General features: G+C 39.9%; 1 long non-coding RNA gene across 1 annotated transcript; it reads left to right on the forward strand.

Moving 5' to 3' along the window:
* Positions 1 to 3938: 3938 nt before the first annotated feature.
* Positions 3939 to 59196, forward strand: LOC147998029 (uncharacterized). The gene is made up of 8 exons (XR_015647448.1): positions 3939 to 4001; positions 5303 to 5485; positions 7783 to 8053; positions 8366 to 8739; positions 11813 to 12198; positions 49633 to 49813; positions 54518 to 54716; positions 58828 to 59196. It is a non-coding gene; the product is annotated as an uncharacterized LOC147998029 (long non-coding RNA).
* Positions 59197 to 72089: the final 12893 nt, after the last annotated feature.

Below are 72089 nucleotides of genomic sequence, written 5' to 3' on the forward strand. Positions count from 1 at the left end.
TACTTTATAGGTTAGGTTAAAATAAATATTAAAATTTAAAACTAATACCATAATGTTTAATGCTTTATAAATGATGTTTGAGGGAAAATGCCAGCAAGTGATATCAAAATGAAAACAATATATTTATCTTATTTGATCTTAGTCCTATTATCCATAATTATTTGGTAAAAACATCATTTGTCTGCCAAATTTATGGTATCACTTAAAAAATTGCCTGTGATATAATAATTCCTTAGTATAATAGAGAATTTTTATTATTAGATCAATTTTTATAATCTGTGATTTGATATATGTTTTAAGTTTCTTTTTACTTAAATTTGCTCCTCCTGACATTCACTCATAATAAATTATAATTTTCAATGTTAACATACTACTATAAAAATATGATTCAGCAGGGTTGTGAAATTGATCAATTAAAAGTTCATATTATCCATAAACTACAGAACATCTTCCACAAAGGTCATAGATACAAAGATGATAAACAAGAAAAATGACCCAAGTGCATATGATTGACTCTCATTTAGAATGGGGAATAAAATAGTCTAGGAGGCAGATTGAAGGAAGGAACTAGATGGGAGATGGAAGGAAGAGGAGAATGGATGCTGTGTGGGAAGGGACAAAAGATATGACACGATAGTCATGAGAATGAAAGGAAATCTGGAACTTTTAGAGATGAGGAGGTAGGGGAAATCTCCAGGATGAGTAAGAGACCTGGGATAAGGGAGGTACCCACGAATCAATGGGGGTAACCTAAGCTTTGACTTACATTGGTGTTATGGAACATTAAGAGGCCAACTCCTGTAGCTCTGATGGAGCACCAGTGGAGGGATAAAGACACATATACACCCACAAAACTTTCTAGGCAAATTTTTCAACCCTAAAGGAAATTCAGAACTGAATTTTCTGGTCCATGTTGCCCTTTGCTTTATTGATGGCTGGTAATTTGTGTATAAAATAAGGTTTTGGGAGATTATAATTTGAAGTAGATATACAATATTTATATTGTTATATTAATGCTTTAGTTGGGGCCACTTTGTTCACAACATCATTGCAAAAAATAAAATTGGAAAACAGAATTTTTGAGTACACATTCAGGAATATATATAAATTCCCCTTTCAAAAAATGTACGATAAGTAAATGTAATACAATATTCATTCAACTGAACGTCTGGGGGGAAAATATTGGACTTTGGGAAAGAGAGAATACCTAGGAACTTGAACTGTATGTCACAGGAATGGACCTGGGAATGGAATTATTATCCAGAAGATTCTCCTCCACCTAATGTTCCTAGATCTTTTTTACCGATGCCAAGCCCCTGAACAACATTCTCTATTCGGAACATGTAAGTACTAATGAAGCAAAGAGAAGTCTCTAGCTTTAGAGATATATAGTAAGTAAAGGTTTCCAGTATGTCACAGGAGACACTCTTGGAAAGGGCACCCTCGAATCTGTTCATTGTAAGGAAAGCTGTTCAACAGTTAGACCATGGCAATTCTCAGTGAAATCTTCATTAGGCCCTCCCTGAAAATTCTCTTGTATCCTGGAGAGCCCTACCTTTTCTGTGATGTCACAAGTGTCATGGTGACAGCAACTGCCTCTTGGATATTCTTTGAGGACCTCTAGGTTTAACTCATTGACCCCTTATTCTGGCTAAACAGCCATTTGGGAGGGAGATAAAAGAGAAGGAAGCTGGCCTTCTGCCTTTGTATAAAAAAAAGGAAGAAATAAATGGTCCATGGGAAAGTTCAGTGAGACTTGGGTAGGGTTTGAGTTGGATTGCTGAAGAGATAGCCTTGATCTGAGTCTTCCACACATGGGAATCAGGAGTTGAAATCCTCTCAGAATCATCTGGACTTCACTGCTTGCTGTGGTTCCTGGAAGTCACAGAGTTTAAACAATCAATTTCTTCATTCCAAAAGCCAGTTGTTGGGAAAGTTGTTCTACTGAGAGCTCATGGCTTTTACTCTTTTTGTCCTGAAGAAAATGGTCTGAAGAAACAAAGGAAAGACAAGTATTGTCACTTAAGCTAAGTGTAAACGCCTCCATGCTTTGGATACCTATAATGGAGTTTGTGTCTGACATTGATAATTGGGAAAGAAGAGCTTCTAGTTGAGACTTCATCATCTCAGACTTTCCACTAGTATTACTCTGAATACCATTCCCTGAGAGTGACTCTTCAGATTTCTCTGTCAATGGGTTTGATTAGCTGGCAGGTTTCTTTTCTTTCTTTCATTTTTTTTAATTTTTTATAAAAATTTATTGCTTTTTTAATTGGATATTTCTACATTTCCATTTCAAATATTAATTCCTTTCCCAGTTTCTTTTTCATAATTCTCCTATTCGATTTCGCTTTCCGTCTTCTATAACCCACCTTACTGCCCCCTGACATTGCCTTGAACCTGGAGTCAAACCCAGGGAGTACCAAGGACTTCTCCTTCCATTGGTGACCAACAAGGCTATCCTTTGCCACATATGCAGTTGGAGCCATAGTTCTGTCCATGTACAGTCTTTGAATATTAGTTTAGTACCAGAAATCTCTGGTTCATTTGCATTGTTGTTCCTACGTGGTTCAAAGCACCTTCAGCTCTTCTAATCCTTTCTCAAAATCTACCAACAGGATGTCCGTTTTCAGTTCACTGGCAGCATAGACTCCTTAGCTTCATCACTCTTATCTACATTTGGTTGCTGAGTGTGTGTGTGTGTGTGTGTGTGTGTGTGTGTGTGTGTGTGTGTGTTTGTAGAGCTAAACAATAAATTCTCAACTGAGGAATATCAACATCCTTAGCCATCAGGTAAATGGAAATCAAAAAAAAAAAAATCCTGAGATTCCACAGCACAACAATCAGAATGACTAAGATATATTTTGAGCCTCATTCAGTTATGGTGTTTGGTGAATTTTTAACATGGACTTTGTGCAACTAGATCAAGAATTTAGAATCCACAAATGACGAAGCCAAATAAACTACATCCTATCCTTATGAACCTATTGAAGTGGAAGATTCACTGTACCGCAAGCCACTTTGCTCCCATCCCATGTCATGAACCTTATGTTTGGACTGAAGAAAGAATCATGGTAAAACATCCAAAACCCTCAAGTCTGGCCCTGGAAACACAGGAAGGTAGATATTAGAGAACTGCTATCTAATGCAACTGCAGAAGTGCATTATATAGTCAATGTTGTTCTTTGCTTTCTTAATTTCTGGTAATTTTTGGATAAAATAAGGATTTGGGAGTTTATCATTTAAGTAAATACAAAATATTTACACTGTTCTATTCACTTTAGAGCTGGGCCCCCTTTGTTTCAAAATCGTACCAAAAAAAAAAAAAAAGTAATCGGATAATAGAACATTTGATTACACATTCAGCTATATATATATATATATATATATATATATATATATATATATAGTCCACTATCAAGTAATGTACAATAAGAAAATGTAATAAAATATTCACTCAATTAAAGGTCTTTAGGGAAAATACTGGCCTTTAGAAAAGAGAGATATCTGAGGAAATTGAACTATAGACCAGAGGAATGTAACTAGGAATAAAATTAGTATCCAGTAGAATCTCCTGCACTCCATATTCCTAGATCTTTTCAACCCATGCCAAGCCACTGACTAACTTTCTCCATTCAGAGCATGTAACCACTAGTGATGCAGAGAGAATTCTGTAGCTTTAGAGATATGGAGTACGTAATGGTATCCACTGTGTCATAGCAGATGGACCTGGAAAGGAACCCTCGAATCTGGTCATTGTAAGGAAAGCTGTTCAGCAGGTAGGCCATGGCAGTTCTCAGTGACATCATAAATAGGACCTCCATGAAAAAATCTGTTGTAACTTGGACAGCCCTACCTTCTTCTGTGATGTAACAAGTGTTGTCCTGACAGGAACTGCCTCTCAGATATTGCTTCAGTACCTCTCCCCTTTACTAATTGGCCACTAATTCAGAGTAAATAGCCATTTGGGAAAGAGAACAAACAAGATGAAGAGATCACAGGTGGGGAGAAGGAAGCTTAGCTTTTGTCTTAGTATAAAAAAATGAAGAAATAAGTGGTACTTGGGAAAGCTCAGAGAGCCCTTGGTAGGGGGTGAATGGTATTGCTGAAGAGATAGACTTGATCTGAGCCTTGCACATATGGTAATCAAGAGTTGGAAGCTTCACAGAAGCATCTGGACTTCCCAGTTCTTATAGTTCTGAGATGTCAGAGGGTTTTTATCATTCATTTCTTTATTCCAAATCCAAGAGTTGGAGAGTGCACAGTTGTTTTTCTGATAGCTATGGCCTTTATTCTATTTGTCCAAAGTAAAGGTTCTAAAGAAGAAGGGGTGGTCAAGTATTGTGTCCTCAGCTGAGAGTAAACTCCTCCAAGCTTTGGGTACCTATTGTGCAGTTTGTGTCTGACACTGATATCTGGGAGAGAGAAGTGCTTCTAGATGAGACTTCAACATCTTTGTCTTTCCACTAGTATTACTCTGAATACCACTTTATATTTTCGAGTAAATAACTGTGATTAGTTGATAGTTTTCCTTAATTTTATATCTTTATTGTTTTATTTGTTTTATCAAATTTTAGTGTTTTTAAACTGGATGAGTCTATATTTACATTTAAAATATTATTTCCTTTCTCAGTTTCCTGCCCATAAGATCACTACCTGTTCATAATCCTTTCTTCTCTAACCATACTTCTGCCCCTTGACATTCCCTTGAGCTGAGAGACAAACCAAGGTAGGACCAAGGGCTTCTCCTTCCATTGGTGCCAACAAGGCCATCCTCTGCCACATATGCATTTGGAGCCATACATCTGTCTGTCCATGTTCATTCTTTGAATATTGGTTTAGTACCAGAAAGCTCTGGTTCATTGACAATGTTGTTCTTTTGGTGTTAACAGCACCTTCAACTATTGTAATCCTTTCTCAAAATCTACCAACAAGATGTCCATTTTCAGTTCACTGGTTTGCCACTAACATTCACTTCTGCATTTGACATGCTCTAACTGTGTCTCTCAGGAAGTATCTATATATCCAGTTCCTGGTAGAATTCACTTCTTAGCTTCATAAATCTTATCTTGTTTGGGTGGCTGATATATATATATATACTTTTGGTGGCTCCAACAGTTATGAAGTTAGGGGGAATTTTAATATGGATTCAGTGCAACTAGGACAAGAATGTAGAATCCACAAATTACAATGGCAAATAGATTCCCTCCTGTTCTTATGAAACTATTGAAGTTTAGGTTTCCCTGGTCCTGAAGTCATTCTTATCACTTCCCATCCTTCTCTATCTAATATTTGGCCTCAGGTAAGAATCATGGTAAAACATCCAAAAACCTCAAATCTAACCCTGAAACAATGGAACAGAGATATTGAAGAACCGAGATCAAAAGGGACCTGAGAACCAAATTCTATACTCTGTGTGGTCATATGCTTTACTGTTATCTGGGAATTTTTGGATGAAATAGAAATTTGGAGTTTACCACTTGAAGTAGGTACACCCTATTTACACTGTTATAATCACTCTAGAGCTGGGCGCCTTTGTTGAGAAAATCATTGCAGAAAATAGTAGTGGAAAAGAGAATTTTTGAGTACACATTCAGGAATAAGTATAAAGTCACCTATCAAGAAATATACAATAAAAATTGAAATACACATGCATTCAATTAAAGGTCTGTAGGGAAAATACTGGCCTTTGGGAAACAGAGAAAACGAAGAAAATTGAACTGTGTGTCAAGGGAATGAACCTGAGAAAATATTATCTAGAAGAATCTTCTAAACTCCTGTTCCTAAATCTTAGACCATGACTAACTTTTCCATTCATAGCATGTAACCACTAATGAAGCAAAGATAAGTCACTAGCTTTAGAGAGATGGAGTACGTAAACATTTCCTGTCATGCACCCAACCTCTCGCCAGCAAGAACGACGCGCGGACACCAGTATCCTTCTGCAGCAAAGCGTTTATTGCATCTTGAAGAGGAAGAGACGGAGCCACATATGGTGCTGCTTATATACACCCTAAAGTGGTGTGTCCACCCCTTATTGGTCGCTTACCCATGATCTCATTGGCACGCCCTGGGGTGGGCAAAGTCTTGGCGTGAACACACTCTTGCACATTCGCACACAGCTAGTTTCCTGAAAGGAAGTCTGGATGGCGCAGCGAAGCCAGCACCATCTTGTAATGGCGAATGCTTTTGCCGCTTTCCACGTGGGGCACAGCGGAAGCCAGAGCCATCTTGTGATGGCGAATGCTCTCGAGGCTTTCCACATCTTCCACTTTTTGTTTTACTAGAACGAGGCTTGTCTAGGCCTCTGCAGTTACATTCATCTGTTGTGGCTCCTGTCTTAGGTCATTCCTCTAATGTCACAGCCATATCCGTCGTAGGTTAACCCTTTGGCCACCGGGCTCCATGTCTTAGATTGGTCTGTGCATAAGGAAAGTTGCCTGTCTCTGGATACCGCAGTGCTGTGTGACAGTAACTGCTAAATGACCTAGGGCGAACTCTACAATAGAGGTCAGCCAGAAAATGAGTTATTGGGGAAATCATGATCACCTTATCGTGTGCAATGAGGAAACCTCAGCAATGTAGAAGGGCTGATTAAAGAATCATTGAATCTCTCTTATCCTAGTGCAATGGATCCACAAATCCATGGATTGCAAGAGCAGAGAACTCAGACGCTGACTAATTCCTGAGCATAGATAACCAAATTCCAGTGGAGGCCCCTTGTTCAATGGCCACAAGTGCTTGAGTGACAATGACCTTGTCATGTTTCTGTTGAGATCTGAGTTTGTAAACCAAACATAGCATGAACACTAATCCACAGCATATGGCTGTACCAAACAGAGCAACCCCCACCCATTCTTTGAAGTACTAGGAACCCAAATCCAAAGAGGCAGTGTGAGGGCTAGAGGTAGTTTCCGAGGGATCCATCCGCGAGTCATTTCTAGGCGTCAGAATTATTTGTTTCAGTCGTTCCAGTAGCCAGAATGGGTTGTCTTCTTCATGCAGGAAAACACAAACAGCTCCCCTGGATCTTATTAAAATAGGTTCTAGGCCTTTCCATAGACCAGTCAAAACATCTTTCCATTTTACCATCTCTTTTGGTCTATCAGGCTCTGAACAGTGATGTTCAGCCGCAGTATGGCCTTGGGCATCAGTATTTAAAAAATTAAGGGTGAAGAGTGCCATGGAAACTGTTACTCTTGGTACTGGGGGTAGAGCCTCCTTGACTCCCCCTTTTTGTTTAATTAAATAGGATTTGAGAGTGCGATCGGCACTTTCTACAATTCCCTATCCTTGAGGATTATACGGGAAACCAGTCAGATGAGTCACATCCATCTGGTGGCAGAATTGTTGAAATTTTTGAGAAATATAAGCTGGTCCATTGTCTGTCTTAAGGAGTTTGGGTTTACCCCAATCACTCCACGCCTCGAGGCAATGTTGAATTACATGCGAGGCCTTTTTCCCCTGTTAGAGGTGTAGCAAACATGATGCCAGAGCATGTATCAATAGAAACATGCAGATACGGAAGTCTTCCAAAAGAAGGGATATGAGTAACATCCATTTGCCAGACCTGTAGCAGTCGGATTCCTTGTGGATTAACTCCCACATGGGGTACAGGCAGGAATTGACAACAACTTTGATGTTGGGTAACTATCTCCCTAGCTTCTTTTCTAGTCAAAGCAAATCGGCAGCGTAAACTTTCAACTGTCACATGTAATTGTCTGTGAAATTCTCTTGCTACCTCTAACTGGGGGGACAAGGCTACTGCAATCACTCTTGTAGCTTGGTCTTCTAGGTCATTTCTGCGGGACATTTGAACAGGAAGGCCCGAGTGAGCTCTAATAGGTGTATATAAATACAGGGGATCTCCTGCCAAAAAGGGTAGATTGGATTTGTTGAAAAATCTGAGCAAGTTTACTGGAAGGCCTGAGTAGTCCAGCCACCTCAAGAACCTTAACTGCATTAACCACATAGGAGGATTCTGAAACAATGTTAAGCGGGCCTGGGAAGGCTTCAAGGACCTCCAGCACCACTAAACATTCTACAACTTGGGGTGAGGTTTCATTATATTGCTTATATTCTACCTTATTATTGACCACATAAGCACCTACACCAGTTTTTGACCCATCTGTATACACTACAACCCCATCAACAAGTGGTTCCTGAAACATTATGTGTGGGAACACAGTGGCTTGGCTTAAGGCAAATTATAGGATCAGGTGTTTTGGATAATGATTATCAATCTGTCCAGTAAAGGAAGTAACTAACACTGCCCAAGCATTTGAAGTAGAAGCTAATGTTTGAACCTAAATTGCTGTGTATGATATTATCAAAATTTTGGGTTCTTTCCCGAAATGTGTAACAGCTGGTTTCAACCCACGGAGTGCAAGCTGAGCAACCGCATCTGGATACCAGTCAATAATCTTAGCAGGAGATGCATTGAGATGGATCCACAATAAAGGCCCATTCTGCCACAAGACAGCAGTTGGTAATTGTATAGTTTTGAAAACACATAAATCAAAAGGCTTGGTTTCATCAATGCGCTGTAATTGAGCATCCTGTAAGCCACTTTCTACAACTTGTAAGGCCTGGTTTGCGACTGGCGTCAATGTTCTCGGAGAGGAGATGTCAGGATTCCCTTCCAATATATCAAATAAAGGTTTCAACTCATCAGAGGGAATCTTTAAAAATGGTCTCAGCCAATTTATATCTCCCAATATTTTTTGGAAATCATTTAAGGTATGTAAATGGTCTCTGCGAGTCTCTAATTTCTGAGGAACTATTTTTCAGGATAAATGACCGATCACAGAAATAAGCCAATTTCTGAAATTTGAACCTTTTCTGTAGCGACTTGTAGTCCCCATGAGCCAATGTTTTGATTAAGATGGGATATGAGGTCTGTAAGGCTGTTAAATCTCTATGGCACTTAAGAATATCATCCATGTAATGGATCAAAAGCAAAGATGGAAATTGCTTCCTTATAAGTTCAAGAGCTAGTTGCACATATAGTTGCACATAGCAGGGCTATTGGACATGCCTTGAGGCAGGACCTTCCACTGAAATCTCTTATCAGGTTCAAGATGATTAACAGCTGGTATAGTAATTGCAAACCTCTGTCTGTTTTGTGGGCACAAGGGAATGGAAAAGAAACGGTCTTTAATATCTTTAATTATTATCTTCCATTGTTTAGGTAAGGCAGAGAGCAAGGGTAGGCCTCGTTGGATTGAGCCAAATAAACGCATCAGTGCATTAATAGCTCTCAAATCATGGAGAAGTCTCCACTTTTCTGATTTTTTTTCTTTATCACAAAAATAGGAATATTCCATGGTGAAATAGAGGGTTCTAAATGACCAAGCTGCAATTGTTCATTAACTAACTTAGTGGCAGCTTCCAATTTTTCAGAGGATAGAGGCCATTGAGGAATCCCTGTGACTTCCTCTGTAAGCCAGGGTATGGGCATAGAACCCTTAATGGCCCCTAGGAAAAACCCAGGCCATGCCTTCCTACATTACCTTCTTGTGGGACTGGTTCTAATCTTCCTTGTTCTTTTTTTCCTAATCCCTTCCCTTCCTTGTAACCCATTCTCTTCATAATCTCAACAGCTTGTTGAGAATACTCATTGGTCAATGTCGGTCCTAGATCCTGTAAGATGTCCCTCCCCCACAGGTTAACAGGAGGAGGGAGGACGTAAGGAATTAACCTTCCTGATTGGCCTTCTGGAGCATGCCAGATCAAGAAACGTGAACAGATAGTGGGGCTGGCCTCATACCCTAATACTTGTAAGGAATAGGATGATTGAATGACAGGCCATGCCTTAGGCCACCAGCTGGAGGAGATAATACTCTTATCAGCCCCTGTATGTAGAATCCCCATAAAGATTCCCCTTCTATATTCAACTCTAAAGACGTCTGGAATTAAGGTCCATCATTAAATAAGCATAATCCGTCCCAGAAGAGCCAAACTTCGCGGTGTCTCTAGGGACGCCAGAAGAAGGAAAATGATCATGTAAACTTGAAAGGATAATCAATTGAGCAATCCTGTCACCTGAGGAGATGGAAAAAAATGCCTTGAGGGCAAGAGCAGAGAACTTGAAGTTCGCCCGTTTAATTTTGATCTATTATTCCAGAGTGAACAATAAGTCCCTTTAAGGTTAAAGACGATCGACCCAAAATAAGGTCGACACTTCCCACGGATAAGGGGCCTTTGTAGTCAGTGGGGACAGGTTGTACACCCATCTGTGGATTTAGCTTGAATTGGGTGGTGGAACGGAGGTCCTCTCCTGTTGAGCCTATTGTAGCTCTGTGGACCAAGGTGTCCACTTGCTGTGAGGTGGAATCCCATATGTTTTGGGGCCCTGAGATTTGGGGGCCAGATACTCGTTTTTTCACCCCATTCTGCCTGGGAAGGACCAGGCTGAATAGCCTGCCTCTGATATCTTTAACTGAGCAACACTCACTGGCCCAGTGATAGCCTTTCACACACTTAGTACACAGTCCTGGTGCTCTCCTCTTTGTGAGGGCCTGACACTCTTCTTTCAGATGTCCTGGTTTTCCACAGTTATAGCAGACCCTCCGATCACCTGTATCTGAGCGCTTTTGGCCCTGTAGGATAGCAACTGCGAGGCCAGCATTAGTAAGCAGGCCTCCAAGTTCTTGGCAAACTCTCAGCCAGTCCTGTAACCCTTTGAAATTACTAGGTGTAATAGCTTCTCTGCATTCCTGTGTGGCTTGTTCATATACCAACTGCTCCACTAAAGGTTATTGCCTGTTCAGTGTCTCCAAAGATCCTGCCTGCTGCCTCTGTCATCCTAGCCACGAAGTCTGAGAATGGGCTGCTGGGGGCCTTGTATAACTTTGTTAAGTGTCCCCCAGACTCTCCCTTCCTGGAAAGTGCCTTCCATGCCTTAATGGCAGCAGTGAAGATTTGAGTGTATGCTCCCCAGTTATAATTTGATTATTGGCATACTGCCCTTGTCCTGTTAACAGGTCAAGTCTCCAATCTCTCTGATCGCCTTCAGCAATGGCATTGACTTTGGCCTGTCCCTGAGAGGCGTCATACCACAAGGCTTTCCATTCCATATATTGTCCCATATTAGGGAGCGCAGCCTTCACTGTTCTCTGCCAGTCTCCTGGAGTCACGGCCAGAGTAGCAAGCCTCTCGACTTGAGAAATGGTGAAGTAGGCACTAACTCCATTGTTATGGATCGACTTGGCAAGTTCCTTAGTTTGAATATATTCTACTGGTGCGTGAACACGGCCTCCATCAGCATCCTCAAACACCAGAAATGCCTGCTGTATCTTTTGTGTTCATCTTTAGTGAGAAAGGAATCTGAGTGAAATCTTTCCATATAAAGTGGAGGGGCGCTGGGGCTTATAGGCCAGAAAACTGCATGGTTTCCACCTCCCACTTTCTTCTGTCTTTTACCCAACCTGTTAGCTCATCGTTCATCTGGGTGGTATCTTTCTTCTTCATAGACAGCTAGCTCATCTTCTAAATCCTCTTCCTCAGAGGGCCTAAGCTCGTCTGTTTCTGAACTATCAAGCCCCAAAGCCTCTAACTCCTTTACCAGATAAAGGCTTTTCTTTTTCGGGGCTTTCTCCTCCTTTCCCTGTTTCTCTCCCGGGGCGTCCTTTCCCCTATTTCTCGATTCCTTGGATCTAACGTCCTAGAAAGGGCCTTTTTTCTTAGATGTACATTTTCTCTTTGAGCTCTTTAATCTTTCATTCTGCTCTATTTGTGACATGCTGTCCTGTAACCCCCCTAATGCCCCCTGTCCTGCTATTACTGTTGAGTGGCATTTCTCAATTTCTAGGTACGACTTCTGACTGTTCCTAGTGGCAGCCGCAAAATTGAAAACCAAAAGAGAAAGAATGAGCGCTGCCAAAACGATAACAAAAGCTTCCACCGCATCTTCTAATGGGGGAGACAGATGAGAGAGATGAAGACCAAACATGCCTCTCAGATCTTACCTTCTCATCCTGCAGTTCTGGACCCTCTCCGCAAACGGAGGGTCTCCTCGGCCCCGGCAATGGTGAGGCATTATTTCCGGGTTTCTGCACCAAATATCGTACGCCCAACATCTCGCCAGCAAGAACTACGCGCGGCCACCAGGATCCTTCTGCAGCAAAGTGTTTATTGCATCTTGAAGAGGAAGAGAACGAGACCCAGAATGGCACTGCTTATATACACCCTAATGTGGTGAGTACATGCCTGATTGGTCGCTTACACATGATCTCATTGGCATGCCCCGGGGTGGGCAAAGACTTGGAGTGAACACATTCTTGCACATGCGCACACAGCTAATTTCCTGAAAGGAAGTCGGGATCACACAGCGGAAGCCAGGACCATCTTGTAATGGCGAACGCTATCGCGGCTTTCCACATGGAGCAAAGCAGAAGCCAGCGCCATCTTGTGACAGCAAATGCTATTTTGGCTTTCCACAATTTCCGCTGTGTCACAGAAAACATACTTGGAAAGGGCACCCTCAATCTGGTCAATGTAAGGAAAGCTCTTTAACAGATAGGCCATGGCAGGTCTTAGAGACATCATCATTAGTTCATTCCTGAAAAATCTCTAGTTTCCTGGAGAGACAAAGCTTCTTCTGTGATGGCACAAATATTGCTGTGACTGCAACTGATATTTAGATGTTCCTTCATTACCTCTAGGGTTTACTAATTGGCCTCTAAGTCATTTGGGAGTGAGAAAAATGAAGATGAAGAGATATGAGAAGTTAATTAAGCTGGCTTTCTGTCTTGGTAAAAAAAAAAAGAAAGACATATGTGGTCCTCGGAAAGTTCAGTGAGGCCAAGATAGGAGTTGTGTGGTATCGCTAAAGAGATATCCTTGATCTGAACCTTCCACATATGGGAATCATGATCTGCAAGCCTCTCAGAAGCATCTGAACTTCGCTGTTCTTATGGTTCCTAAAATTCAGAGAGTTTATATCATTCATTTCTTTATTACAAAAGCCAAGTATTTTGAAGAGCACAATTGTTATTCTGAGCTCATGACCTTTACTGTTTTTGTCAAGAAGAAAGGTACTAACGAAGAATGGAAGTACAAATATTGTGTTGCTAAACAACATGCTTTGGACACCTATAGTGAAGTTTTTGTCTGACACTAATATTACCGAGACAGAAGTGCTTCTAGTTGAGACTTCATCATCACAGTCTTTCCACTAGTATTACTCTACCACTTCAGATTTACGAGTCAATATGTGTGATTACTTGGCAGCTTTTACTTTAATTTATATCTTTCTTTTTTTATTTTATAGCAAATTTTATTGCTTTTTTTTAACTGGATGTTTCTATATTTAAATTTCACATATTTTTTTCCCAGTTTTCTGCCATAAGATCCCTACACATTCCCATTTACTTGTTCTCTACCCAGCCTTTCTCGTGAATTACATTACCTTGAAATGAAAGATGTACAAGGGATTACAAGGGCTTCTCTTTCCAATGTTGCCCAAAAAGTCCATCCATTGGCACATATGCATTTGTAGACATACCTCAGTCCATGTACTTTCTTTGTATATACGTATAGTACGAGAAAGCCCTGGTTCATTGGCATTGTTGCTCTTATGGGTTTGAAAGTACCTTCAGCTCTTCTAATCATTTTTCAAAATTTACCAAGAACAGGTCCGTTTTCAGTTCACTGGTTTGCTACTAGCATTCACTTCTGTATTTGACATGCTGTACCTGTGACTCTCAGGAAATAACTTTTTCTGGTTCATGGCCGAATGCACTCCTTACCTTCATCAATCTTATCTAGTTAGTTTGGCTGATGTATATACATGATTTTGGTGGCTCCTACACCTATGTGGTTAAGTTGAAAGTTAACATAGGTTCTGCACAACTATGTCAAGAATGTAGAATTCACAAATGACAGTTTCATATAATTCTGTTTCTGTGAACCTATTGAAGTAGATGCTTTACTGCTCCTCAAGGCATGTTTCTCCCTGCACATCATCCAGTATCTTAGGATTGGCCTGAAGAAAGAATCATGTTGAAACATCCTAAACCCTCAAGTCTAGCCATGGAAAACTGGAAGCTACGTAGTGTAGTACTGTTATCAAATGGGACTAGAGAACCGAATTCAATAGTGCAAAATGTCCTTTGTTTTCCTGATGTCTGGAAATTTTTCGTAAAATAAGAATTTGGGAGTTTATCATTTGAAGTAGGTTCACAGTATTTACACTTTTATAATCACTGTATAGCTGGACTCACTCGTGACAAAAATCAAGAAAATGGAATTGGACAACAAAATTTTTGAGTACACATTGAGGAATATTTACAAAGTCCCTCATCAAGGAATGTACAATAAGAAATTGAAATACAATATTCATTCTATTCAAGGTCTGTAGGGTAAGTGTTGACCTTTGAGAAATGGAGAAACCCTAGAAAATTGAACTGTATGTCACAAGAATGAACCTGTTACATATAGATTAAAAATATTATCTAGAAGAATCTCCTACACTCCATGTTCCTAGATCTTTTCTACCCATACCAAGCCCCTGACTAACTTTCTCCATTCAGAGAATGTAACCACTAATGAAGCAAAGTGAAGTATCTACTTTAGAGAGATGGAGTACATAAAGGTTTCCTCTGTGTCAAAGGAGACACACCTGAAAAGGGCACCCTAAAATCTCGTTAATGTAAGGAAATCTGTTCAGCAGGTAGGCCATGGCAGTTCTCCCTCACATCATCATTAGGCTCTCCCTGAAAACTCTCTTGTAACCTGGAGAGCACTGGCTTCTTCTGTGATGTCACAACTGTTGTCATGACTGCAACTGTCTCTCAGATATCCTTCAGTACCTCTAGGGTTTACTAATTTACCTCTAATTCAGAGAAAATTAGAGAGTGATAACAAAGTGGATGATGAGATTGGAAATGAGGGGAAGGAAGCTGGCCTTCTGTCTTGGTATAAAAAACAAGGAAGAAATATGTGGTCCTTTGGAAAGCTCAGTGAGTCCTTGGTAGGGATTGAGAGGTATCTCTGAAGAGATAGTCTTGAAACAGGGAAACAGGAGTTGGGAGACTCTCAAAAGCTTCTGGACTTCCCTGTTCTTATGGTTCCTGTATGTCAGAGGGTTTATATCATTCATTTCTTTATTCGAAAACCAAGTGTTATGAAGGGCACAGTTGAATTCCTGAGAGCTCATGACTATACTCTTTTTGTCAAGATGAAAAGGTCCTAAGGAAGAAGGGAAAAACAAGTATTTTGTCCATAACTCAAGTTAAACTCCTCAATGCTTTGGAAACCTATGGTGCATTTTGTGTCTGACACTGATATCTGCGAGAGAGAATTGCTTCTAGTTGAGACTTCATCATCTCAGTCTTATACTAGTATTATCTTGAATACCACTTCAGATTTCTGAGTCAATATGTGAGATTACTTGGCAGCTTTCTTTTCTTTCATTTTTTTTTTATATTTTAGCCATTTTTTTCTTTTTTAACTAGATGTTTCTACATATACATTTAAAATATTTCCTTTCCAAATTTCCTGCGCATAAGTACCCTAATCGTTCCATTACCTTCTTCTCTAACCAGCCTTTCTGCCGCATGAAATTCCCTTGAAGTGGGAGACAAACTGTGGAGGACAAGGCCTCTCTTTCCAATGTTGCCCAAAAGGCCATCCTCAGGCACATATTCATTTTAAGCCACTGGTCAGTCCATGTACTTTTTTTGTATGTTGGGCTAGTACGAGAAAGCTCTGGTTCATTGGAATTGTTTTTCGTATGGATTTGAAAACACCCTCAGCTCCTCTATCCTTTTTCAACATTTACCAACAAGAGGTCTGTATTCAGTTCACTGGTTTACTACTAGCATTCAATTATGTATTTGACATGCTATATCTGTGTCTCTCAAGAAATATTCATATCTGGATCCTGGAAGAATGCACTTCTTACCTTTGTAAATCTTATCTAGTTTTTTTGACTGATGTATACATATATACTTTTGATGGTTCCAACACCTAAGTGTTTAAGTGGAATGTTAAAATGGATTCTGCCCAACTATGTCAAGAACATAGAACTCACAAATGACCATTTCAAAAATACTCCTTCCTGTTTTTATAAACTTATTTAAGTAAATGTTTTACTGGTCCTCAAGCCATTCTTCTCCCTGCCCATCATCTGGTATCTTATGTTTGTCTTTAAGATAGAATCATGTTAAAACCTCCTAAAACCTCAAATCTGGACATAGGAATTCTGGAAGCTAAATAGTGTAGAACTGATATCAAATTGGACAAGAAACCAAATCCAATTACATGTTGTCCTTTGCTTTACTGATGTCTGGTAATTTTTTGAAAAAATAAGGATTTGGGAGTTTACCATTTGAAGTAGGTACACCATATTTACAATGTTATACTCACTGTATACCTGGGCCCCCTTTGTGACCAAAATCATTGCAGAGAATGGAATTGGAAAACAAAGTTTTTGTGTACACATTGAGGAATATTTACAAAGTCCCTTGTCATGCCCAACCTCGACTAACAAGACATGACCAACGAAGATCTTCTTCAAGCAGTTTTACTCAGGACCCTTGATACAATCTTCAGATCCCAGGGAATCCCCGGAGCACACTTAAATAGCTAGTGCTGGCCAATCCTAGCAAGCAATGTGGGTCAATCAGATAGGCTGTCACTATGCAGAAGCTAGTAGGCCAGGCAGGCAAGGACAAATAAGGACTTGCTTACTACAAGGATAGTGCACCATTGGGAGGGTGGAAGGCGGAAACCAGTGCCATCTTTGAGGTCCACCACGTCACAGTGGCCTAGAATTCCCCCTTTTTGTTTAATTAATGAAGCGGGCAAAGGCACCACTGATCGTGGTGACCCCCACCCATCCCCCTGTCTTAGGATCATCTGTTCATTAAACCAGTCTTAGTACACCTCATCTCCCACAAGTTTCCATGCCATAGATAGAAGGTAGGTTGCCCATCACTGGGCAGGGTCACTCACACATACTCAGGCATGAGGTACAACAAGGTCTTCTGAGTGACCATAAGAGAGGCTTGAGGGGACTGTCCTGCTTCAATGGCTGCAAATACCTGTACCACCATAACTGTGCCGCCTCTGAACAAACCTCATTCTACATAGACACCACTGGCACACTAGGGAGACTAGCAGCAAGAGTCCAGCTAGGGTTCCCATACCCACCCACTCCCTCAGATGATTCATAGCAGCAGCAGTCCAAGATGACAATCCCGCAGCCAGTCTAGCATCTGGACATGTGGAGTTCATCTTCAGGATGGCTACATGTAGCTGATCCATTAAGGAATCAAATTCTCCTGGCCAATTGCCTAGAAGATAACTTGACAACTGTTTAACCAAATTAGAAGAGTGGGCTTAAAGTCATGACGTATTGTCATGAGTCTCGGGAACACTGATAGTATCCCCCACCGGGGCTCTGTTTGGACCAGCATTTGGGTCACACCGAGAAGTGTCAGCAACAGCAGGATCATCATTCTTGTAGCACCTCCTTGTCAATCTTTCAGGGACCCACAACGGATCTTGCCGATCCTGAGGAAACACACAAACAGACACTCTTGCCCATGCCAACACGGGATCTGGTCCATGCTATAAGCCAATGATCACATCTTTCCATTTCACATAACTTTCAACGTGCCCGCCCGACACTGATGTCGGTCAGCGGCAGAAAGGCCGTCATCAACCAAAATTAAAAAAAAAAATAAGAGTAAAAGTGTCTAAGGATATCTGTTCCTTGGGGATTCTACCATGGCCTAATCCCCCTTTTTGTTTAATTACGCATTCCTTCAAGGTACAATGTACTTGCTCAACACCACCTTGACGTTGGGGATTATAAGGCAGGTCATGGCACATCCATCCATTTATAAAAGAATTTGAAAGATTTGGCAGTTTATTCTGGGCCATTATCTGTTTTTAAATGTTGAGGCTTTCCCCAAGCAGCCCAGGATTATAGGCAGAGTCCAACATTTCGTGCATTTTCTCCACTCATAAGGGTAGCATGAATGACACCTCAACAAATATCCACAGAATCATGAATGTATTTTAGAGTCCCAAATCCAGATATGTGAGTTACATCCATTTGCCAAAACTTTAGGGGCAAGAGGCCTCTAGGATTAATCCCTACACTAGGGGGATGGTGAAAAGTGATACACTGTTGACATCCTAAAACTATCTGTACAGCATCTTCTCAGGACAGATGAAACTTCTGCTCTAAGGTCTTCGTAGGAACATTAAATTGTTTATGAAACTGTTGGGCTTGATCCAATGATGAGCTAAAGAATATGAACTCCATGAGGGTACATCTATCCACAAGATCATTTCACTAACTGAGAGGAATAGGCAAAGCTTTATGAGCTCTAATATTTTGGACAAAAAACTTGTGACCTCTTTCTCAGATCAATACCTGAAGTTCCCACAGCAGCTGGCATAACGTGCTCCTAATTTTAATAGGGCCATCCACTTCTAATATTTTAACTGCATTATGAAGTATCATGAATCAGAGAGCAAATTAAAGGCAAAAGAACACTTTTTATACACTTCCTGCACAATCTTGAGTTCAATTATTTGTGGAGAGCTGGGTTGATATTGACACAAAATTGGCTCTTGATGGTTAATCACATAAGCTCCACAGCCATTTTTGGATCCAACTGTAAAAATGTTTGGCGCCCCCTGTATAGGAACACTGAAAGATCACGGGATTTTATTTAAAGAAGGATAGCAAAGAGTGTTAATGGATAATGATTATCTATCTCTCCATGGAATCTACAGCATAATATAGACCAATCATCCACAGTGCCACACAAGATCTTCATCTGCTGACCTGAATAGGGCACAATGATTGAGGATGGCGAAACACCAAATTATTGTATGCACTGTTGGATCCCATTCAGGGCTAATCATGCAACTGCTGAAGGATAATTTTCTACTGTTCTGGCTGGAGAAGCATTGGGATAAACCCAAAGCAGAGGGCCATCTTGCCACAACAACCCTGTGGGCTGCATGTAGGTGCCTAGAATGCATAGCACAATGTCTGTCCCCTCCTTTCATCGATGTAAAATTGTGCCTTGTAATCCTTTTTCAACCTTCTTTAAAGCTTCCCTTGCTTCATCTCTCAATTCTCCTACTCAATTGTGTAGGAGAATCACATAAGAAGAAAAAAAAAAAAAAAAAAAAAAAAAAGCAGCCGCCACAAATACATAAGAGCACCAGTGGAAGGGGAAGACCTTGGTCCTGACAAGACAGAAGTCCCCATAAAAGGGGATTGTTTTGAGGAGGCACAAATGGGGGAGGAAGGGGAGCTAACACTCATATAGAAGGGGATGTGTAAGGGATTCGGGGATGTTGGCCCAGAAACTGGGAAAGGGAGTAACAATTGAAATGTTATAAAACAAAATAACCAAGTTAATAAATATGGAGAAAAAAATAAATTTTCAACATGTTTAGTCATAAGGAAAATGCAAATCAAAACAACCCTGACATTCCACCACACACCAGTCTGAATGGATACAAAAAAAAAAATCTTAGGTAACTGCAGATTCTGTCAAGGATGTGGAGACAAAAAAGAACACTCCTCCATTGCTGGTGGGATTGCAGACTGGTAAAAAACATTCTGTGATTCTGTCTGAGAGCTTCTTTAGAAAACTGGACATTGCACTATCTATGTACCCAATTAAATCTCCCATGTGCATATACCCAAAACATTCTCCAACATACAACAAAGACAAATGCTCCACTACATTCACAGAATAAGCTGGAAAGTACCCAGATGCCCTTCAAGAGAGGAATAGATACAGAAAATGTGATACATCTACATAATGGAATACTACTCAACAATCAAATATAACATCATATAATTCATAGGAAAGTGGGTGGAACTAGAGAATATCAACCTGAGTGAGGTACGACAATCACAGAAAAAACACACATGGTATGCAGTCAATGATAAGTGGATAGTAACCCAAATGCTCGAATTACACAAGATGCACAGACCACAGGAATCTCAAGAAGGATGAGCAAAATGCGGATGCTTCACTCATTCTTTAATAGGGGAACGACAATACCCATAGTAGGGCATAGGGTGGCAAAGTTTAGAGAATGAAGGAACAATAATTGAGAGACTGCCCCACATGGGTCCCATACATTTACAGCCACCAAACTAGATAAGATGGATGAAGCAGCAGAGAAGTGCAGGGCAACAGGAATCGGATGTAGATATCTCCTGAGAGAAAAAGTCAGAGTATGGTAAATACTTAGGCAAATGCCAGCAGCAAAGCACTGAACTGAGAAAGGAATCCTGGCTGAAGAAATCAGAGCAAGGCCAGAAAGAGCTGAAGGGGCTTGAGACACCATATGAAAAGAAAATGCCAACCTACCAGAGCTTCCAGAGACTAAGCTACTACCCAAGGACTTTACATGAACTAACCCTGGTCTCCAAAATCATAGATATCACTGAATGCCTAGTAGGGACACCAGTGGAAGGGGAAGTCTTTGGTCCTCCCAAGACTGAACCCCCAGTGAATGGCATTGTTGAGAGTAGGACAGTAATGTGGGGGTGGATCGGGAGAGGAACACACCTATAGAAGGGGAGGGGGAGGTGCTAGGGAGATGTTAGCCTGGAAACCTGGAAAGGGAATAACATTTGAAATGTAAATAAGAAATACCCAACTTAATAAAGATGGAAGAAAAAAAGACACTCTCTCTGGAAGAGTAGAATGTATGATTTTCCAATCAGGATCTGTGTGAAGAATTGTGGACACCTATGCAAATGTGGAATAACCCTAGAGAACATTGGAAACATTTGGTTATTTCTGGATACTCCTGTGTTGGTAGGAACATCTTGGGGAAAATTGGGAGATCCAAGTTCTCCATGTCTAGATAGGGAAGGATGTTGGGAACCTGGAATTTGTGGGGAAAGTACCTGTCCCAGTTTGTCAGTAGAAGATTCAGCAGAAGGTGGCCCAGGCAGAGTGTGATATTTGAGTCTTTCACTGTTCTCTCCAGTACAGTGTTTTGTAGATGTTACAGGCACTCTGGCTACCAACTTGTCAAAGTCCATATGTTCTTCAAACCTAGTAGACATAACCCGCTTTTTTTTTTCATCTTCCCAAAAATGGGCACTAAAGATGAGGCCACTCTTTTAGGTAGCAGGCTGTAAACCAGATGTTCTGGTAACCCTGGTCAGTGGGTTACGCAGTGATCTGCTATCCTTGGTCAGCGGATTACTCATGCCCTCAGGAAACATCAGAGGAAGTGGAACTGTCCATTTCTTGTTTTCCGTCAGTTCCCTTCTCGGGTCTTGGACCCCCTTATTGACTGAAGCCTTTATATGATCTTTGAGTTCCTGTAGCTTTTCTGTACCACGAACATCAGGTTTTCTGAATCTCTGGTCTTCATAGGGTTTTGGGCATCTGAACATGTGCCAAGTCCGTCTAAGTAGTCCCGGAGTTGCAAAGTCGCTCGGGTCTCTGCTGTTCAAGTGCTTCCCCCGTTGGGGTAGGATGATGTAATCTGGTTGGGGGACACTGAATGTCCCCCGCGGCAGAGACTGGGAACCCCTCAAGTGCTTCCCCCATTGGAGTCCGGTGTTATAATCCACTTGGGGGACACTGAAGGGGTTCCCAGGCCATGGGGGCTGGGAAATCGGCGGTGCAAGGTCAGAGGGTAAAATCCGGGATGAAGCTTTTGGCCTCTCTCCACACATCTGGCCGTTTAGTCGTTAATTGAACAAGAAATGGCGAATGGGCTACTACTCATGAAGGGGCAGTGAATGTACTTGGTAGTGGTGAGTCATGGTGAGCATCAGTTGAGCTGTATCATTTGAGTATGGCTCTCTCCCCGAGAAATGTGGACAAGTCTGGAAGGCAAAACAGGGCAAACTCGAGTAACCATTGATTTCAGTAACAACCGAGAGGGGCTGTCCTCGACTCTGCCCGAGCCATTCGCGAGGTCTGCACGGGGCAATGACGAGGTCTGCACGGGGCAGTCGCGAGGTTTGCACGGGGCAGTGACGAGGTCTGCAGGGGGCAGTTGCGAGGTCTGCATGGGGCAGTCGCGAGGTCTGCATGGGGTAGTAGCGAGGTCTGCACAGGGCAGTCTCGAGGTTTGCACGTGACAGTCGAGAGGTTTGCACAGGGCAGTGACGAGATCTGCACGGGACAGTAGCGAGGTTTGCATGGGGCAGTCGCGAGGTCTGCACAGGGCAGTCCCGAGGTTTGCACGGGGCAGTCGCGAGGTCTGCACGAGGCAGTCGCGAGGTGTGCACGGGACACTCGTGAGGTCTGCACCGGACAGTCAAGAGCTGCCTCACTTTACAGTTCAGCTTGTAGTAGTGGGCGATCATCCAAGCTTTCTGAATGAGGAGGAACCCTGTCGACTCTCTTCCTTTGAGTCCAGAGTACTACCTGCTCTTGTGCCCACTGTCAGGAGCCAAGACAAGGGATTCTGGAAGGAGCAACATGAATGGAAAGGGCAAGGTGTGCTTAGGACACTGTGCGGTCAAGCGACTCAGTGTAGATCCCTCTAACCAGAGGTCATCAGTGGTGCAGTGATGTGTCTTGGAGCCTCATAACCGAAAGGGAAAGACTGATCCAGACCCTTGCTCCTCAGAGACTGCAGGGACTAGAAAATCACTGGTGGACTGTGTTAGGGAATGAACATGTGATAGGATTTGAATAGAGCATAGAGTGCATGGGATTGATATTCCATGTGACTTCCAGGTGTTACTGTGATGCTTCTGCCTTGATGTCTCACTCACTATTTTTTCTTGTCCTAAAGCTCTTAATATTCTTTCCATGATGATATTTTTGAAATATTGAGTATGCTACACAATGGAATGTATTTCCTTTAGTCACGTATATTGATATTCTAAATGTCTCTTTTTTTTTTTATTAACTTGAGTATTTCTTATATACATTTCAAGTGTTATTCCCTTTCCCGGTTTCCGGGCAAACATCCCCCTCCCACCTCCCCTTCCTTATGGGTGTCCCCCTCCCAACCCTCCCCCCATTGCGGCCCTCCCCCCATAGTCTAATTCACTAGGGGTTCAGTCTTAGCAGGACCCAGGGCTTCCCCTTCCACTGGTGCTCTTACTAGGATATTCATTGCTACCTATGGGGTCAGAGTCCAGGGTCAGTCCATGTATAGTATTTAGGTAGTGGCTTAGTCCCTGGAAGGTCTGGTTGCTTGACATTGTTGTACTTTTGGGGTCTCGAGCCCCTTCAAGCTCTTCCAGTTCTTTCTCTGATTCCTTCAACGGGGGACCTATTCTCAGTTCAGTGGTTTGCTGCTTGCATTTGCCTCTGTATTTGCTGTATTCTGGCTGTGTCTCTCAGGAGCGATCTACATCCGGCTCCTGTCGGTCTGCACTTCTTTGCTTCATCCATCTAGTCCAATTGGGTGGCTGTATATGTATGGGCCACATGTGGGGCAGACTCTAAATGGGTGTTCCTTCAGTCTCTGTTTTAATCTTTGCCTCTCCCTTCCCAGCCAAGGGTATTCTTTTTCCTCATTTAAAGGAGGAGTGAAGCATTCACATTTTGATCATCCGTCTTGAGTTTCGTTTGTTCTAGGGATCTAGGGTAATTCAAGCATTTGGGCTAATAGCCACTTATCAATGAGTGCATACCATGTATGTCTTTCTGTGATTGGGTTAGCTCACTCAGGATGATATTTTCCAGTTCCAACCTTTTGCCTAAGAATTTCATAAACTCGTTGTTTTTGATAGCTGAGTAATATTCCACTGGGTAGATGTACCACATTTTCTTTATCCATTCCTCTGTTGAAGGGCATCTGGGTTCTTTCCATTTTCTGGCTATTATAAATAAGGCTGCGATGAACATAGTGGAGCACATGTCTCTTTTATATGTTGAGGCATCTTTTGGGTATATGCCCAAGAGAGATATAGCTGGATCCTCAGGCAGTTCAATGTCCAATTTTCTGAGGATCCTCCAGACTGATTTCCAGAATGGTTGTACCAGTCTGCAATCCCACCAACAATGGAGGAGTGTTCCTCTTTCTCCACATCCTCGCCAGCATCTGCTGTCACCTGAGTTTTTGATCTTAGCCATTCTCACTGGTGTGAGGTGAAATCTCAGGGTTGTTTTGATTTGCATTTCCCTTATGACTAAAGATGTTGAAAATTTCTTTAGGTGTTTTTCAGCCATTCGGCATTCCTCAGCTGTGAATTCTATGTTTAGCTCTGAACCCCATTTTTTAATAGGGTTATTTGTTTCCCTGCGGTCTAACTTCTTCAGTTCTTTGTATATTTTGGATATAAGGCCTCTATCTGTTGTAGGATTGGTAAAGATCTTTTCCCAATCTGTTGGTTGCCGTTTTGTCCTAACCACAGTGTCCTTTGCCTTACAGAAGCTTTGCAGTTTTATGAGATCCCATTTGTCGATTCTTGATCTTAGAGCATAAGCCATTGGTGTTTTGTTCAGGAAATTTTTTCCAGTGCCCATGTGTTCCAGATGCTTCCCTAGTTTTTCTTCTATTAGTTTGAGTGTGTCTGGTTTGATGTGGAGGTCCTTGATCCACTTGGACTTAAGCTTTGTACAGGGTGATAAGCATGGATCAATCTGCATTCTTCTACATGTTGCCCTCCAGTTGAACCAGCACCATTTGCTGAAAATGCTATCTTTTTTCCATTTGATCTTTTGGCTCCTTTGTCAAAAATCAAGTGACCATAGGTGTGTGGGTTCATTTCTGGGTCTTCAATTCTATTCCATTGGTCTATCTGTCTGTCTCTGTACCAATACCATGCAGTTTTTATCACTATTGCTCTGTAATACTGCTTGAGTTCAGGGATAGTGATTCCCCCTGAAGTCCTTTTATTGTTGAGGATAGCTTTAGCTATCCTGGGTTTTTTGTTATTCCAGATGAATTTGCAAATGGTTCTGTCTAACTCTTTGCAGAATTGGATTGGTATTTTGATGGGGATTGCATTGAATCTGTAGATTGCTTTTGGTAAAATGGCCATTTTTACTATATTAATCCTGCCAATCCATGAGCATGGGAGATCTTTCCATCTTCTGAGGTCTTCTTCAATTTCTTTCCTCAGTATTTTGAAGTTCTTATTGTACAGATCTTTTACTTGCTTGGTTAAAGTCACACCGAGGTACTTTATATTATTTGGGTCTATTATGAAGGGTGTCATTTCCCTAATTTCTTTCTCGGCTTGTTCCTCTTTTGTATAGAGGAAGGCAACTGATTTATTTGAGTTAATTTTATACCCAGCCACTTTGCTGAAGTTGTTTATCAGCTTTAGTAGTTCTCTGGTGGAACTTTTGGGATCACTTAAATATACTATCATGTCATCTGCAAATAGTGATATTTTGACCTCTTCTTTTCCGATCTGTATCCCCTTGATCTCCTTTTGTTGTCTGATTGCTCTGGCTAGAACTTCAAGAACTATATTGAATAAGTAGGGAGAGCGTGGGCAGCCTTGTCTAGTCCCTGATTTTAGTGGGATTGCTTCAAGTTTCTCTCCATTTAGTTTAATGTTAGCAACTGGTTTGCTGTATATGGCTTTTACTATGTTTAGGTATGGGCCTTGAATTCCTATACTTTCCAGGACTTTTATCATGAAGGGGTGTTGAATTTTGTCAAATGCTTTCTCAGCATCTAGTGAAATAATCATGTGGTTCTCTTCTTTCAGTTTGTTTATATAATGGATCACGTTGATGGTTTTCCGTATATTAAACCATCTCTGCATGCCTGGGATGAAGCCTACTTGATCATGGTGGATGATTGTTTTGATGTGCTCTTGAATTCGGTTTGCCAGAATTTTATTGAGTATTTTTGCATCGATATTCATAAGGGAAATTGGTCTGAAGTTCTCTTTCTTTGTTGTGTCTTTGTGTGGTTTAGGTATAAGAGTAATTGTGGCTTCATAGAAGGAATTCGGTAGGGCTCCATCTGTTTCAATTTTGTGGAATAGTTTGGATAATATTGGTATGAGGTCTTCTATGAAGTTTTGATAGAATTCTGCACTAAACCTGTCTGGACCTGGGCTCTTTTTGGTTGGGAGACCTTTAATGACTGCTTCTATTTCCTTAGGAGTTATGGGGTTGTTTAACTGGCTTATCTGTTCCTGATTTAACTTCGATACCTGGTATCTGTCTAGGAAATTGTCCATTTCCTGAAGATTTTCAAGTTTTGTTGAATATAGGTTTTTATAGTAAGATCTGATGATTTTTTGAATTTCCTCTGAATCTGTAGTTATGTCTCCCTTTTCATTTCTGATTTTGTTAATTTGGACGCACTCTCTGTGTCCTCTCGTTAGTCTGGCTAAGGGTTTATCTATCTTGTTGATTTTCTCAAAGAACCAACTATTGGTTCTGTTGATTCTTTCTATGGTCCTTTTTGTTTCTACTTGGTTGATTTCAGCTCTGAGTTTGATTATTTCCTGCTTCTACTCCTCCTGGGTGTATTTGCTTCTTTTTGTTCTAGAGCTTTTAGGTGTGCTGTCAAGCTGCTGACATATGCTCATTCCTGTTTCTTTCTGCAGGCACTCAGCGCTATGAGTTTTCCTCTTAGCACAGCTTTCATTGTGTCCCATAAGTTTGGGTATGTTTTATCTTCATTTTCATTAAATTCTAAAAAGTTTTTAATTTCTTTCTTTATTTCTTCCGTGACCAGGTTATCATTGAGTAGAGCATTGTTCAATTTCCAAGTATATGTGGGCATTCTTCCTTGATTTTTATTGAAGACCAGTTTTAGGCCGTGGTGGTCCGATAGCACGCATGGGATTATTTCTATCTTTCTGTACTTGTTGAGGCCCGTTTTTTTGACCAATTATATGGTCAATTTTGGAGAAAGTACCATGAGGAGCTGAGAAGAAGGTATATCCTTTTGCTTTAGGATAGAATGTTCTATAAATATCCATTAAGTCCATTTGGCTCATGACTTCTCTTAGTCTGTTGACATCACTGTTTAATTTCTGTTTCCATGATCTGTCCATTGATGAGAGTGGTGTGTTGAAAACTCCCACTATTATTGTGTGAAGTGCAATGTGTGCTTTGAGCTTTAGTAAGGTTTCTTTTACGTATGTAGGTGCCCTTGTATTTGGGGCATAGATATTTAGGATTGAGAGTTCATCTTGGTGGATTTTTCCTTTGATGAATATGAAGTGTCCTTCCTTATCTTTTTTGATGACTTTTAGTTGAAAATTGATTTTATTTGATATTAGAATGGCTACTCCAGCTTGCTTCTTCTGACCATTTGCTTGGAAAGTTGTTTTCCAGCCTTTCACTCTGAGGTAGTGTCTGTCTTTGTCTCTGAGGTGTGTTTCCTGTAGGCAGCAGAATGCAGGGTCTTCGTTGTGTATCCAGTTTGTTAATCTATGTCTTTTTATTGGGGAGTTGAGGCCATTGATGTTGAGAGATATTAAGGAATTGTGATTATTGCTTCCCGTTATATTCATATTTGGATGTGAGGTTATGTTTGTATGCTTTCATTCTCTTTGTTTTGTTGCCAAGACGATTAGTTTCTTGCTTCTTCTAGGGTATAGCTTGCCTCCTCATGTTGGGCTTTACCATTTATTATCCTTTGTAGTGCTGGATTTGTGGAAAGATATTGTGTAAATTTGGTTTTGTCATGGAATATCTTGGTTTCTCCATCAATGTTAATTGAGAGTTTTGCTGGATACAGTAACCTGGCCTGGCATTTGTGTTCTCTTAGGGTCTGTATAACATCAGTCCAGGATCTTCTGGCCTTCATAGTTTCTGGCGAAAAATCTGGTGTGATTCTGATAGGTCTGCCTTTATATGTTACTTGACCTTTTTCCCTTACTGCTTTTAATATTCTTTCTTTATTTTGTGCGTTTGGTGTTTTGACAATTATGTGACGGGAGGTGTTTCTTTTCTGGTCCAATCTATTTGGAGTTCTGTAGGCTTCTTGTATGTCTATGGGTATCTCTTTTTTTAGGTTAGGGAAGTTTTCTTCTATGATTTTGTTGAAGATATTTACTGGTCCTTTGAGCTGGAAGTCTTCACTCTCTTCTATACCTATTATCCTTAGGTTTGATCTTCTCATTGAGTCCTGTATTTCCTGTATGTTTTGGACCAGTAGCTTTTTCTGCTTTACATTATCTTTGACAGTTGAGTCAATGATTTCTATGGAATCTTCTGCTCCTGAGATTCTCTCTTCCATCTCTTGTATTCTGTTGGTGAAGCTAGTATCTACAGCTCCTTGTCTCTTCTTTTGGTTTTCTACATCCAGGGTTTTTTCCATGTGTTCTTTCTTGATTGCTTCTATTTCCATTTTTAATTCCTTCAACTGTTTGATTGTGTTTTCCTGGAATTCTTTCAGGGACTTTTGTGTCTTATGCCTGGCTTGAAATCCTGGGATGCTTTCAATACTGGTAAGTTGATTGAACACAAACTGTTTGCATTACACGCTTTTCGTGTAAATAATTCTTTTGGTGATCCCCAAATAGATTGTAAAAATGCCTCCTGCCTTTTACAGACATATCTACAATCACCCTTGCTTGGAGAAAGGAGTTAAGTATTATGCCTTCTTTTAATGAAGAGGAATATCTAAGGCTACACTCCTTAGAGAAACAAGAAATCAGGAACTGTAGGAAGAAATATGCGTCTAGGCAACAATAAATGATCCAAGCTAACTTGTGCAGTAACGTATTGTATGAAAAATAGCACTCCTTTATTAGTAGTATTATTAATAATTGTATTTGTTATCATTTCAAATATTGACCCTTTCCAGTCCCTGTTAATATATCCCACCACCATCTACTCCTCCTCTTTGTCTCTAAGAGGGTGCCTCCCCAACTCTCCCACTCATTCTTGCCTCAGCCCTCTAGAATCACTCTTCTTTGAATTGCTCTTCTCTGGGACATCAATAATCTAAAGGACCAAGTTCTTCTCTTCCACTGATGTGAAATGAGGCAGTTCTCTGCTACATATGTAGGGTATCAGACCATATATATTCTATGGTTTTTGGTTAGGGCCATGGGAGCTCTAAGGTGTCTGGTTAATTGATATCATTGTTCTACCTCTAATTACAATCCAATTCAGCTCCTTCAGCCCTTCCCCTACATCTTCCATTGGGATCCCTTGGCTCAGTTCAATGGTAGGCTGGGCTGGCAAAGCCTCTCAGAAGACAGCCATACCAGACTCCTGTTTGCAAGCACATCTCAGCATCAGCAACAGTGTTCGGTTGGGTGTCTGCAGATCTCTGGATTGCCTTTTTTTCAGCCTCTGCTCCATTTTTGCCCCTGCATTTCCATTACACCGTGATAACTCTGAATTAATAAGAGATGGGTAAGTGGTCCCATCCTTACACTGCGGGCCATGTCTATTTACTGCAGCTGGAGTCTTCAATTTCACTGTTGTGTATGTTGGCTTACGTCATCAATGTTGGGTCCAGGGAACCTGTCTCATCACTAGTATCTGGGACATTCTAGAGATTGCCCTCTTACCAGTGAGTGCATGCTATGTGTCTTTACTTATGTTTGGATTACTTCACTCTGGATGATATTTTCTAGTTTCATTCATTTTCCTATGAATTTCATGAAGTCATTCTTTTTAATAGCTGAGTACCACACCATTGTGTAAATGGATCACATTATATAGAATCTGTTCCTCTTTTGAGGGACATTAGGGTTCTTTCCAGCTTCTGTCCGTTATAAATAAGGCTGCTATTAACAGAGTGGAGCATGTGTCCTTGTTGTAGGTTGGAGCAAATTTTGGGTATGTGCCATCGAATGGTACAGCTGGGTCCTCAGGTAGGAAATACTATGTTCAATTATCTGAAGAACCTCCATCCTGGTTTCCAGAGTGGTTTTAAGAGCTTGCAATTTCAACAGAGACAGAGTGTTCCTTTTTCTCCACATCCTTGCCAGAGTCTGTTGTCACCTGAATTTTTTATCTTAGCCATTCTGACTGGTATGATCTAGAATCTCAGGATTGTTTTTCTTTGCATTTCCCAATGAGTAAGGATATTGAACATTTTTTTTAGGTGGTGCTCAGCAATTCAATATTCATCAGTTGAGAATTTTTTTTAGAACTGTAGCCCACTATTAAATAGTGTTATTTGATTCTCTCGAGGAAAGCTTATTGAGTTTTTTGTATATATTGGATATTAGCGCTCCATCAGATATAGGATTGTAAAAATTTTTTCCCAAACTTTTAGTTGCTGTATGGAAGTAATGACCGTGTCCTTTGCCTTACAGAACTTTGAAATTTTATGAAGTTCCATTTTTCAATTTTTGATCTAAGACCAAAAGCCTTTGGTATTCTATTCAGTAAATTTTTCCCCGTACCAATGTGTTCGGGGATTTTCCCTGCTTTGTCATCAGTTAGTTTCAGTTTATCTTGTTTTATGTGGAGGTCTTTAATCCACTTTTACTTGAGCTTTGCACAAGGATATAAAAATGGATTGGTTTACATTCTTCTACATTTGTCCTTTACTTAAAACAGCACAATTTTTGAAAAATACTATCTCTTTTTCCACTTGATGGTTTTAGATCCTTTGTCAATTTTCTAGTGGCCATAGCTGTGTGGGTGCATTTTTGCATCTTCAATTCTATTCCATTGATGTACCTGCCTGTCTCAATACCAATAGAATACAGTTTTTCATCACCATTGCTCTGTAATACAACTTGAGCTCCCCTTACTGCCCCCCATAACAATCCTGTTCACTGGGGGTTCAGTCTTGACAGGAACATTCACTTCACCTTCCCCATTCACTGGTGCTATTACTAGGCTATTCATTGCTACCTATGCAGTTGGAGTCAAGGGTCAGTCCATGTATATAGTCTTTGGTTAGTGGCTTAGTCTCTAGAAGCTCTGGTTGGTTGGCATTGTTGTTTGTATGAGGTCCTTCAAGCTCTTCCAGTCCTTTCTCTGATTACTTCAACGGGGGCCCTGTTCTCAGTTCAGTGGTTTGCTGCTTGCATTCGCCTATGTATTTGCTGTATTCTGGCTGTGTTTCTCAGGAGAGTTTTACATCCGTTTCCTGTCAGTCTGCACTATTTTGCTTCATCCATCTTATCTAGCTTGGTGGTTGTATATGTATGGGCCACATGTGGGGCAGGCTCTGAATGGGTGTTCCTTCTGCCTCTGTTCTAAACTTTGCCTCCCTATTCCCTCCCAACGGTATTCTTGTTCCCCTTTTAAAGAAGGAGTGAAGCATTCCCATTTTGGTCATGATTCTTGAGTTTCACTAGTGTTGTGAATCTAGGGTATTTTGAACGTGTGGGCTAATATTCACATATCAATGAGTGTATACCATGTGTGTTTTTCTGTGATTGGGTTACCTCACATAGGATGATATTTTCCAGTTCCATCCATTTGCCTATGACTTTCATAAACTCATTTTTGACAGCTGATTAGTATTCCATTGTCTAGATGTACCACATATTCTGTATCTATTCCTCTGTTGAAGGGCATCTGGGTTCTTTCCAGCTTATGGCTATTATAAGTAAGGCTGTGATGAATATAGTGGAGCACATGTCTTTTTTATATGTTGGGGCATCTTTTGGGTATATGCCCAAGAGAGGTATAGCTGGATCCTCAGACAGTTTAATGTCCAATTTTCTGAGGAACCTCCAGACTGATTTCCAGAATGTACCTGTCTGCAATCCCACAAACAATGGAGGAGTTTTCCTCTTTCTCCACATCCTCACCAGCATTTAAAGTCATCTGCATTTTTTTATCTCAGCCATTCTGACTGGTGAGGTGGAGTCTCCAGGTTGTTTTGATATGCAATTCCTTATAACTAAAGATGTTGAACATTTCTTTAGGTCCTACTCAGCCATATGGCATGCCTCAGCTACGAATTCTTTGTTTTACTCTGAACTCCATTTTTAAAAGGGTTATTTGCCTCCCCGCAGTCTACCTTCTTGAGTTCTTTCAATTTTTTGAATATAAGCACTCTATCACTTGCAGGATTGGTAAAGACCTTTTCCCAATCAGTTGGTTGTCAGTTTTTCCTAACAAAAGTTCCCTTTGCCTTACACAAGCTTTGTATTTTTATTAGATCCCATTTGTTGATTCTTGATCTAAGAACATAAGACATTGGTGTTTTATTCAGGAACTTTACTCCAGTGAGCATGTGTTCTAGTTTCTTCCACACTTTTTATTCATTAGCTTGAGTGTATCTGATTTGATGTGGAGGTCCTTGATCCACTTGGACTTAAGCTTTGTACAGGGTGATAAGCATTGATTGATGTGCATTCTTCTACATGGTGACCTCCACTTGAACAAGCACTATTTGCTCTAAATGCTTTTCTTTTTCCTCCCGTTGGATGCTTCTGACTCCTTTGTAAAATATCAAGTGATCATAGGTGTGTGGTTTCATTTCTGGGTCTTAAGTTCCATTATGCTGATCTACCTGCCTGTCTCTGTACCAAAACTATGCAGTGTTTTATCACTATTGTTCTGTAATACTGCTTAAGTTCAGGGATAGTAATTCATGAGAAGTCCTTTTATTGTTGAGGATAGTTTTAGTTATCCTAGTTTTTTCTTATTACAGATGAATTTGCAAATTATACTGTCTAACTCTATGAAGACTTGGGTTGGAATTTTGATGGGGATTGCATTAAATCTGTAGATACTTTTTGTAAAATGGCCATTTTTACTGTGTTAATCCTGCCAACCCATGATAATATGACATCTTTCCATCTTCTGAAATTGTCTTACATTTCTTTCTTCAGAGTCTTGATGTTCTTATCATACAGATCTTTCACTTGCTAGATTAAAGACACACTGGGGTGTTTTATATTATATGAGACAATTATGAAGGATGTCTTTTGGCTAATCTCTTTCTTGGCTTGTTTGTCTTTCCTGTAGATGAAGAGTACTGATTTATTTGAGTTAATTTTATACACAGCCATTTTGCAGAAGGTGTTTATCAGGTTTAGTAGTTCTCAAGTGCAAATTTTGGGATCACTGAAATATACTAACATATCATCTATATTTAGTGATATTTTGACTTTCTTTTGCAAATCTGTATCCCATAGATCTCCCTTTTTGGTCTGGCTGCTCTGGCTAGAATTTTGAGAACTATATTGAACAAAAAGGGAGAGAGTGGGCAACCTTGTCTAGTCCCTGATTTTAGTGGCATTGCTTCAAGTTTCTCTCCATTTCATTTAATATTTGCTACTGGTTTGCTGTAAATGCCTTTTACTGTGTTTACGTATATGCCTTGAATTCCTCTTCTTTCCAGGACTTTTATCATGAATGGGTGTTGAATTTGTCAAACACTTTCTAAGCATCTAATGAAATGATTATGTGGTTTTGTTCTTTCAGTTTCTTTATATAATGGATTACTTTGATGGTTTTCCATATATTAAACAATCCCTGCTTGCCTGGGATGAAGCCTACTTGATCATGGTGGATGATTGCTATGATGTGCTCTCTGATTCGGTGTGCCAGAATTTTAGAGTATTTTTGCGTCGATTTTCATAAGAGAAATTGGTCTGAATTTCTCTTTCTTTGTTGTGTCTTTGTGTGATTTAGGTATAAGAGTAATTGTGGCTTCGTAGAAGGAATTCGGTAGTGCTCCATCTGTTTCAATTTTGTGGAATAGTTTGGATAATATTGGTATGAGGTCTTCTATGAAGGTTTGATAGAATTCTGCACTAAACCTGTCTGGACCTGGGCTCTTTTTGGTTGGGAGACCTTTAATGACTGCTTCTATTTCCTTAGGAGTTATGGGGTTGTTTAACTGGTTTATCTGTTCCTGATTTAACTTCGATACCTGGTATCTGTCTAGGAAATTGTCCATTTCCTGAAGATTTTCAAGTTTTGTTGAATATAGGTTTTTATAGTAAGATCTGATGATTTTTTGAATTTCCTCTGAATCTGTAGTTATGTCTCCCTTTTCATTTCTGATTTTGTTAATTTGGACGCACTCTCTGTGTCCTCTCGTTAGTCTGGCTAAGGGTTTATCTATCTTGTTGATTTTCTCAAAGAACCAACTATTGGTTCTGTTGATTCTTTCTATGGTCCTTTTTGTTTCTACTTGGTTGATTTCAGCTCTGAGTTTGATTATTTCCTGCTTCTACTCCTCCTGGGTGTATTTGCTTCTTTTTGTTCTAGAGCTTTAAGTGTGCTGTCAAGCTGCTGACATATGCTCTTTCCTGTTTCTTTCTGCAGGCACTCAGTGCTATGAGTTTTCCTCTTAGCACAGCTTTCATTGTGTCCCATAAGTTTGGGTATGTTTTATCTTCATTTTCATTAAATTCTAAAAAGTTTTTAATTTCTTTCTTTATTTCTTCCTTGACCAGGTTATCATTGAGTAGAGCATTGTTCAATTTCCAAGTATATGTGGGCATTCTTCCCTAATTGTTATTGAAGTCCAGTTTTAGGCCGTGGTGGCCCGATAGCACGCATGGGATTATTTCTATCTTTCTGTATCTGTTGAGGCCCGTTTTTTGAACAATTATATGGTAATTTTGGAGAAAGTACCATGAGGAGCTGAGAAGAAGGTATATCCTTTTGGTTTAGGATAGAATGTTCTATAAATATCCGTTAAGTCCATTTGGCTCATGACTTCTCTTAGTCTGTCGACATCTCTGTTTAATTTCTGTTTCCATGATCTGTCCATTGATGAGAGTGGTGTGTTGAAATCTCCACTATTATTGTGTGAGGTGCAATGTGTGTTTTGAGCTTTAGTAAGGTTTCTTTTACGTATGTAGGTGCCCTTGTATTTGGGGCATAGATATTTAGGATTGAGAGTTCATCTTGGTGGATTTTTCCTTTGATAAATATGAAGTGTCCTTTCTTATCTTTTTTGATGACTTTTAGTTGGAAATTGATTTTATTTGATATTAGAATGGCTACTCCAGCTTGCTTCTTCTGACCATTTGCTTGGAAAGTTGTTTTCCAGCCTTTCACTCTGAGGTAGTGTCTGTCTTTGTCTCTGAGGTGTGTTTCCTGTAGGCAGCAGAATGCAGGGTCCTCGTTGCGTATCCAGTTTGTTAATCTTTGTCTTTTTATTGGGGAGTTGAGGCCATTGATATTGAGAGATATTAAGGAATAGTGATTATTGCTTCTTGTTATATTCATATTTGGATGTGAGGTTATGTTTGTGTGCTTTCATTCTCTTTGTTTTGTTGCCAAGACAATTAGTTTTTTGCTTCTTCTAGGGTATAGCTTGCCTCCGTATTTTGGGCTTTACCATTTATTATCCATTGTAGTGCTGGATTTGTGGAAAGATATTGTGTAAATTTGGTTTTGTCATGGAATATCTTGGTTTCTCCGTCAATGTTAATTGAGAATTTTGCAGGATACAGTAACCTGGGCTGGCATTTGTGTTCTCATAAGGTCTGTATGACATCAGTCCAGAATCTTCTGGCCTTCATAGTTTCTGGTGAGAAGTCTAGTGTGATTCTGATAGGTCTCCCTTTATATGTTACTTGACCTTTTTCCCTTACTGCTTTTAATATTCTTTCTTTAATTTGTGCGTTTGGTGTTTTGACAATTATGTGACGTGAGGTGTTCCTTTTCTGGTCCAATCTATTTGGAGTTCTGTAGGCTTCTTGTATGTCTATGGGTATCTCTATTTTTAGGTTAGGGAAGATTTCTTCTATGATTTTGTTGAAGATATTTACTGGTCCTTTGAGCTGGGAGTCTTCACTCTCTTCTATACCTATTATCCTTAGGTTTGATTTTCTCATTGAGTCCTGGATTTCCTGTATGTTTTGGACCAGTAGCTTTTTCCGCTTTACATTATCTTTGACAGTTGAATCAATGATTTCTATGGAATCTTCTGCTCCTGAGATTCTCTCTTCCATCTCTTGTATTCTGTTTGTGAAGCTTGTAACTACAGCTCCTTGTCTCTTCTTTTGGTTTTCTATATCCAGGGTTGTTTCCATGTGTTCTTTCTTAATTGCTTCTATTTCCATTTTTAATTCCTTCAACTGTTTGATTGTGTTTCCCTGGAATTCTTTCAGGGATTTTTGTTTCTCCTCTCTATGTGCTTCTACTTGTTTATTTATGTTTTCCTGGAATTCTTTCAGGGATTTTTGCGATTCTTTCAGGCATTTTTGCGATTCCTCTCTGTAGGCTTCTACTTGTTCTCTAAGGGAGTTCTTCACGTCTTTCTTGAAGTCCTCCAGCATCATGATCAAAAATGATTTTGAAACTAGATCTTGCTTTTCAGGTGTGTTTGGATATTCCATGTTTGTTTCGATGGGAGAATTGGGCTCCGATGTTGCCATGTAGTCTTGGTTTCTGTTGCTTGGGTTCCTGCGCTTGCCTCTCGCCATCAGATTATCTCTAGTGTTACTTTGTTCTGCTATTTCTTACAGTGGCTAGACTGTCCTATAAGCCTGTGTGTCAGGAGTGCTGTAGACCTGTTTTCCTCTCTTTCAGTCAGATATGGGGAAAGAGTGTTCTGCTTCCTGGCTTGTAGTTTTTCCTCTCTACAGGTCTTCAGCTGTTCCTATGGGCCTCTGTCTTGAGTTCACCAGGCAGCTTTCTTGCAGCAGAAAACTTGGTCTTACCTGTGGTCCCGAGGCTCAAGTTCGCTTGTGGGGTGCTTCCCAGGGGCTCCCTGCAGCGGCAGCAACCAGGAAGACTTGTGCCGCTGTTTCCGGGAGCTTCAGTGCACCAGGGTTCCAGATGGTCTTTGGCTTTTTCCTCTGGCTTCCGAGATGTGTGTGCAGAGAGCAGTCTCTTCTGGTTTCCCAGGCTTGTCTGCCTCTCTGAAGGTTTAGCTCTCCCTCCCATGGGATTTGGGTGCAGAGAACTGTTTATCCAATCTGTTTCCTTCAGGTTCTGGTGGTGTCTCAGGCAGGGGTCCTACCGCTCCTGGGCCCTCCCCCACGGGAGCCCAGAGGCCTTATACTGTTTCCTCTTGGGCCAGGGATGTGGGCAGGGGTGAGCAGTGTTGGTGGTCTCTTCTGCTCTGCAGCCTCAGGAGTGCCCACCTGACCAGGCGGTTGGGTCCTGTCTTTTTTCTTGAAGTTGAGTTTTAACTAGACCTCCAGCCATTCCTCTCCCTGCCCATTCTCATGAATGTTATGTTTGGCCTGAAGAAAGGATCAAGGAAATATATCCAAAACCCTCAAGTGTGTCTCTGGGAACTCAGGAATTTAGATATTACATTACTGATATCTAATGGGACTCCAGAACCACAGTCTATAGTCCATGCTGTCCTTTGTTTTACTGATATCTGGAATTTTTGGAAGATATAAGAATTTGGGAGTTTATCATTTGAAGTAGGTACACAATATTTAAACTGCTGTATCCATTATAGCTGGGCCCCCTTTGTTGCCAAAATCATTGCATAAAACTGAATTGGAAAATAACATTTTTAGTACATATACAGGAATATTTAAAAATCCCCTATCATAGAATGTACAATAAGAAAATGTAATACAATATTCAGTGAATTAAAGTTGTGTGGTACAAATACTGGCATTTGGGAAATAGAGAAAACCTAGGAAATAGCACGGTATGTCACAGGAATGGAACTGGGAATAAAATTATTATCCTTAAGAATATCCTCCACTTTATGTACCTAGATCATTTCTACCTCTGCCAAGCCTCTGAATAACTTCTTCCATTCAGAGCATGTAGCCAATAATGAACAAAGAGAAGTCTCTAGGTTTAGAGAGATGTAGTACATAAAGGTTTCCACTGTGTCACATGATACACTCCTGGAAAAGGCACCCTCAAATCTGGTCAATGTAAGGAAAGCTGTTTAGCAGTTAGGCCATGGAATACTCAGAGACACCATCATTAGGCCTGCCCTGAAAAATCTCTTCTATCCTGGAGAGTCCGAAGTTCTTCGGTGATGACACAAGCTTTGGCACGACAGCAACTCACAGATATTCCTTCAGTACCTCTAGGGTTTACTATTTGGCTAATAATTCAGAATAAACAACAATTTGGGAGGGAGATCAGGGAGGATGAAGAGATTAGAGATGGGGAGATGGAAGTTGGCTTTCTCTCTTGGTATAAAAAAAAATTCTTCGTCCATGGGAAATTTCAGTGAGTCCAGGGTATTAGTTAAGTGTGTTCTGAAGAGATAGCCTTGATCTGAGCTTTCCACATATGGGAATCAGGAGTACGGTGCCTCTCAAAAGCATCTGTTCTTCCCTTTTTTTTATGGTTCCTGGAAGTCAGAGAGTTTATATCATTAACAGCTTTATCCCAAAAGTCAGGTTATTTGATGGGCACCGTTGTTCCGTAGAGCTCATGGCTTTTATTTGTTTTGCCCAGAAGAAAAAGGTCCTGAAGAAGAAGGGAGGAAAGAAAAGTATTTTGTCCTCAGCTCAGAGGAAATTCCTCATTGATTTGGATTCCTATAGTGCAGTTTATCTCTGACACTGATAATTGGGAGAGAGAAGTGCTTTTACTTGATATTTCATCATCTCAGTCTTTCCACTAGTATTACTCTATCATTGCCTGACAGTGACCCTTTAGATTTCTGAGTCAATAGGTGTGATTAGCTTGCAGTTTTCTTCTCTTTTTCTTCTTTCTTTTTTTATTTTTTTAGACAATTTCATTGCTCTTTTAAATTATTGATTATATATTTATTTCAAATGTTATTTTCTTTCCCAGTTTCCTGCCATAAGTTCCCTACCCAGAACCCTCCCATTTTCTATAACCCCATTTACTGCCCTTGACATTCTCTTTAACTAGTAGTCAAAGCTAGATTGGACCAAGGGCTTCTCCTTCCATTGGTGCCAAACAAGGCAATCCTCTGCTACATATGAAGTTTAGACATAGGTATGTCAATGTACAGTCTTTGACAATTGGTTTAGTAACAGAAATCTCTGCTTCATTTGCATTATTTTTCTTATGGTATTGAAAGTCTTTCAGCTCTTGTAATCCTTTCTTAAAATCTACCAAAAGGGGTGGGTTTAAAGTTCACTTGTCTACCACTACCATTCACTTCTTCATTTGACAAGCTCTAGCCGTGTCTCTCAGGAAAGAATTATATCTTGTTACTCTCAGTGACACTTCTCTGCATTATCTAGATTTGGTGGCTGAATATATATATATATATATATATATATATATATATATATATATATATATATATATTTGCTGTCTCCTACAACTATGAGCTTTGGTGGAATTTTAATTTGGATTCTGGGAAACTAGATCAAAGATTTGGAATCGACAAAGAACAATGCCAAATATAAACCCTCATGGTATTATGAAACCAATGAGGTAATGATGTTGAGGATTCAATGGACCTCACCGATTCCTCTGCATGCCCATCCTACTGAATCTTATGTTTGGCCTAAAGAAAGAATCATGGTTAAATATCCAAAAGCCTCAATTCTGCCCTTGGGAACACAGGAGGTAGATATTAGAGAACTGATATCTAGTATGGATACAGATCCACATTCTATAATTCCTGTTTTCCTTTTCTTTACTGATGTCCGGTAAATTTTTGATAAAATAGGATTATGGAGTTTATCTTTTCAAGTAGTACACAATATATACACTGGTATATTCACGCTATGGCTGGGGCCTCTTCGTTTCCTACGTCATTGAAAAATTGAATTAGAAAACAGAATTTTTGAGTACACTCAGGAATATATATATAGCAAGGAATGTACAGTGAAAAAATGTAGTAATATATTCACCCAATTAAAGATCTGTAAGGAAAATACTGGCCTTTTGGAAACAGAGATAACGTAGAAAATTGAACGGTATATCACAGGAATCAACCTGGGAAAAATTTATTATCCAGAAGAATCTCCTCCACACATATTTTCTACCCATGTCAAGCCACTGACTTTCTCCATTCAGAGCATGTTACCAATAATGAAGCAAAGAGAAGTCTCTAGCTTTAGAGAGATGTAATATGTAAAGGTTTCCTCTGTGTCCCAGGAGACATCCTGTAAAGGGGACCCTCAAATCTCTTCAATGTAAATAAAGATTTTTAGAAGGTAGGCCATTGCAGTTCTCAGTGGCATCACCATTAGACCCTCCCTGAAAAATCTCTTGTACCCTGGAGAGCCCTAGTTTCTTCAGTGATGTCAAAAGTGTTGTTGTGTCCGCATGTGGCTCTTGGATATTCCTTCAGTACCAATAGTGTTTACTATTTGGCCACTAATTCAGAGTAAACAGCCATTTGGGAGGGAAAACACAGAGGATGACAATATCAGAGATGGATAGAAGGAAGCTTGAATTCTGTCTTGGTATAAAAAAAGGAAGAAAAATATGGTTCATGAGAAACTCAGTGGGTCCTGAATAGCCATTGAGTGGTTTCACTAAACAGATAGACTTGATCTGAGTGTTCCACATATGGGATTCAGGAGCAAGATGCCTCTCAGAAGCATCTGGACTTGCCTGCTTGTTATGGTTGCTGGAAGGCAGAGAGTTTATATCGTTCATTTCTTTATTCCAAAAGCCAGTTGTTGGGAAGGGGTCCATTGTTTTTCTGAGAGCTCATCACATTTATTTTTGTTACCCCGTAGTAAAACATCCTAAGGAAGAAGAGAAAGACAAATTTTATATCCTCAGCTCAGTGTAAACTCCTCCATGCTTTGGATTCATAAAGTGCAGTTTGTGTCTGACACTGATATCTAGGAGAAAGAAGTGCTTCTAGTCGATGTTTGATCATCTTACTCTTTCCACTAGAATTACTCTGACTACCATTCCCTGACAGTGAATCATTAGATTCCTGAGTCAATGGGTGTGATTAGCAGGCAGTTCTCTTTTGTATTATTTCTTAATTTTTTTAACATTTTTTTTGCCCTTTTAGTTGGATATTTCTTTTTTTTTTCTTTTCTTTTATTCAGAGATGGGGACCAAACCCAGGGCTTTGCACTTGCTAGGCAAGTATTCTACCACTGAGCAAATCTCCAACCCCTAATTGAATATTTATATATTTTCATTTCAAATGTTATGTTTATATTCAGTTTCATTTCCACAAGATCCCTAAGCAGTCCCCCTCCTATGCCTCTATAACCACACTTATTACCCCTTGACTTTCCCATTCACTAGGAGTCAAACCTATGGATGACCAAGGGCTTCTCCTTCCTTTGGTGCCCTACAAGTCCTTGCTCTGCTACATATGCAGATGGAGACATAAGTGTGTCCATGTACAGTCTTTGAACATTAGTTTAGTACCAGGTTTGTTGGCATCTTTGTTCTTATTGAGTTGAAAGCACCTTCAGCCCTTGTAATCCTTACTCAAAATCTACCAACAAGAGTTCCGTTTTCAGTTCACTGGTTTGCCACTGGCATTCACTTTTGTATTTGACATGCTCTAGCTGCGTCTCTCAGGAAGGATCTATATCTGGTTCCTGGAAGAATGCACTTATTACGTTCATCTATCTTATCTAGATTTGTTACTCTCTCTCTCTCTCTCTCTATATATATATATATATATATATATATATATATATATATATATACTGATATATACTGTATATATATATTTGGTGGCTTCTATAATTATGACGTTAGGTGGAATATTACCATGGATACTGCACAATTAGCTCAAGAATGTAGAATCAACAAATGACAATGCCAAATAGACTCCCTCCTGTTCTTAAGAACCTATTAAATTTGAGGTATACCTGGACCTCACTCATTCCTCTCCCTTCCCATCCTCCTGAATCTTATGTTTGGCCTAAAGAAAGAATCATGGTAAAACATCCAAAACCCTCAAGACTGGCCGAGGGAACACAGGAAGGTAGATATTAGAAACTGATATCTAATGGAACTACAATACTGTATTCTATAGTCTATGTTGTCCTTTGTGTTACTGATGTCTGGTAATTTTAGGAAAAAATAAGGACTTGGGAGTTTATCTTTTGAAAAGAGTACACAATATTTACACTGTTACATTCACTCTAAAACTGACCCCCTTTGTTACCAAAATCATTGGAAAAAATTGAATTGAAAAGAGGAATATTTAAGTTCACATACGGGAAAAAATATATAGAGTCCTATACCAAGGAATGTACAATAGGAAAACGTAATACAATTTTCATTCAATTAAAGGTCTGCAAAGAAAATCCTGGTCTTTGGGAAACAGAGAAAACCTAACAAATTGAATTGTATCTCACAGGAATATACCTGGAAATAGAAATATCCAGAAGAATCTCCTCCACCTTATGTTCCCAGAACTTTTCTACCTATGCCAAGCCCCTGACAAAGTTTTTCCATTCAGAGCATGTAACCACTAATGAAGCAAAAATAAGTCTCTACCTTCAGAGAGTTGTAGTATGTATAGGTTTTCACTGTGTCACTGGAGACACTCCTGTAAAGGGCACCCTCGAATCTGGTTAATATAAGGGAAAGCTGTTCCCCAGGTAGGCTATGGCAGTTCTCAGTGACATTATCATTACACCTTCCCTGAAAAATGTCTTGTATCCTGGAGAGCCATTGCTTCGGCTGTGATGTCAAAAGTGTTGTTGTGTCTGCAACTGCCTCATTGATATTCTTTCAGTATCTCTAAGGTTTACTAATTTGCTTCCAATTCAGAGTAAACAGCCATTTGGGAAAGAGAACAAAGAGCATGATGATATCAGACATGGGGAGAAGGAAAGTGGCTTTCTGTCTTGGTATAAGAAAAGGAAGAAATATGTCAACAATGGGAAAGCTCAGTCATTCCTGGGTAGGAGTTGAGTGGGATCGCTGAAGAGATAGCCTCGTCAGAGCCTTCCACATATGTTAATCAGGAACAGGAACCTCTCAGAAGCATCTGTAATTCCCTGCTTGTTATGGTTCCTGGTAGTCAGAGGGTTTATATCATTATTTTCTTTCTTCCAAAAGCCTGGTTTTGAGAAGGGCACAGTTGTTTTACTGAGAGCTCATGGCTTTTATTCCTTTTGGCTCATGTTTGTAAAGAATTTAGTTCTTGATAACTTGAACCCTTCAGGTCTGTAGGAAGGCACATCACTTTTGTCACAGTGTTAGAATCAGTTGCTCACCGTTACTATTAATAATACTACTCGCTGGGGACAGCACACATGATAGTTTACCTTTGGCCAACACTTAGTTTCCAAACAACATCCTTCGTATTTTATCACTTACACAAACATGAAATCTTATTACTGTCTTCATATTCTTTGAATTTTATCACTATTCACTCCATCCATTATTACTATCTTTGTCTCAAGAGTTGTTTCTTGTTTATCGTACAACAGTGTGCGTCTACCCTGAGCTTTTTCTAACCACAAGTCTGTGCAATGTGGTTTCCTTCTGTTCCCCTTTCTTCAAACCCTCCCCCTCCATAGTAAACAGTATGTTCAATGATGTTGCACCTTAATTGTTGGTTACTTCCTATCTTGTCTTTCTCCCCATGCTCATTCAGTTGAATCCATTACTCTTTGGACACATCTGTTGCTTAGGGAGCTCTTTCCCAGGGTGTCAATTTGCCTTATTCTTTCCCTTCATTTAGATCTCTGTTTAATGCTGTATTCTCAGTGAGGCATTCAGTGAGCACACTACATTATATGGTCTCCTCTCTATTTTTCTATCCCTTTAGCCATATTAGTTTTCTTCAGATGCTTGTGACATGACAGTGCATCACATACTCCTGTCTCTACTTGCCACTAATATGTAAGAAATAGTTGTACTTGGTCTCAAACACCTTTATTGCTGGACTTTTGTCTCTAATCACTAGAATACTACATGCAGCATAAGAGAAGTTTAACAATATTTGGAGAAGTCTGAATGGATTGAAGAGAAAACCAATTGAAATTAAGTGATGTACAGAACTTTATTATTTCTTGGATGCTTTTTCCTCAGAATTGCCTACTTTATATCACAAAGTTATAAACCTATTTGCAAGGCATTGCAGGAACTTTCCAATTGACTGTATGTTTTCATTGTATTATTAGAGTTTTGTAGCTAGAAAGACAGGTCAGCCATTACAACCAAAACTTCAAGGTCCTCCTTCCCACTAGTTGCTAAAAAGTATTATGCACACAAATCATACAATTTAATATTGCTGAGATATGATAATTTTTAACCAGTTTCTGTGCATGTAGGGTAATTATAGTTTACGTGTCTAGGATACATGAAACGTCTACAGTACACACGACCAACCAGATTACCAAGCTGCCATGGAAAGAGCAGAACTCGGTCTGACTTTCAGTTCCAGGTCCACCATTTATGGGTTGTTTTGGTCCAATGGAAAATTCTTCTTTTCTACAGCAGTTTCCTCATCTATTCAATGAACTCAGTACCTTAAATATACAGGATTATTATAAATTTATCTTTATTTGTTCATCTATAAGTAACTTAGAACCTGAAGTTTTTGTATTATCCATTAATGTAAATGTGACCCCTGCACAGTTAGAATATCAGAGGAACAAGGCAGGCATTGTTCCCTTTTGTTTTGAGGCTGGGTTTCTCTATTGTTTACCTCGTCTATGCCATTCAAGCTGGCCTATAGGTGTCTAATATTCTCCTATCTCACCCTGCTATCCAGTGGATGGAGCACAAGGATTATAGATTCATGTTATAAAATCTTGCTTTTTATGTGGATTTCTTGCATTCAAACTCAGATCCTCACACTTGCACCTTAAGCTCTCTGCTCACTATGCTATTTCCCCAGTAAACCCGCAAGTCACCTTTATGTGACTTGAACACATAGGAACTGCCCTTGACCGCAATGAGTCTTTAGACAAAAAAAAGGGTTTAGGCGTACAGAGGAAGGAGAGGGTTATGTAGTTCAGTAGCAAAATGATTGCCTGTCTCAAATGGACTCCTGAGTTCTGTCCCCAGTACTGAAAAACTAGGAAAAGTCAATCCTTAAGAGTTTAAGTAAGTCAGGAAAAAAGCAGATTTCTTTCTTTTCATGTGAATTAAAGGAAAGGGAGTTTTTGGGTATTTTTTTTATTTTTTAACTTATTTGACAAGCTAAGTTTTTAGTAAACATAGACTGTATTACTCTGAGTTTATTTTTAATGCATGCAGTTTATATATCTAACATTGTGCATTACACTCTAACCTCAGAACCTTTTTTTGTTTGATTTTTGTGAGTATTGGTGAGGGGTAGGGTAAACAGATAAGGCCAGCTGTCTGTCTTTATTTAACTCCCCTCAGGTACTGAGAAGATAGCACTGTTGAGAGTCAGAGAGAAACACAGCAGCGGTAAAGCAAGTACAAGCAAGATTCTTTTTATTTTGCATTCACATAAAATTTATGTGAAAAATTGCTATGGTCTCTCAAGGGAATATGACCTAGTGTTCAATAATTTTCAATAAAAAATCTCATATCCCAGAGTTTTAATTTCATAAAAATAATTTTTTCTATACAGATTTTTGTTTTTCAGTTTTTCTTCTATTAACCTTTGCTCAATTTAAAATAATCAAATTATGCCAGATTTCACCTATGACTTAACAATTGCAGTAGACTTAAGTGTATAAAACAAGCACTTGTAAATTAATGGTAGGACTATTGATTGTTGAAAGACTTTTTGAGAATAATTGGTAGTATATGTAAAATGTTAAAAAAATTTAATTATATTGTTTTTTATAAATGTACAACCTAAGAGGCTACAATACAAAGAAATATTTTTGTGCCAATGTGCCTACAACAATAGCAGCCTCGAAGCCTCTCACATAGCCATATATTTGGAGTGTACAGGAGTTGTGTTGCTCTGTATAGTAGCACATCTTGGCAGTAATACTGGAAGTGAAAGGTAGGCATAGCACTTCAGAGTGTTGCTAGGCACTATTTACCAAAACGGAGGTAACCTATGTTTGTGGGCAGTAACCTATGAACCTCTCTAGGAATAGAGATAAGTGCATACACCTACGTATAAGCACTCGAGAACATTAGTAACTGTACTATGTTTATGTCCCCAAACTGGAACAATACGAAGTTCTATCAACAATGTAATAGATGTTTTGTTTTGTTTTTTTTTCCCAATGGGATGGTGTGGAGAAGAGAGAGGAATGAACTGAAGCCACATACAGGGACACAGATGAAAGTTTATAACTGAGGTTTATAGAACATGAAACTAACCATTTAAAAATAAACAAAAGAAGCCAAACTCCAAAAATACACTTATTTCATTTAGCTCACAAAAAGATTGACAATTCGTATTAGAAGACAGTGCTTACTTACCATGGCTGTAAAGGGATGTAAAGCGCAGGTACTGTTTTGTGACGAGTTTCAACAGTGATTTAGGACCCAAAACAACAAAAGAAAACATATCCACCAACTGGACTCAATGCAGCAAAGATTATAATGAAAAGATTTAGAATAGACTTCTGTTTGGGGCATTGTTTTTTTTTTTTTTTTTTTGAGTTAACAGACATGTTCTGATTTGTAAATATTTTACATACAAGTCCAGAAGGCTCTGGAACCAGATTACTGAAATTAAATATTTGTGTCCTTAGATGACGTACTTGATTTAACTCTGTTTCTTCATTTAGCTCCTGTATAATCATGTATGTTTTTACTGTGAAAATAAAATTATACACAGCAAGAAACATAAAACATCACTTAGTGCAAAAGATGCTAATGAATGTTAGTATCCTCTCACTAAGATTTTAAACTATGTGAGAGTTTAGAATAGAGCAGTATGCAGCTTTTATTATATGGATCCATTATTCACAGAGGTGGTATTCTTATTCTTAGATAGAAACTCTATGAACTCAGCTTATTCCATAATTACTTGAGTTTTTTTGCGGCCCTCTCACATCAGCCATCAGTCAAGACCGTCTACCAGAGACACAGTCACAACACATTCTCAATAGGGGTACCTCTTCCCAGGTCACTCTACGTTATGTCAAGTTGACCAGACAGAATTAGAAATTTTGGAATGTTGGAGCCAATCCGTGAGTGGCAAACAGTTAAAACAGTTAATCTTAAGATGGAATTACAATGTCAACTTCAATATTTTATTACTTTCCCCCTTTGTAATTATTTCTTTTAGTGAAATGAAGTGTATAAAAGATGAACACTCTTTCTTTGTGTGTGTGTGTGTGTGTGTGTGTGTGTGTGTGTGTGTGTGTGTCAGATTCCTGTATACAGGTATACCCAGCATGTGTACATGAAAAAGCCCAAAAGAGGATAACAGATGTCTTTCTTATCCCTGCTTTATTCCCTTAGGCCAGGTTGCTCACTGAACTTAAGGCTGATTATTTTGCTAGGCTGCTGGTTAGTGAACTTTCCCGGCATGACTGGCTTCATGATACAGCACTAAATTATAAGTATCTATGACAAAGCCTGTTTTTATATGGTGCAAACTCACTTTGTCATGCTTGCTTAAGCTGTTTTTTGACCTCAGAATTAACTATTTTACAAGAAGATGTCAATATTGTTATACAATCTACCTAAACCTTTTATTGTCTTAGAAGGGAGCCCAGTCACAAATTTCTATTGCTCCAGCTGTCGACAACTACAGAACTTTTCTGTCTTTATGGATATACCTCCAGTAGATAGTCCATGTGATTGAAGTCTTGTGGCATTTTCACTTAGTGTGTTCTCAATATTCATTTACGTTGTGGCATCAATCCGTACTACGTTCCACATATCACTTTTTGTTTATCCATTCGTCCATTCATAGACTCTTTGGGTCTTCTAAACTTAAAATTTTTCATTGTTTATATTATGATATTAGGACCTATGGGCATGTGCTTGCTATGGCTCACATGTATTGATCAGAAAACACTGTACAGGTGACGTAGGTGAGTTGTTTCCCTCCTATTGGGGCGAGAAATGGAACCCAAGTAGGTGTGCAGGCTTGGGTCATGTTTTACTTTATAGGAAAGCAACTTATTTTCTTCTATAGAGGTTATACCGCTTTCCATTACTACCAGTAATGTATGAGGGTGCTTTTAAGTCCATCCAAGTGGATGTGAGGTATTGTCTTAGTTTTTAAGTTGCATTTTTTTAATAACTTATCATTTTAAGCATTTTTCTTTTAGACCAGTATGAGAACAGATGATATTTCTTTTGACCAAGAGGAAACTGAGAACCAGAAATTCTAAATCAAATAATTTCTCCTACTAGGATTTGATATTTGATTTATATATTTGATTTCAAACAACACTTTTTCTGACCTGTTATTTTTAAGTTACTAAATATTTTTTTAAAAAAATGATTATATAAATTAAGGAAGTATAATTTGGTTGAGATGAAATGAAAGAGCACAGTAGGTGCTGGGAAAAAACCCACTTTTTAAAAGGTAAGATGCATTAGGACTGTCAGTGGGAGTAGTGTAGCATAGGTTTGGGAAAAGTAATTTGGAGAGTAGATGTCTTTAAGAGCTTTAATTTGCAGAGCTAAAGTGTTTGAATATCAGAATTGTAGGAAGTGGAGATCAATAGTGTTCCCGAGTGGTGTGAATGGGCATATAAGCAACATAGTACTTGAGAGCACCAGCTTCGTGCACAGTTATAAAAGTTGCAGCCAGGTGTGGAGGCAGAGGAAGATGTGTACCTTCAAGTACAAGGCCAGGCCAACCAAATGTTACATTTAGCTCAATAATCCAGAGCAAATTCCTCAACCTTTCTGTGCTCTTGTTTTCTCCATCAACATAGGCATAATAATTTAAATTCATGAAGCTATTATAATGATTTAAACTATTTTACATGTAAATGTACCAAGAACAAAGTAAACTCTTAATGTTTTAAACATTCCATAGATGTCAACTATTATTATGTGACATTTGCCTTGTGTTTTGTATCTTTTCATTTTACAACAAATCTGTGCAGTAGAAGTAAGTGTAATTAGTGTAATGACAGAGACAGCAAAGTAGAAGAGGTTGTATCATATAGAAAGCTCCCATTGACTAAACTAGTCTTATACTAGGCATGGCACATATTTAATGCCAGGATACAGAAGGCAGAGGAAAGATGATCCCTGTGTTTGAAGCCAGTCTGGTCTACATAGCATGCTGCAGGATTGTCATGACTGCATGTCTCAAACAAAAACAAAGTCTGGTCTTACTGTTCAATGCCATTTAAACCTGCTGTTTTATACTTTAGAAAAAGAATGAAAATTAAAAAAAAAAACCATATAGAACAATGGAATAACATGATTAAAAAGTTTGATAGAAATTAATCTAATGGCACTCTGCAGCATAAAGAGGTAGAAGAAATATGCCTAGATGCATATTTGTTGACTATTAAGATTATCTATATACAGATTTTCTTTGTAGAAATATTTTGTCCTAGGTCTGTGACTTAGAGAATTATGAGAAAAGATATTTAAAGGGAACATGGTAGATAACTAACCAATATATTTCTTTCAGTTGTTTATAAACTTGAAATAGATAGAACTGTGTGGTCCTTGATAAGAATCTACTGTGGTAGCTATCTTCTGATTGAATTCCTTTTTCTACTGAGCATCAACACAAATGGTTGGAGACAAGCTGGAGTAAATCATTTCCTCACCTTTTAACTTAATTCAAGAAACAATTTGTCTCATCATCATCCCTTTGAGGTAGTACAGCACAGAGTCTTGTGAACATGTCCTCACTAAAAGAATGGCCAGCTCACTGGGAGTCTCCTGAGTGTTCTCCACTCTCACAGAGCATCTGACTTACTGGGACTCCATAGATGTACTCCACTCTGAGTGACTGAATGCAAGGGTGTTCATGAATAACCTGATCAGTGCTCAAGTCAACCTCCCACTAGAGGATTATTGAACTGTGCATCATTTTTTATATATTTGTTTATTAAAGGCTATTCTGTGTAATGATAATGAGGAACTTTCTCTCTTTTGTCTTCCCTCTTTACAGATTGCTGAATTCCTGGTGATATTATGGTTCCTGAGTCTTCTGCCGTGCTTCTTTGCTCCAATTAGTATCATCCCAATATATGTGTATTCACTTGCCCTTTATGGGTTTATGCACTTCTTTCTTATCAACCCCCCAAAAAACTTTCTACTATAAATCCAGATTTTGGTTGTTTAAACTTCTGGTAAGTCTAGAAGGCATGCACAATATTTTGAGCATAGTACATTACCATTGCCTTCAGCAAATGCCTCACTGGACTGTTGGATTGCACAGCCTTAGAGGGAGGATTCACATTGGGACAAGGGAATAGTGCCCAGATTCAGGAGTAAGTGCATTTGTTGGATACCAGATATACTTGAACATTTATAACATGGAAATCAGATAGTGAATTGATTGTATATATTATAATTAATTAACCAGTGTGGTAAAATATAGCACTTTTTTTTCTTTCTAAAGAAAAGAGAGTCAGGTAGAGTGTTATTGTGTAATCCCTTACTTAGAATTTGGAGGTAGAAGGATCAGAAGTCCAAGGCTACTTTATACTGCATTTACCTCAGTATTCTCTTAGATTTCCTATAACTATAAATCCCTATGATGTGTTTATTTTTGTCTAAATCATATATGTGAGTGCCTACATATATGTATATGTATGGCTACCACATATGTGGTTGGTATTCATGAAAGCCTAATGAGTGTGTCTGATCCCTGAAGGTTGAGTTGTAGACAGTGGTGAACCAAGCATGGGTGATGGGAACTAAGCTCCTTCCTCCACAAAATCAGCAGTACATAACTATAGAGCCACCGATCTTGCATTTCTATAAACTTATTTCTAAATGACGGTTTTGGAAGATTCAGAAAGCTTACTGTGTTGATGTTGCAATAGCAGGATGGTATAGATGCGTACTCTGTGAGCAGTGCCTCAGTGAGTCCTTTTTTTTTTTTTTTGAGTAGGAAGCCATCATTTCATACATAATTACTTTCACTGATGAGTAGAATGATTCCTGTTGAATGGATGTGTATCTAGGTCTGAACTGTGTGATGATAAATTTAGACTGATTGGTTGAATAGGCTGGAGTGAGGTATAAAAAGGATTAACACACTAGTAAACGCCTTCTTTGAAGCAGTGATTTGTTGCTTTTGTAATATCATTACTAAAACAGAAGTGTTATAGGGTATAGGTCATTTAAAATCAGTTTGAATATTTACTCAAACTCCATTTATAAAATTATTCCCTAAAATGTGTGTCAGAGTATTAACTTAATGTTTTCACCATAGTTTTATTTATTGAAAATGTTTGTAAACTTTTGTCCTATAATAAATATCTTATTTCCCTTTTTTTCTCCTTTATTTTTACTGAAAAATACTTGGTCTTAAAAATAAAGATTGCTCAACATTTATATTCATAGTTGTATCGGAATCTTTAAAATTGACTTATGCTACCTTCTTTTCCCCCCAAAAAAAATTAAGAAATTTAAGTACTATATTTCTGTAAAGTTAATGTGTCAAATATAGTGCATTCTATTTATACTAAGGAAGTCTTTTGTCCTCTATCCTATCATTTTTTTGCCCCAACTAGGAATCCAATTAGATAGCACAAAGTCCCAGACATTCCAATAGTAACATTACTTCATTCTTCTAGTAAGCTAACTAAAGTTTTAAAATAGAGTCCTTAGTTATATCATTAGCGATCAATTTGTTATGTTTTGTTTATTTTTGTTGCTGCTGCTGCTGCTGTTGTTATTTTTCAAGGCACGTATTTCAGTGTGGCCCTGTTTGTCTGAGACCAGGATCTACAGAACAGGCTAATCTTGAACTCACCCAGATCTGCTGCCTCTGACTCTAAAGGCATGTGCAATGACTGCCTGGGCACAGATCAGTTTTTACCAATTTTTTGTGTAAAATTGTGTGTGCATGGATATGAACTTAAGGGACCTGGAGAGTGTTCAGTGGTTATCAGCACAGGCTGAGGATCATGGAATCAAAATATATCTGCTCCAGAGACCAGTATCTCAAAACTTGTTATTATTGTTTCCATAGCTAATTCAAACCTTATCTGTTATAGATGATATTCAAGATTGATTCGTATTATATAGTCATGTATCTCTCTGAAGAGAAATGTTTATAGAATAAAGAGAAAGAACCAACCACATCTGAGGGCAGGCCTGCCATAGTTTCCCTGGTTGAATGTGTCTACTAAATAAAAAAAGGATACATCCAGAGAGCTAGGAATTTAAGCTCATTTTCAGAATTACTATAGTGTCAGAGGAATGCAATATTATCTATAAATTTTCTTCTGTATGATAAAGTAAAGGGAGACTAAGAGGATAAAGTTAAAAGCTATCTCTATCCATTCTCCTCCACGCAGGTACCACTGGGTCCACTGCACAACAAACAGTATCTGGTTCTCCTCTGCAATGACAGGAATTTTTTTTTTATAATTATAACAGGTTTAAAGAAAACCAGTCAAGGTGAATTTGTGTTAATGCGAATAACAAAGGACTAGCTTAGGAAATACTATGAGAAAGTTGACCGTGCTGTTACACACTATGATCCTGGCCTTACTGAGTAAAGGCAGGAGAATTTCAAGTTAGAGCCCAGCCTGGGGTACATAGTGCAGCCTGTCTCAACCTACTCCCCTTAAGAGAATTGTTATCAGAATTGAGCTATACCCATTTATAAACTCTAAGAGAATATATTGCATGAGTTAGTTGCTTAACAACACATTTATCATTATTTTCAGAATAGTGGTCAGAGGTGATTTTTGTGGAAATGTTAAGGCCAACACAGTCATTACCATTACATTAGTGAAATCAATATTATATAGTCTGTGGGTGCAGTCAAGTGGTAGAGTGCATGCCTCATATGCATAAGATACTGGGCTTGAAACCCAATGCTCTAAGAGTGTCATTTAGGTTAGAGAATGCAACAGACCTCAGATGATCACACTCCCTGCCAGTTTTTCTCTCTCTGATTTTGTGAGACAGGGTTTTTCTGTGCAGCTGTCCTAGAACTCACATTGTAGACCAGGCTGGATAACAATTCAGAGATCTGCATGCCTCTTCTTCCCTCTTTTGGAATTAAAGGCATGAGCCACCACTGTCTGTCCCTTCCTGTCTTTTATAGGCAAAGAAGAGCTTTGTAGTCAGCCAAGTTTACCCTGTCCAACAAATGATTTGTAGTCCAACACCGGGTTACCTCTTGTGCTTACATCACTTATTTTTCTTACTCCGTAGCACAGGCTAGCCTCAAACTTGTTGCACTGCTGCCTCAGCCTTTTAAGTGAAGGCCTACAGGAACGAACCACTATGGCTAGCGTATTCTCTCTCCACTTGGTTTCTGCTTTCCCCAACAACAACCACACACTCATCCACTGTTTACCTTCCAATTTTGCATTCAACTCCTTCCTACTTTACTGGGTTACACACCCTCATTGTCTGGGCTTAGTGTACGTGTGTTATTTATTGGTTTCCTTTTTAACAGCAGTCATTCTGAATGGTCAGCCTTGCAGTAGAGAACTGATTCTATGTTTTCTCATTTTTTCCTTTCTTTTTCTCATTTTTGAGTATTTACTGCTGCCTTTCATAAGGTAGGCTTTGCCAATTTCTGGATGGCCGATCAGCTGAACAGCCTGTCAGTGATTCACATGGACCTGGAATATATGATCTGCTTTTACAAATTGAACTTAAATGGGATGAGAATAAGGGCCTGTTGCCAAATGATCCGCAAGATACAGTATGATTTTGTATTCACACTAGTGAATGCCAGCATAAACAAAGAACTGTTGGGAATGATAACTTCGACAGTTAATGTCATGATGAAAACTCATCCAATAGCATTACACACAGAATTAAATGTGCTTGGCACCCTGTTAGCAATCTCCTTATCTGAAATCATTTATTTGGCATTTAAGTTGTGTTAGGATTTTAGTCAACCTCTTGCCAAAACATTTACAACTTACATTTAAAGAATTCTGCAGTTATATCTCAACGTTCATATGTGTTGGTAGCTGTATCACAACTGCTAGAGTGCCAGCAGCTAGTCCTCATAGAAATGCTCAGGATGCCATTGTAGGAGCCAGTGGTCCAAGTACTGATTGCTTAGAATCAGGTCAAATGCCTGAGAAAGAACATCCTGGTCAGTTCAGAAGTCTTGACCTTCTTCTGGCTCTTTACCCATGCTTAGGTGACACCAAGTTAATTTAGTTAGGAAGTTTGCATTAATTACAAAGATCTAAGTGTAGAGAGACCTAGCATGTACTCACAAAAGATAATGATAAATTGGGTATGGCAGGCCACCACTCACCTGCAATCCCAGCACTGAGGAGGCTGAACCGATAGGATTGCCAGTCATCCTGGGGTGCATAAATGAAATCCTGTCCCCAAAACAAAAACTACTGCAGAGAAGCAATAAAAAACAATAATGAGCCATAAGCGTTCTATGATTATGAGGAGGCCATAGAGCGTGTGCTCTGGGTGTATTTTTATAGTAACTTGCCACTTACAAAGCTGTCTCAGTACCCGTAATATTTCTACATTTTCCTATGTTTAAAGTCATATAACAAAGCATGTGTTTTTCTTCCTTTTATTCATAGACTCTTTTCCTATAGTTTTATTACACTTGAAAAAAGTATAAAATTGTTTGAGTTGGTTCTAGGACATTCAGAAATCACAAAAAGAATTGCCCAGTAGTCACCTCAGCTTCTCTCATTTTCTCAGCCACTAAAGAGGTTGTGCAAGTAGTGTCTGCATAGGAGAAAGTGACTGTGAACCCACGGCATAGGGTTTTATGGATATGCTGATGGGTAGTTGTACTGTGTGAATAAATGGTATGAACAGTTAATTTATTTGAATTGCGATATTGTTTTCGTTCTTCTTTGAAATATTCACAGAACCAGAATTTTGCAACAGAAATACATACAGAGTGCAAGCCACTGTTCAGTGCATTCCTGCTTGGCTTTGCTTCATCCAGTGCCTGTGCTGGTACCATGACAAAAGAAGAGCCTTTCCTCTTCCAGTAAATGCTGCCTGGCAAATACTCTACAACTTTATTCACCCTGACATTTCCAGCCCTTTGCAACACTCACAAAGGTAGGCTGAGTTCTCCCATCTGAGTCCTTACTACTGCATTCTGTTTCCCTGGACTCTGCCGTCACTGCTGCTGGTTCTGCTGAGGCTTCAGTACCTGGACATCTCACTTTAGCCTTGAATATAGTTTTAATCTCATTTCAATTAACAGTTATTATCACTAAGATTTTCAGTCAATTGATTAGAATTGTGATGCTGTTTCAATCCTGTCTGTTGCTCAGTGTCTTTAACCTATGGGTGCGTTGGGTTTTAATTTAGTGGTTTAGAGTGTTTTTTTTTTTTTCTGTTCGTTTTTGAGGATTTTTTGTTGTTTTTCCTTGGGGGGGTTGGGGAGGTTGAAATTTCCTTGTTTATTAGTGAGGTTAAGAAATGGTAAGGTGCACAAGAATCCCTCTTCCAACCAAGTATTTAATATTTAAGTATTTTCTTTGATGAACATGTAAGGATTGTTTACAGCCCATTTAACTGCAAATTGAGTTCTCTGATCGCTTCAGTTTCTCATTTCCATGGAATCCTGCTATGACTTGCTACTGATCTTCTGTTGGGAATAGAAAAAAAAAAGTCTTTTAAGTTTAGAACCAAATGCAGACACTCAGTTTGAATTTTTACCATTTCCCATGAACTGTCAATGATTTTCCATCCTTGCACTAAAATGTATTCCTTCTTTGTCTGCTGAGTAGAGAGTATCAGCCCACACCTTACAAAGTGCAAAGAGCTTTGACTAATACAGATTAGTAAAGAGCTTTTTAAATACGCACGTAAATTGTTCTCAGTAAACTTTTCTGTGCGGCTCTATTGGGAGATATATTCAGAAGTACAAAACTACTGTTGCTGTAATATGTATTTGATGCCATATCAGATGAGGTCACTGTTAGTTCCGTGATATTGGTGTCCCTGAACTTTCACAGTATGACATAGGGTCTGTGCTATAATAGTAATGATAAATGTAGCCATTCTTGTTAAGTGTTAGAATTTAATTGAGTACCTCAGTGAAGGAAACACATCCACAGGAATTCCATAATTTTAGTTCTTGCTAAGGAATGCCAGTACTCACTACCAGTATGCACCTTGATTTATAGATTTGACAGTTGATTTGGAAAAAAAGATGTGATATGGCTTCTTTTACTAAATTATCAGAAACATCTGCCTCCTGTCTTAGACATAAATGAGTGCTGGGGTAGATTATACTAGTAATATATTTATTAGGAAGTTAAAATTGCTGGAAGGTACTATTGACACAAAATACAGCACTTACCTCAGGAAATAAGGAATAGTTAATTCTTGAGGCAAACCTAAGTGCTAGTAGCCTGGGAGCACAGACTCAGGTTATAACCACTGGAGGTGATCACATAATATTTTATTTGATACAAAAGAAAGAGAAACATAAATAAGTGCATTTATCACATTGATGATCACTGCCAATAAGCAGGCTACAGCAAAACAAGTGGAACTCTGTATAAATCTAGGAAGTCTGATAACATGTTTAACTTTCAGATTAGTAAAGCATGGTGCCCTGCTGAGCATACATTTTAGGGCTGTAGTGAATTTGGTCCCCAACACCCAGGTAAAGGCTGTGAAAGGCAGCAAACACCTATAACTCGAGCTCTGGGGAGATAGACACTGTGACTTACTTGCCACTCCTATTATGGTATCATTGAGCTGCAGATTCAATCAGAGACCTTGTCACAAAAAATAGGGTGGAGAATGCCTGGGAAGACACTGATGCCAAGCTTCCCACACACAGAGAAAACATTTGACAGATTTGGATAGTCACAGGCCCATTCAGATAAAGGAGTGAACAGTGAATGACTTTCAAAGGGAAAGTCTAAGGTAGTCTGGTTAGGTTCTTCACACCATCTTCAATCACGAAGCTCGTTATTGAGACTCAGCCTTGAGGAACTTATGTTTACATAAAGACCTTTAACAACACAAAAGGATTACAAGTCCAAGCCTGTCTTATTTACAGAGTGAGTTCAGGCCAATCTGGCCGCATAATAAAATCCTGTCCCAAAATAAGTAATATATAGCTTACCTCTAATTCATAGAACTCTGTGGTCTGTCCTTAGCACGATGTAAGAAGAATTACAAAGAAGGTTGGGATGAGCCAGTAAAAATGGCTTCACAAGTAAAGGCACCTGAAGCAAAACTTGACAGCCTGAGTTCAGTCCCTGAGCACGATGGTAGAGAAAAATAACTACCTCCATCAGGTTGTTTTCTGACCTCTGTGTTTGAACAGTTGGACTATGAGGAAATGTATGCTTTGTCCCCAGTATCACAGGGGGCTTGGGAATGTGAACAGAACTTTGAGCCAACATAATTTACCTATACATAAAGCAGTCCTGTACTAGTAAATACATATATTTCCTATTCAAGTATAGTTTAAATTGGTACAGTTTTACATTGATATATTTGATGCATTGATGACTTATCTGTATATATATATATATATATATATATATTTATATTCTTTTCTCAAAAACAAAAAAATATCAGATTACATTATTCTTTCATTACAAGGTACTAAGAGAAGTTTCCTTATATCTGATTTAAAATTATAGAGGTTTGTTTCACTGTATATACTAAGGAATGGTTAAACTGGTAAATTTATGGAGGTTTAAAACCACATATTTTTGAAAGGCTTCTATTATACTATTTTGTGTAAGCAGTGATCAGTAAAACCCTTAGCACAAAACTCTCACACAGCTTGCTAGGCCACAAATAAAAGTTGACATTCAGAGGACATGCAGGTGAGAATGACCGTGAAGGTCTGATCCTCCTGCCATAACCACTCAAGTTCTGGGATTACAGAAGTGAGTAACCCTGCCTGGCTCCTTATTTTTATTTTGTGATACCAGGCTCGTTCTCAGGGGTCTGAGTGTGATGTGCCATGTGGTCACTGTGCCATGGGGCTCATTCAGCCCCACCATGCAGTGTAAGAGGTAATTCTGCTTCCTTCTCCTGTTTCCCTTGACCCCATTTGTCATGGCTGTGTTTGTCTTACACATTGCTACATCTTTTACTTCACATAATCATTGTAAGAATTGTCCTGAAATCATGGTATAGACTTTATAGGTGTACATGCTGCATGAATGCCCTGGAGAGAAAAATGGTTTGGCCATTTATTAATTTTGTTTATCATATCCCTAAAGTTTTAAATATATTTTAATATTGCTACATATTGGATACATAAATAATTTTTGTACCAAAAAGTCAAGAACTTGGCATTGCAAAATTTTGACGTTAAATCGTGTTCAGGTTTCATTTTCTTCCTTCTTTTCTTCCTCCCTCCCTCCCTTCCTTCCTTCCTTCCTTTCTTCCTTCCTTCCTCCCTTTCTTCCTTTCTTTCCTTTTTTCTTTCTTTAAGATTGGGTCTCATGTCAGGTGGTAACAGTGCATCCCTTTAATCCCGACAGAGGCAGGTAGATCTTTGAATTTGAGTCCACCCTTGTCTATAGAGAGAATTCCGGGATAGCCAGAGTTACGCAGAAAAGCCCTGTCTCGAGGGAGAAAACAAAAAACAGAACAGAACAGAACAAAACAAAACAAAATGTGCAAGTCTCAAATAAAAATTTAAAAAAGACAGGGCTAGGCCACACATAGGTCTTACTAGCTTCAAATTCATTATGTAGCAAGCATGACTTTGAACTTCCGACTCCCTTCCTTCTATTTCCCTCTTAAGTGCTGGGATTAGAGGAATGTGCAACAACAACATAACCAGTTTTATATGGTGATGGATATCAAACTCAGGACTTCAGTTTGCTAGGCAGACGTCCTACCAGTTGAGCCATCGTCCCAGCCCTAGTTAGGTTACTTTATTGGACAGTGTCCTAAAAAACAAAGTCTTTAAAAGTAATTACTGAGACAAAAGAATCTAGTCAAAATTACTAATTATCTAGATACTGTTCTATTGAGGCTGTTGCAAAGGAAACATTTGTGAGGAAAAAATAGTAAAAGACCATGACATGACCTTGTTTAGACTCTGATGTGATTCTTTCAAAGAAGTAGTCTGCCTTAGTTACCATAGTAACAGCACTGGACTAAGTGAACTTTGAAAATTGTTACAGTGCTTGTTTTTTTGTTGTTTTTTTTTTTTTCTGCTGCCTGATTTGTTAAGATGGAGGATTATGCATTAACTCTGCACCTAGAATCATTGTAGGTGAGGATTTAGGTAAGCTATTTAGAAAGATTAATCATGAGGGCCCAGGAGCGGCAGGAAACCTGCCTGAGACACCACCGGAACCTGAAAGAAACAGACCGGATAAACAGTTCTCTGCACCCAAATCCCGTGGGAGGGAGAGCTAAACCTTCAGAGAGGCAGACAAGCCTGGGAAACCAGAAGAGACTGGTCCCTGCACACACATCTCGGACGCCAGAGGAAAAAGCCAAAGACCATCTGGAACCCTGGTGCACTGAAGCTCCCGGAAGGGGCGGCACAGGTCTTCCTGGTTGCTGCCGCTGCAGAGAACCCCTGGGCAGCACCCCACGAGCGAACCTGAGCCTCGGGACCGCAGGTAAGACCAAATTTTCTGCTGCAAGAAAGCTGCCTGGTGAGCTTGGGACACACGGAAGCAGAATTTCTCTAGGACCTGGCACGTTCTCTGTTTACCGGAAGTCCCACACCCGCGGATCCCAGCCCGCAGCAGCTATCTGCTCCCAGACCCGGTGAGAGAGAGACCCAACCGCCTGGTCAGGTGGGCACTCCTGAGGCTGCAGAGCGGAGGAGACCACCAACACTGCTCACCCCTGCCCACATCTCTGGCACAAGAGGAAACTGTATAAGGCCTCTGGGCCCCCTTGAGGGAGGGCCCAGGAGCGGCAGGACCCCTGCCTGAGACACCGCCGGAACCTGAAAGAAACAGACCGGATAAACCGTTCTCTGCACCCAAATCCCGTGGGAGGGAGAGCTAAACCTTCAGAGAGGCAGACAAGCCTGGGAAACCAGAAAAGACTGCTCCCTGCACACACATCTCGGACGCCAGAGGAAAAAGCCAAAGACCTTCTTGAACCCTGGTGCACTGAAGCTCCCAGAAGTGGCGGCACAGGTCTTCCTGGTTGCTGCCGCTGCAGAGAGCCCCTGGGCAGCACCCCACGAGCGAACCTGAGCCTCAGGACCACAGGTAAGACCAAATTTTCTGCTGCAAGAAAGCTGCCTGGTGAACTCAAGACACAGGCCCACAGGAACAGCTGAAGACCTGTAGAGAGGAAAAACTACACGCCCGAAAGCAGAACACACTGTCCCCATAACTGACTGAAAGAGAGGAAAACAGGTCTACAGCACTCCTGACACACAGGCTTATAGGACAGTCTAGCAACTGTCAGAAATAGCAGAACAAAGTAACACTAGAGATAATCTGATGGCGAGAGGCAAGCGCAGAAACCCAAGCAACAGAAACCAAGACTACATGCCATCATCGGAGCCCAATTCTCCCACCAAAACAAACATGGAATATCCAAACACAACAGAAAAGCAAGATCTAGTTTCAAAATCATATTTGATCATGATGCTGGAGGACTTCAAGAAAGACATGAACACACTTAGTGAAACACAGGAAAACATTAATAAACAAGTAAAAGCCTACAGAGAGGAATCTCAAAAATCCCTGAAAGAATTCCCGGAAAACACAATCAAACAGTTGAAGGAATTAAAAATGGAAATAGAAGCAATCAAGAAAGAACACATGGAAACAACCCTGGATATAGAAAACCAAAAGAAGAGACAAGGAGCTGTAGATACAAGCTTCACCAACAGAATACAAGAGATAGAAGAGAGAATCTCAGGAGCAGAAGATTCCATAGAAATCATTGACTCAACTGTCAAAGATAATGTAAAGCAGAAAAAGCTACTGGTCCAAAACATACAGGAAATACAGGACTCAATGAGAAGATCAAACCTAAGGATAATAGGTATAGAAGAGAGTGAAGACTCCCAGCTCAAAGGACCAGTAAATATCTTCAACAAAATCATAGAAGAAAATTTCCCTAACATAAAAAAAGAGATACCCATAGACATACAAGAAGCCTACAGAACTCCAAATAGATTGGACCAGAAAAGAAAAACCTACCGTCCCATAATTATCAAAACACCAAACGCACAAAATAAAGAAAGAATATTAAAAGCAGTAAGGGAAAAAGGTCAAGTAACATATAAAGGGAGACCTATCAGAATCACACCAGACTTCTCGCCAGAAACTATGAAGGCCAGAAGATCCTGGACTGATGTCATACAGACCCTAAGAGAACACAAATGCCATCCCAGGTTACTGTATCCAGCAAAACTCTCAATTAACATTGATGGAGAAACCAAGATATTCGATGACAAAACCAAATTTACACAATATCTTTCTACAAGTCCAGCACTACAAAGGATAATAAATGGTAAAGCCCAACATAAGGAGGCAAGCTATACCCTAGAAGAAGCAAGAAACTAATCGTCTTGGCAACAAAACAAAGAGAATGAAAGCACACAAACATAACCTCACATGCAAATATGAATATAAAGGGAAACAATAATCACTATTCCTTAATATCTCTCAATATCAATGGCCTCAACTCCCCAATAAAAAGACATAGATTAACAAACTGGATACCCAACAAAGACCCTGCATTCTGCTGCCTACAGGAAACACACCTCAGAGACAAAGACAGACACTACCTCAGAGTGAAAGGCTGGAAAACAACTTTCCAAGCAAATGGTCAGAAGAAGCAAGCTGGAGTAGCCATTCTAATATCAAATAAAATCAATTTCCAACTAAAAGTCATCAAAAAAGATAAGGAAGGACACTTCATATTCCTCAAAGGAAAAATCCACCAAGATGAACTCTCAATCCTAAATATCTATGCCCCAAATACAAGGGCACCTACATACGTAAAAGAAACTTTACTAAAGCTCAAAACACACATTGCACCTCACACAATAATAGTGGGAGATTTCAACACACCACTCTCATCAATGGACAGATCATGGAAACAGAAATTAAACAGTGATGTCGACAGACAAAGATAAGTCATGAGCCAAATGGACTTAACATATATTTATAGAACATTCTATCCTAAAGCAAAAGGATATACCTTCTTCTCAGCTCCTCATGGTACTTTCTCCAAAATTGACCATATAATTGGTCAAAAAACGGGCCTCAACAGGTACAGAAAGATAGAAATAATCCCATGCGTGCTATCGGACCACCACGGCCTAAAACTGGTCTTCAATAACAATAAGGGAAGAATGCCCACATATACGTGGAAATTGAACAATGCTCTACTCAATGATAACCTGGTCAAGGAAGAAATAAAGAAAGAAATTAAAAACTTTTTAGAATTTAATGAAAATGAAGATACAACATACCCAAACTTATGGGACACAATGAAAGCTGTGCTAAGAGGAAAACTCATAGCGCGGAGTGCCTGCAGAAAGAAACAGGAAAGAGCATATGTCAGCAGCTTGACAGCACACCTAAAAGCTCTAGAACAAAAAGAAGCAAATACACCCAGGAGGAGTAGAAGCAGGAAATAATCAAACTCAGAGCTGAAATCAACCAAGTAGAAACAAAAAGGACCACAGAAAGAATCAACAGAACCAAAAGTTGGTTCTTTTAGAAAATCAACAAGATAGATAAACCCTTAGCCAGACTAACGAGAGGACACAGAGAGTGCGTCCAAATTAACAAAATCAGAAACGAAAAGGGAGACATAACTACAGATTCAGAGTAAATTCAAAAAATCATCAGATCTTACTATAAAAACCTATATTCAACAAAATTTGATAATCTTAAGGAAATGGACAATTTCTTAGACAGATACCAGGTATCGAAGTTAAATCAGGAACAGATAAACCAGTTAAACAACCCCATAACTCCTAAGGAAATAGAAGCAGTCATTAAAGGTCTCCCAACCAAAAAGAGCCCAGGTCCAGACGGGTTTAGTGCAGAATTCTATCAAACCTTCATAGAAGACCTCATACCAATATTATCCAAACTATTCCATAAAATTAAAACAGATGGAGCCCTACCGAATTCCTTCTACGAAGCCACAATTACTCTTATACCTAAACCACACAAAGACACAACAAAGAAAGGGAACTTCAGACCAATTTCCCTTATGAATATCGACGCAAAAATACTCAATAAAATTCTGGCAAACCGAATTCAAGAGCACATCAAAACAATCATCCACCATGATCAAGTAGGCTTCATCCCAGGCATGCAGAGATGGTTTAATATACGGAAAACCATCAACGTGATCCATTATATAAACAAACTGAAAGAACAGAACCACATGATCATTTCATTAGATGCTGAGAAAGCATTTGACAAAATTCAACACCACTTCATGATAAAAGTCCTGGAAAGAATAGGAATTCAAGGCCCATACCTAAACATAGTAAAAGCCATATACAGCAAACCAGTTGCTAACATTAAACTAAATGGAGAGAAACTTGAAGCAATCCCACTAAAATCAGGGACTAGACAAGGCTGCCCACTCTCTCCCTACTTATTCAATATAGTTCTTGAAGTTCTAGCCAGAGCAATCAGACAACAAAAGGAGATCAAAGGGATACAGATCGGAAAAGAAGAGGTCAAAATATCACTATTGGCAGATGACATGATAGTATATTTAAGTGATCCCAAAAGTTCCACCAGAGAACTACTAAAGCTGATAAACAACTTCAGCAAAGTGGCTGGGTATAAAATTAACTCAAATAAATCAGTTGCCTTCCTCTATACAAAAGAGAAACCAGCCGATAAAGAAATTAGGGAAACGACACCCTTCATAATAGACCCAAATAATATAAAGTACCTCGGTGTGACTTTAACCAAGCAAGTAAAAGATCTGTACAATAAGAACTTCAAGACACTGAGAAAAGAAATTGAAGAAGACCTCAGAAGATGGAAAGATCTCCCATGCTCATGGATTGGCAGGATTAATATAGTAAAAATGGCCATTTTACCAAAAGCAATCTACAGATTCAATGCAATCCCCATCAAAATACCAATCCAATTCTTCAAAGAGTTAGACAGAACAATTTGCAAATTCATCTGGAATAACAAAAAACCCAGGATAGCTAAAGCTATCCTCAACAATAAAAGGACTTCAGGGGGAATCACTATCCCTGAACTCAAGCAGTATTACAGAGCAATAGTGATAAAAACTGCATGGTATTGGTACAGGGACAGACAGATAGACCAATGGAATAGAATTGAAGACCCAGAAATGAACCCACACACCTATGGTCACTTGATTTTTGACAAAGGAGCCAAAAGATCAAATGGAAAAAAGATAGCATTTTCAGCAAATGGTGCTGGATCAACTGGAGGGCAACATGTAGAAGAAGGCAGATTGATCCATGCTTATCACCCTGTACAAAGCTTAAGTCCAAGTGGATCAAGGACCTCCACATCAAAGCAGACACACTCAAACTAATAGAAGAAAAACTAGGGAAACCTCTGGAACACATGGGCACTGGAAAAAATTTCCTGAACAAAACACCAATGGCTTATGCTCTAAGATCAAGAATCGACAAATGGGATCTCATAAAACTGCAAAGCTTTTGTAAGGCAAAGGACACTGTGGTTAGGACAAAACGGCAACCAACAGATTGGGAAAAGATCTTTACCAATCCTACAACAGATAGAGGCCTTATATCCAAAATATACAAAGAACTCAAGAAGTTAGACCGCAGGGAAACAAATATCCCTATTAAAAATGGGGTTCAGAGTTAAACAAAGAATTCACAGTGGAGGAATGCCGAATGGCTGAGAAACACCTAAAGAAATGTTCAACATCTTTAGTCATAAGGGAAATGCAAATCAAAACAACCCTGAGATTTCACCTCACACCAGTGAGAATGGCTAAGATCAAAAACTCAGGTGACAGCAGATGCTGGCGAGGATGTGGAGAAAGAGGAACACTCCTCCATTGTTGGTGGGATTGCTGACTGGTAAAACCATTCTGGAAATCAGTCTGGAGGTTCCTCAGAAAATTGGACATTGAACTGCCTGAGGATCCAGCTATACCTCTCTTGGGCATATACCCAAAAGATGCCTCAACATATAAAAGAGACACGTGCTCCACTATGTTCATCGCAGCCTTATTTATAATAGCCAGAAAATGGAAAGAACCCAGATGCCCTTCAACAGAGGAATGGATACAGAAAATGTGGTACATCTACACAATGGAATATTACTCAGCTACCAAAAACAACGAGTTTATGAAATTCGTAGGCAAATGGTTGGAACTGGAAAATATCATCCTGAGTGAGCTAAACCAATCACAGAAAGACATACATGGTATGCACTCATTGATAAGTGGCTATTAGCCCAAATGCTTGAATTACCCTAGATCCCTAGAACAAATGAAACTCAAGACGGATGATCAAAATGTGAATGCTTCACTCCTTCTTTAAATGAGGAAAAAGAATACCCTTGGCAGGGAAGGGAGAGACAAAGATTAAAACAGAGACTTAAGGAAAACCCATTTAGAGCCTGCCCCACATGTGGCCCATACATATACAGCCACCCAATAGACAAGATGGATGAAGCAAAGAAGTGCAGACCGACAGGAGCTGGATGTAGATCTCTCCTGAGAGACACAGCCAGAATACAGCAAATACAGAGGCGAATGCCAGCAGCAAACCACTGAACTGAGAATAGGTCCCCTTGAAGGAATCAGAGAAAGAACTGGAAGAGCTTGAAGGGACTCGAGACCACAAAAGTACAACAATGCCAAGCAACCAGAGGTTCCAGGGACTAAGCCACTACCTAAAGACTATACATGGACTGACCCTGGACTCTGACCTCATAGGTAACAATGAATATCCTAGTAAGAGCACCAGTGGAAGGGGAAGCCCTGGGTCCTGCTAAGACTGAACCTCCAGTGAACTAGTCTATGGGGGGAGGGCGGCAATGGGGGGAGGGTTGGGAGGGGAACTCCCATAAGGAAGGGGAGGGGGGAGGGGGATGTTTGCCCGGAAACCGGGAAAGGGAGTAACACTTGAAATGTATATAAGAAATACTCAAGTAAAAAAAAAAAAAAAAAAAAAAAAAAAGGGCTAATAGATGACGGCCCAGAGGGCTGCACCTTGGATTCAAGAACAGTCAAGATGAAGCATAGAAATTAGTAAATAGTAACTTGGACTTATTGCTGGGAGGTGGATTCTAACAGCATGTAGTGTAGGCAGCTGCCCAGCTATGGGCTTCTTTAGATAAGAGGCTGGGCTTGTTTCTTTCATTCAGGAACAGAAACCATGGAGGTGAGTAACTCCGCGTCATGATTTATTAAACATTTTTTTTTTCTTTTTTACTACAGGGGACCTCAGCTGAGGATTTGCCTCCATTGCATATTCTTGTGGACAGATCTGTGAGGCATCTTTTGGAATAATGATTGGTGTGTGTGTGAAGAGTTAAATTTCATAAAATTAGTCTCAAACAAAGTCCAGACATGCCTGAGAGAATTTGAAATAAGGCTAACCAGCCCGACTATCAACTCCCAAGGACACTGGCCATATGGAGCCACCCCCTCCCCTTCCTTCACTCCCTGAGGATGGGTCATCCCCCTGCTGCAGTGAGATGAGTTGCCCTGCCCACATTGCTGAGTTGCTAGATTACATGTATGCTTTGTTGATGTAACTCCGTGCCAAAAGTAAGTGTGCACCCTTTGTATTAGCCAATTATGTGTATCCACAAGAAACCCCTGGTTTTCCCTATATAAGCTCCTGCCTAGAGACGCTCGGGGCTTGACTCAATCTCCTGTATGGGATACTTGTCAGCCCGAGATCTCGTAAATAAAACTGCCTCTTGCCGATTACATCAAGACCGGCTACTCGTGTTTCCTGGGAGTACCCCAACCTGAGACTGGAGCGAGAGTCTCCCCAAGTTTTGGGGTCTTTCATTGGAGGTTCGTCCAGGATAGGAGCATGACCACTGGAGACTGGAATGCCTCTTGGAGGTACGTTGGTTCAAGTGTTGAAAGCAGCCACTGTGTGTGTGTGTGTGTGTGTGTGTGTGTGTGTGTGTGTATTTGTGTGTGTGTGTGTGTGTGTGTGTGTGTGTGTCTGTGTGTGTGTGTGTTGAGTATTACGTACTGTATATTGTGACATGGTCTAGGTTAAATATGAGTGCACTCGGGTGGATGGGCTTCCCACCCTGTATTTGAGTGTATTTGGGCGGGTGGGTTTCCCGCCCCAGACAGACGCCTGTGAGGAGGTACTGGGTTCCTACTCCGAATAGCCCTTTTCTTTTTGTTTTCTTTTTTTAGATAGTGGAAGCGGGGACGCCCCAGCTCTGGGAGATGTTCCAAGAGCCAAATATTATCGGGAGAACCCGGCGAATGACAGTCAAAAAGATCTGACTGTGCCTTAACTTCGGAGGATGTGTTCGGCTGCCTCTTTAAGTATAGGTATGGAAAATTGTGCTTAGATGTGTTAGTGTCTGTTGTCTGTATTCTGTTTCTGTGTTTGGTATCCCAGAAGCATCTAAGGTTAAGCTGCAGTTTGGGCCAGGTACTGAAGGTACAAGGCATTTGTGGAAATTGGTTATAGGATGGTTTGTCTTGGTCTTATTTGTCTGATTTGTTTTCTGTGGTATTTTCCAGTGTCTTTTTGGGTTTTTTTTTTTCGTTTTTGGACATGGATTGACAACTGTGTTTGAAATCTTGGACTGACGACTGTGTTTGAAATAATGAAACTGTTTGTTTGTCCAGGAGTTTTACTTGGTCCTCTTGGTGCTTAACTTAAAAGTTAAAAATAATTTGCTTGAGAGAAATTGTTTTCTCCTGGGGAGTTTTATCTTTCTCTCTTGAGCCTCCTCCCCAAGAAGAGCTGCCCCTCTCTTTACGACCCATTGTCCAGCCCAGCTGCTCTTAACCGTTGTGTATGAAGGACTCCAGGTTAGCAAGTGATATGTCTGAAGCAGGCATTAACAAGAACCTGAAAGCTTTACCTTAGATCCTGAAGAAAAATACTCCCTGTTGCTTAAACATTCACAGCTTCTAAGGAAGGGACAGCATAGATTAGGAAAATGTAGGGGCTGAGGGTGGCAAGCATGCAGGCCTGCTGGCAAGCTACAGGCTGTGCGTGGGCAGCAGTGCAGGTCTGGCCAAGTCAGCGTAAGAGGAGTTTCAAGGTAAGGAGGCCGGCTGGGGTTGACGCTTTGACAACAAAGATAGCGTAGAGTTAGTGGTTGTATTATGAGACTTTTGTCCCTGGAAAAAAATAAATAAATAATTCCAGTTGATGCCTTCAGTGGCCAGACCTTCAACACTTGCTAACAAAAGGAGAGTGTTTATTAAGAGAAGTTCTTTAAGGGAGCCTGCCTTATCTGCTGGTCCTATTCCTGAGAGGAGTTGATCTCCAACATTAAGTAACCTTCCCTGTTAGTCATCATTGACATGGAGAGTGCCTTTTATCCTATCCCCACAGCAGCCAGTTCCTGCCCCTGTGGTCAAAATGCCCCAGGTTGCGGGGGGCAGAGAAGCCACTAAAATAGTTTCAAGGAATCTACAACAAACTGTGAAGAACTTTGTTTTGCCAGTCAAAATTTAGAATTCAGGCTTTGGCTGTGGCTAAGGTCATGATTAACGTTTTCTTTTCCATGGGCCTTTAAACCAGTGAGACAGCTTGGTAAAGGACTACTACTACAGTCCTGATAGCCCCAGGTAAACTGTTTACAATTCTTTTGTCAGCCACTTAGTATCTAACACCAAGGTTCTAACCCTCTCTTCATCGTTTTGTTATTCGTTCTTACTAGAAGCCTAGTGTCCTTCAGAGGCTGGGTTTATCGAGAGACAGAGACACTGAGCTGACACTGAAGGGAAGTACTTCTTAAGTAAAATCTAAGTACAGAGAGATAGTCGATAGCAGATCAGCTGCCTTTCTCCTTGCCTTTCTGTTTCACAGGAACAATGTTTGTGCTTATTTCTACAATGGCCATTTTTTCCCAAGAAGGCCCCCTGGTTTAGCTGTGTGACTAAAAGCTGTTTGCCCTCTTCAGTAGACCTCTATTCTCAAGACACCCTTGTTTTCTCATCATCCCATCTGAGATGCTTGTTAGTAACTGTTACAGGTCTTCTTTACCACTGAGGAAAGACTGATTCCTACTAGAAGACAGAAAGAATGTTCCAGACACCGATGGAAGACTGTCACTCCTGACTGTTTACTTGAATACCCCTGAAGGTAGGGAGTGCTGCGGGTCTGCCGCCAGGCTCCAAGGGTGGGTCTCCGAGGGGCTAGAAAATGCCCCACCAATTTGGCTAAAGTAAGAAAAAGATATAAAGAAAAAGTTACAGAAACTTGAAGGGTTAAGCTAAGTCACTGAGAGAGTTGTTGTAAGTTGCAGAGAAAATATGGTTGATATATGGTTCAGGGTCGGTGCACAAAAGTGGACAGCAACTAATAGCTGTAGAAGAAGATACAGACAGAGAGACTGAGGAAGAGAAAGAGGAAAGAAGGTAAAAAGAACAGGAAGCTAGGGAAGAAAAGAGATAAGAGAGGAACATATACTGGCCACAGTAGTTAGGGAATCTAGGAAGATAGTACCTGGCAACAGAAGAGAATTCCTGGCTAAAGATCAGTGTGCCTAATATGAAGAAAAAGGACACTGGGTCAGGGACTGCCCAAGAAAGAACAAGAGGGGCCACTGGAGAGCTTCTTGGTCCTAGAGTGCTGGCTATGTATAGAGATAGAAGGGAAGTGTGGATACAGGACCCCATGCTCTGTGCTCCTATGCCCCTTCCAGTGGGCCAATATCCAAAGTCCATGAGTGCAAGGGCTACTGGCAACGAATAATCCTTATGGACCTCCTGAAGAACAGTGTACCTTGGTGTGGGCCAGGTACCCCACCCACTAGTTCATGGTCATCCCTGACTGCCCCTATCCCTTGCTCATGAGAAGATTGCTCTAAAAATGGCTTGCATGGACTAAAATGGCTGGGTGAGGCCATGTGTTTGCATATCTACAGACTGTGTAGGTGGAGCTTAAGAACTGTCTCAGTGCACCAGTACCTGATGCTGGGAGATGTGTGTGTGGCTTAGTGCCGTTCTGCCTGGAAAACATCATTCCTGCCAACTGGGCTCTGACAATTATCACCCAATCCAAGACTTAAACTGTCGTAGAGTGGCTGATGTTTTGCCATTAAATGAACTGTCCCAGAGGATGGATTCACTGATCAGCTGACATGGACTAGATTCTCCACCTGTTGGGGGCAATCTCGTCACCTTGCTGCCCAATCCTGACCTGGAGCCACCACAGAACAAGTGTCAAGCACTGGCAGAAGCCCATGGGTGGAGGAAAGACCTCTGGGACTGGCTTATTCACCCCTGCTTAAAGCCGAGGACCATGTCCACAGACAGGAACAGTCCTCTTCATGAAGGTCAGAGATAAGTGGGTGCTGCCATGGTGGGCAACGAACACAATGTCATCTGGGATGGCTGAACTTCTACCATCCAGCACATCAGCACTGTAGATGCATTTACCATCCCTTGGATGCCCTGATGAAGCCAACAACAGTGAGTACTATTCATTGATCAGGATATCAGAAGGAAGAAATTCAGTGGCATGGGACAGTAACAAAGCAGATAAAGTGGCTTGGAAAATGGCTATGCAGGATCCTATCCTGGTTAAAGGCCTACAAGAGACAGCAACTGGGAACTGGGATTGGAGTAAGGGATGGCCTCACTTAAAATGTACAACAGAAGAAAAGGCCCAAATTGCTTAAAAGAAGAGAAAAAAAAAAGACAATGACACACTTGAGAAAAAAATCTATATTCCTCAGAGAAAGATATGTCAGTAAATAAATGCTTAACAAGAAAACAGGACAAAGAGACCTAGAGAGTTTATGAAAAAGTCAAAGTGAACTTCACTGAGATAAAAACAGGAAAGTATGATCACAAGTGTCTCCTAGTGCTTGTAGATACCTTTCCAGTAATAGAAAAAAACTTTCCTCACCAAACAAGAGACGGCCTCTACAATCTTCATGAACATACTGGAAGAAATCTTTCCCCCGATTTAGAATGCCCAAGGTAATCTACTCAGACAATGGCCCTACTTTCGTTACCAAGGTAAGCCAAGGTGTGGCCAAGTATTTAGAGGTTGATTGAAAATTTCATTATATTTACAGACCTCAAAGTTCAGGACAGGTAGAATAAATAAATAAGACACTAACAGAGACCCTGTTCAAATTGACATTGGAGACTGGCGCAGACTGGGTGACACTCCTTCCCTCTTGCTCTCTTCAGACCAAGAAATAACCCTTCCACATTCAGCTTTACCCCCTTTGAGATCTTATAAGGGGCCTTAGAACCTCTGACTGTATTAGATGGTGTTAGTGAACCAACATGTCATAGTAATAATGATTTATGTGCCAGGCTAAAATACCTACAGGTGATACAGAAAGAAATCTGCTCACAGCTGACAGCAGCCTATGTCACGGGAACCCCCGAGATATCTCATCCATTCCAGGTCGGAGACTGTAGCTACATACAATGATTTGGAGCCTAGAAACTCGAGCCTCGCTAGAAAGGACCATACTTGGTGCTGCTGACCACCCTGACAGCCGTCAATTCTTAGCCCACATCAACCGCATACTTGCTGTTGGGGCTGAGATCTGGGACCTAGAGGGACACTCAGATCTTCAAAAAGCTCCCTAGACTTACACATCAGATAAGTGACTGGGAGGTTGTTATAATGCTCACTTGAGGTGTGTGCTTTAGAAACAAGAATTTCATGTTTGCCCTGGGTTCTACCGAGAAAAATATAGCTATAATGACTGATTGAAACTAATCAGGATGCACTCAGTGGATTAAAGGATAGAAAGTCAGTTATACTAATGTCCAAATGAAACTGGCAATTTGCAGTGAGAATTTTGGTGTATTTAAAAAGATAGAAATATTATAAGACTATGTTTTTGTTTTAATCCAGGCTGTGGGGCATGGGGTTGCTTCCGATTATCAACAGTGGCTGATTATGATTTGCCTTATGTTCTACCAGGGACGTGATTTTGCCAGTAGCAGATAGATTTTGCAAATGTGTAACATTTGGAATGCTGGAGACTTTTCAGAGAACATATAAATGCTAGAACCCCATAGGTCGGCTGCTGTTGGTTGCAGTTTGTTAAATAGTCATGCCCAAAGAAGAAACTAAATATCTTGACAATGAAGATCAAAATTGCCCCCCAAGGAACTCCATGCCCCTAATCAACAGGAGGTCATCTAATGGTAATAGAAACCCTTTCCCTCTCTCCTCTTTTCTCTCCTATATAGTGTTAGGGGTTGAATGTGAAAGAAAGGAGAACTTACATTGTAGCAAAAGGAAGACTAGAGCTATTGAATGAAGGTCCATCATCAGCCACAAATTATAAAGCGTGTGTCTCAGGTAAAAACAGAGACAAT

Source organism: Rattus norvegicus, chromosome Y, assembly GCF_021556685.1.
Source record: "Rattus norvegicus strain SHRSP/BbbUtx chromosome Y, alternate assembly SHRSP_T2T, whole genome shotgun sequence".
NCBI classification, from domain to species: Eukaryota; Metazoa; Chordata; class Mammalia; order Rodentia; family Muridae; genus Rattus; species Rattus norvegicus.